The sequence below is a fragment of the Ictidomys tridecemlineatus genome, chromosome 7, assembly GCF_052094955.1.
Source record: "Ictidomys tridecemlineatus isolate mIctTri1 chromosome 7, mIctTri1.hap1, whole genome shotgun sequence".
Lineage (NCBI taxonomy): Eukaryota > Metazoa > Chordata > Mammalia > Rodentia > Sciuridae > Ictidomys > Ictidomys tridecemlineatus.
This window is the reverse complement of record NC_135483.1, coordinates 184,816,513-184,888,601: the sequence shown is the minus strand read 5'-3', so window position 1 is coordinate 184,888,601 and position 72,089 is coordinate 184,816,513. Positions and strand designations below refer to the sequence as shown.

The 72,089-nt window shown below is 40.6% G+C and overlaps 2 long non-coding RNA genes across 3 annotated transcripts; both read left to right on the top strand.

Annotated features, from left to right (window-relative positions):
* Nucleotides 1-29,082: 29,082 nt before the first annotated feature.
* LOC144365642 (uncharacterized) lies at nucleotides 29,083-47,623 on the top strand. Its single transcript, XR_013424334.1, has 3 exons — nucleotides 29,083-29,640; nucleotides 44,855-46,035; nucleotides 46,927-47,623. It is a non-coding gene; the product is annotated as an uncharacterized LOC144365642 (long non-coding RNA).
* A 955-nt stretch (nucleotides 47,624-48,578) lies between these two features.
* On the top strand, nucleotides 48,579-51,137 carry LOC120883698 (uncharacterized). 2 transcript variants are annotated; one of them, XR_005725881.2, is made up of 3 exons: nucleotides 48,607-48,782; nucleotides 50,624-50,776; nucleotides 50,876-51,137. It is a non-coding gene; the product is annotated as an uncharacterized LOC120883698 (long non-coding RNA). The 2 variants fall into 2 exon arrangements; XR_005725879.2 differs by having other exon boundaries at nucleotides 48,579-48,782; nucleotides 50,624-51,137.
* Nucleotides 51,138-72,089: the final 20,952 nt, after the last annotated feature.

Below are 72,089 nucleotides of genomic sequence, written 5' to 3'. Positions count from 1 at the left end.
TTATTTGTTGAGCTTAAGATCTGATCCTGCTAAGACTCATATTATAAAGGCAAACTACAGGCAACACAAAATGAATGAGAAGAGTTCCAAATTATATGTTCTATGTTTCTATTCACTTCCAGTCAGAGATAAGCAAAAGATTTATTTTTTTTTTAAAAATGTGTGTGTTTGGATGCATTGAAGCTCTGTTTTAATTAGAACTCTTGGGGTACAGAATTTTGCCCATTATGTGACAAATGTATTCTTATATAATATAAGATATATATATATATATATATATATATATATATATATATATATATACAAATATCACATATATGTGACAAATGATAGATACATGAAAATATTATGAACATGTATCATGTATAATGCATAATACATTTGCAATAAAAAGGCATTTTCCATATGAGTTATATGACATGCTCAACATATTTTAATCTCCCATGTATGCATGTGTAAATATATATAAGTATATGTGCTCATTTAATCTACATATTTGTCTTAATTTGAAAATCATTAATATTACCTAATATGCTTTCCTTATATGCTTTTAGAATTGTAATTTCTCTTTAACCTAATTCAGACCCTAACCTTGTCCATGAATGCACCTGTACCCATAACATTGAAGAAAATAGCTTCAAAAGATGAGCAAGCAATCGATCTGTTGGATTCTGTAAATACACAGCTCATTGTGGTTTGCTGTTAAACTGGAAGCCTTATGGGTCTAGGCTGTGTCAGGGTTGGAGATATGTAGGGCTTAGTCCACCCTGAAACAGCGTGCCTCCACGGAAGGGGTTCAGGGAGGAAAGGTGTTCCACATGGACTTCATGCCTCACTGGCTTGGCTAATCCCATTCTTTCCAACCGCGTGGTCCTTCACTCTTGTCTTTCTGCCATGTTTTTGTTCATCCTTTAGGACTTGACCAAACAAAGACTTTTCAGACACTGCTTTTCTCTGGCTTCCTGTATTGTATACCCTGCCTTCACCATCCTCCCAGATCTAATCTTTTCCTTCTTTATATTAGCTCCTTCTCCAACAGCACTTACCAAATTCTATTGCCATTACATGTTTATATGAAACTCTGTGATAGAACAGTGAGATCTTAGAGGACATAAGAACAGTGAGATCTTAAAGGACATAAACCACGTGTTGGGGAACTACGTAATTAGTTTTTGTTTTTGTATGTCTAACATCTCGTTCCTTCTTTCTCCTGGTTACACCAGCACACCCTGCTTAGGGCACTTGCTTCTTCCAAGTTCATGCATCTGGGTTGGGGCTGGTAAACTTGAACTTCCCCACCTGCAGCCCCGGAGCCACATAAGGTCAATAATGGCCCATGAATTCTTGTCCCCAGGAAAGATTCAGGGATGGACATGTGACCCAAGCTGGGGTGATCAGTTTTTTTACCCTAAGAATTTACATACGAATGCTATGGACTTTGAATATTTTGCGCCTGAATATGTCTATTGCTCTGTTGGGTGGCCATTTCTGAGGCTTATAAAGGGCATAGTAAATGCTTAGAAGGAAGTGACCAGGAGAAACTGAGCTGAGGCTGAATTGATCAAAAGCCACTAAAAGGCATTAACAAAACGGAGAAAATAGACCATGAGTTAGGTCAGGTGCCCAAGCGTTCTTCAGTTGGACCCAGGACCTTGTCTCAGGGTGCCAGCAGGGTGCTGTAGGATGTGGACTCTCAGATGGAAGTAGGAGTGCACAATATTTATTGGGGAATAACAGCTCTAGAAGAAAAAGAAAGGAAGCAGAATTGGGCAGGGACTACTGTGAGACTGAGCTAGACACAAACGTCACTGGTGGTCCAATGGGGTACTCCACAGCAAAGCCAGTCTGTTATGGGAAGATACGGATAGGTCCCCATACCACGGCACTCAGGCGTTGGCATTCAGCCACCACAAAAAGAGTGTGACTGGGTTATCACTCCCTTGCTCAGAAGTCATCCAGGAACACACAACAAGAGTGTGACCCCAGAGTGAAAGCTGACCCACACCTTGAAGGAGCTAAAGCTGGAGGTTCTCAGATAACCCTCAGAGCTGGCTGGGAGTTATCTCTGAAGTGGGATCTGAATGAGGCACCTGCACATCTGCAATTTCCAGAGACCAGAGTGAGCTGGTGACATTTCACCAGAGGACCCCAACTCTGCCTGAGCTTCCTAGGACACTTATGCTTTCTCTCTACCTTCTGTCCTGTAAGCTAGACACCATTTTAGGAAGAAAAACAGGGGAGATGGGAGATGAAGAGACCTATTGTTTTTAACACAGGGAAGGCTGTTTTCTACTGTTTACATTTTTGTATTGGACACTGGATTAATTTGTTTTTCTCATAATCCAGTATTGAGGGCTCAAGAGAAAGACTGGATTAGTTGCAGGCAAAATAAAGACACTGTCTTTTTGTATAAAAGTAGAAGTTGATTTTTTTTTTGCCTTTTCATGACTATTAATACTACTGTTGGATTCATAATGTGGCATTAGCAAATGACTACAGAGAACATTTTTGCTGTTTGAGCAAAAATTCCAGGAATTGGTGATGTTAAAATTGTCACGTATTTTATAACTTTTCCCTTTTTTGGTGGTGAGGAGTGTGGAAGAAGAAAAGAAATTGCTCCTTCCCTGTGCCTTACTCCGATCATGTACTTCTTCCCTTGCATACATAGTGTACATCAAGGGTAGAGTGTGTGAAGAAAAAATGGGTCCCTGCAGAAATTATGTTGGATGGTGACTCACCTGAGAATTTCAGTGATAGGAGCTATTGGCTGCTTGTTACACATTGTCACTCAGGTATTCTTACTGCATCCCAGGATACAGAAGCACTCAGACAGTCTGGCTGACTTCTCCATAATGGATGAAACAACTCAGAGCTCAGGAGTCATGTGACTGAAATAGGCTGCAAGAGAAATAACTGAAGATATTGGGGCTGAAGCCAGGAGAAGAGAAGCTCAGCTTTCCACTGAATTCTTTCATTCTGTTTCATGCTACTTCAGTCCATCCACTCATTCATTTATTTTGCTACTTGAAACCTTAATTATTTGTTGCTTACTGAATGTCGGGCAGCGATAGTTAGATTAAAGATAGAATATAATTTTGTCTGTGAGTTGCTCAAGGTCTAGTTAGGGAGACTGCCTTATTAAAGTGCTTATTTGGAAATAGAACACAATAAAATAAAGCTACATATCAGCTAACAGGCTAGTGTGTGAGCAGTGAGAGATTTAGAGGTCTCGATGGAGCAGCTTTGATTTACCTGCTCTGTACTAGCAGACACAGATACCTAAAGGGGACAAACAAACAAACACCAAACACACCAAACCAAATTAAAATCAAGAGAGCAACAATATGTGAAGCAGAAGCAGGCCATGTGCACACCTGCAAACCCTGCAGCTTCTATCTGAACTGTTCAGGCATTTGTTGGACCCCATCTTATGCATCATAGATATTCTCTTTATCCTCTTTGAGGATGTTGGAGCTACATAAAAAATTCAGGAATTGGACCCTGAAAGTATCAAGATGTTGTGGTTAGCCCAGAGGCTGGGTCCTGATCTCTACAGGCCCTTTTGAAAAGAGAAGAGGGTTGGGGCTATGGGGCCAGATTTGTTTGCAGAGACCTAGCCTAAGACCTCGTCTAGTCTTCTTGTACTTTAGTGTTCGCATGAATCACCTGGAGATCTTGTTAAACTGCAGGGCTGGTTCAATAGGTGCTGGGGTAGGCTGAGAGTCTGGAGGAGGCTAATGAGGCTGGTCTGCGCTTTACACTTTAGGAGCAAGGCCCAGCCACGGAATGTTTCTGGGTTTGGGAGGAAGAGATGTGCTCCTGCACGTCCTGCTGTTACTCCTCCTGACGCTATAATTAGTTTGGGCCCAATGGGACATAAATGGGTTTTCTTCAGCACCACTGGATATATTCTGCCATTTTTCTCTTTCTGGGACCACTTTCTGGTTTCCACTAGTTTCTAGTATCTTCTATATTGACTTTGATCTTTTTTTTTTTTTTTTTTTTTTTTTTTTTAGAACACTGGGTAAGGAAATCAGAAGACCTGGGTGAATGTCCTGGTCACAAGGAACTGTGTGAATGTCCTGGTCACAAGGAACCAGGACAGAAGACCTGGGTGAATGTCCTGGTCACAAGGAACTGTGTATGATGTATGATTTTACACTGCTTCAGTTTCAGTTTCCTCCCTGTCAGAACAGCTGGCGACTAGATGACTGACAGGCCCTACCCCCTTTAGCCCTGGTATTTGTGGGCTGGGAATGCTTCTCCATGAAGCCACTGCTGTCTCTTGTTTTTACTGTGGTTTGATTCCTCTCCAGGAGGATTGCTTTGCATTTATACTTACCTCTCGTGGTGGAAGGAAAAGTTTCTATCCCTGATAACACACTGCCCTAAATAACAACGACGTGATGAACAGGGAAACCTGTCCTTCCCAAGCGTCCCCACACTTCAGTATAGAAGGTGCCTCTTCTTCCAAAGGGTAGTTTCAGATGGGAATAAGAACAGAGGAACACTGTTTGTTGGGGAGTAGAACCACTCAAGGAATAGAATCATTCAGTCTCTTTTCCTTTCAAAGAGATAGGGAGACCAGGAGGGACGGTGAATAAATGCTGTGCTCATATTCACGCATCTGGCGAGACATTCTGGCCCTGCGGTAATCACATCTACAAACAGGTGACTCATGAAATCTTCAATAGGTCGTTGAGTAGCAGGAAGCACAGCATTCTCTGCTGGAAAGTTAATAGAATTGATTAATCCAGTCACACACTCTGCAAGTTAAACATGTTCTCGGTCTCTAGCCTTCTCTTCTTCCTTTTGATGAGCAACTTCCTTGGATCACTGGAACAAATAATTCCCCTGCAGATGAGAGAGGTGAGAAGAACATGAGGTCATCCAGCATCAAGAGACACTCAATTAAAAGGGAAATAGGGATGGATGTCTCTATTCATTTCCTACCTTTGTGCATGCACCCTGCCTCAACAAGACTCAGGTTTTTCTCCAGGACAATGACGGTGCTGTATCCCTTGTCTCTGAGCATATTAGGCCCTCCAACACTTTCATGAAATGAAGTATTGAGTGATGTACCTCGAGACTGAGGGTTTATAACCCATGTCACCAAAGGGTTAGTATTCAGAGAGAAGGCAGCTGTGACTGCTGGGATGCAGAGCCCAATTCCAAAAGCTGAGAAGAACTCTTCTCCCCAGGGCTTCATGGCACCTGGTGCCTGGTTCTGCTCCCTGGGGCCTGAGTCTTTGGTTTATGTTACTGCACCAAGAACTGGGGATGCACAGGAGCAGCCACAGAAAAGAAGACCCAATGTCTGTTTGCCAAGAGCAATCCAGTTTTGAGGCTGCTATCCTGTTGGTCCATCTGTTAAACATTTTCCTGGATTTTTCATTTTTTAACTGAAGTATTTTAATTAGAAGTTACATTTAATGAACTTGGGAAAGATTTTGTGGATGTCTACTGTATACTTCTAATTTCTGCCATGATCACATAGTTCTGAGACCCCTGTGCAGAGCAGAGTTCCTTCTTTAGCACATGGTTAGATTCCAAGGACAATTAGCAGTTACTTATCTCTCTTTTCCCAATGTTTTCTAGCTGCAGGCTGACAGACATTTCCCTTCAAAGACAACATGGAGGATAAAATAAAATGCTCAGAGACACCACAGGTTGAGAGATGCTAACCCCCCACTGCCAGATGGTAGTAGGGGAGTATTTGATACTGGTCTCCACAGCTTCCCTCATGACCTTTGCCGTGACCTTTGAGATTCAGAAAACTTCCAGACTGCCAGTTGGTGGGGACTGAGTGGGAAACTTCAGAAATTGTAGGTTAGGTGGACATGAAATATATGTGGGAAATAGAGAATAAGTTATTTGGGCACAAAGTGCTTAGACAGTTATTGGAACATTCTTAATTTATTATATCTTCATTGTATGCTGTAAACTGGTTATTTTATTGTCTGATGTTTTTTAAATTTTCACATGAAGACTTTGAAATAGAAATGAGCTAAAGAATGAAGAGTGCATGCTTGATAAGTGTTAAGTGCTACGTTTCTATGTACCAAGAAAGTTGATGATAAACTTTTAATTTCTTCTAAATGTTTTCCACCCATTCTGAGAACTCAGGATGAGTGTGAGAAATAATACATAATTTGTGTTTCCTGACTTTCTTATGGTCAGTTTTATTACAAAACTGAGATGGCAATCTTCTGAAGTCTCATTGGCAACTATTTTAAAAGTCAATAATTATTTGGTATAAACTGTACCCTAAGGCAGTGATTTAATAGGCGTAGCTGCAGAAGTCGGAGTTCTATAGAATGACTTTTCATTTAGATCAAATTACTGCATTTCTAAAGTAATTCAGTTCATTTCACTTCCAACTAATAGCTGTTCATGTGTTATCTTTATGAGCACAAGGACTTTGCAAATAATGTCAGTGTTATTGAATATTTTGATAGAGAACCAGTTTACTAATTCTAATCTTTTTTGCCATTTCTGATGCTTTCCTCCTGATGTCCCTGGGTGCTTACGTCCATTTGTAAACACTTCCCTCACTGTTATTTCAGTGTGTTTTCATGAGTGGACAGAGTTAAACGCGTCAGTTTCCAGAGAGGAGGCTGAGGTTCAGAAGCATGGCATCTACCTCATCCTTTTTGTTAAAGCAAGGCACACCCAGCTGGATTCAAGAGAGGGGATGAAGGTCCATATTTGGTAGAGGGGAAATGCAAAGTCACAGTGAAAGGGACAGGAAGATAAGTGTGGCCATCTTAATCTGCCACAAATCTTTCTTTATATCCACAAATATTACAGATCCTGTGTCCTAAGTGTGCCTTTAACTAACATTCTCTCTCCCGTCCCATGGCACTGTTGCAAGTTAAGGAAGCCTCATTACCATTTGCTTTAATAGACTCTTCACTATTTTCTTACCTTCAGTTTGAATTCACTCCCAAATACCCTCTCTATATCACACCTAATCTGAATATGATTCCACCATACATGCAAGTTTTTAACAGTTCCTTCCGATCTGTGACAGACCCTAGAATCATCATCTTGCCTCGTGAGGTGCTTTGTGTCTCGAAGCTTGGTCAACTTCTCTCCCACCACTCCGCAAAATGCATCTTGAAGTCACAGCTCTTATCTTGCTTGTTGCTCTCCACACATGCTCTGATTTCTCACCCTACTTGGAATTAACAAATACTGTCCCTCTGCCTGGGAAAAAATTCCTCATTAACTACGACCCTCCACCCCATTAGCTTTTCTGTTTGGCCAGCACTTATTATCTTTGGAGGTCCAGCTCACATCATATCATGTCCTCCAGCAGGACTTCCCTGCAGCCTCAGACGGGGAGGGCCCTCATCTATGTGTTCACGTCTTCTTCTCAATAACTCTGTGATAACAGTGATCATGTGGCATCACAGTGAGTGATGGGCTTCTTCAGCATGCCCACTCTGTGCTGAGGTCATAGGGAACAGGAACTGTGTTTTATATTTCTGATAATTCAGCTCTTGGAAAAACATCTCGTCTGTAGTATATTTGTGTTGTTTACCTCTATAAGGAAATTAGAATAAATATAATTACACAAAAGGTTGATAATTCAAATTAACTCTGCTTAGAAGTATATCTATCCCCTCTTTTGTAATTAATTATTGCTTCCAGAAATTTATTTAAATTTTATCAAATGAAGTGATAATGCAATTTTTCAATGAAGGAGATTATTACTTGTGTCTGTAAACTGAGCAGTAGCTCAACTACTAGTTCATGTTTTATTTTACAACATTTAAGATTCAAGTCAGTTCTTTGGTTTATGCACTGAAAGGTTTCTCCTATTGGATACAAAAATGGAACAGGAAGATTTTTTTTGATAGTAGTGGGAAGGAGGTGGCATTTCTTTTATACTCCATGTAAGAAAAATATGTTATAGACACATATTCTCATTTTTAACTTAAAAGAATGTAAGATTTCAACAACATTTTCTTAAAAAAACCATCACCCAGACTTAATTGAAATCATTTTGTTATACGTGAATCATATGTTAGAAAAACACCTAAAAGTTCCCCTTTTCTATTCTCATACTTTTCCTAAATGTAATAATTCATTCATTCATTTAGTTGAAGATAATTATTGAGTTCCTGCTATTTTTGAGACACTCTTTAGGTGCAGGGAATAGCAATTAATAAGTTTCTCTCTCATGAAGTGTACTGTGTAGTTTCTGATTGTGAGCACCACTCTCCAAACTGATGTTTATTACACCAAAGAATGGGGTTATTATACATTTATCATATACCCATGTGATATGATATTTGTATCATATATAAATTTGTATCATTTATAAATGATGTTATATATGACACAAATTTAAAATTGCACACTTTATTAATATATAAATTTAGTATAAATTATATTGAATGACATTATATAAATTATGTACTACTAGAATATATTTTCCCACAATTATGTTTTATGGTTTTTCTTGTTCATTCCACTTAGTTTATAAATTTTGTAATATTTTATTGTATGCTTAGGCTACAAGTAATTTATCTCTCTACTGGTGGATAGGAAGGTTGTTTTCATTGTTTTTGTATAATAAATAGTGCATGAGTAATTTTGAATATGCTTCTTTGTTCACATGAGCTTCTCTTTGACAGTGACATAGACATGAACTATTGCTAGGTCAAAGAACAGAAATAACTTTAATTTCTAGAACTTGTTTTAAAAGTGGATGGGATAATTCATCAATAATGCATGAATCCCATTTTCCCCTATTACACCAACAATAGTCTATGATCGTTTTCCTCCAATCTCCTGGATGATATCACTTGATTTTCTCTTCTAAGAATGTTCTATTTATCTTTTAGTCAAATATTCTAATAGGGTTGTTGTTTTTGGCATTGATTCATAACACTTTGTTTCATTATTTCATTTTTATTATATGTTTGTAAGGTATATAATGAGATAAGTTTATATATTACACAATAATCACCATGACCAAGCTAATAAGCATATCCATCACCTCACATGGTTACTTTTTGTGGGTTTTAGTTACAAGCTGTACCTTAACTCTCCAGAATTTATTCATCTTGCATAACTGGAACTTTCTGCTTCTTTACTACTAAAAACTACTTGCCTCCTGCTAATAAAAACTACTCTCTATTTTATGCCTCTAAGAGTTTAACTATTTTATATTCCAGATAGTGAGATTATGTAGCATTTGTTATTCTGTATCAGAAGTATTTCACTTAGCATAATATCCTCCAATATCAACCATGTAAATGAAGGTGAAAGAATTTCTTTCTTTTTGGGGGGGATGAAAATATTTTCTTGTATTTATATAGTATGTTTTCTTGATCCATTCATTCTTTCGTCTGGGTGTCTTTTTTTTTTTTTACCAGTACTATACTATTTTGATTACTACAGTTTGTTATATAATTTGAAATTAAGAAGTATGATGCTCCTAGCTTTGAGCTTCTTTCTTAAGACTGCTTTGGCTAATTTAATTTAGTCTTTTCTAGTTCTCTATGAATTTTAGGATTTTTTCTATTTCTGTATTATTCTGTACTAATCTTAATTCTCCAGAGAAACACAACCAAATATATATGTGTATATTTGGAGATGTATTATGAGAATTGAGTCACATATGGAGGCCAAGAATACCCATGATTTACTATCTACAAACCAGAGAATCGGGAGTCTGTGGTATAATGCAGTCTCAGTCTGATGTTCCAAGAACTAGGTATGCTGGTGTCCAAGGGAAGAATAAGATGGATGTCCCAGCTCAGAGACTGAATTTGCCCTTCCTTCTAAATATTTTTGCTTTATTCATGCTCTTGGTGGATTGGATAACGGTTGCTCCCATTGGTGATGGTGATTGTCTTACTCAGTCTACTGATCCAGATGCTAATGTCTTCTGAGAAACCCGTACAGCACTCCCAGAAATAACATTCACCAGATACCTGGGCAAGTTGACATTTAGATTTTTAGTTCATCTGGATTTACTTTTAAATGATGTGGTGTCAGATAGGCTCCTAATATTGTCATTTACATGTGGAGAGATAATTATTAACATCTTCATTAACTAGTCCATCTTTTCTCTTCCTTACAATGCCACATGAAATTTTCTTAGGCTCTCCCTTCCACTCAGTGATTCAAGTCTTTCTTGATGGTTCAGCCCTTGAGTTCTTGTGCTTGGGTTTGAAGTATTATAGAACTTCCTCTGCCATGACTGTAACTTGATTCTTTGCTTCTCATAGACTAAAGAAAACTTGCTGAAATCCTCCATGTCTTAACTTGGGTGAGATTTTGTAATTTCTTTTATATTCATATAGGCCAGTAGATTCTTCTCTTATGTCATATTGATGCAAAATTTCTTTCCCAAGATCTTCCCCTATTTTCTTGGTATTTTTATTGCTGATTTGAGATACTCACTAGAGTCATCTCCTGAACCATGTCATAATATGGCTTTAACATGAAAGAATATTTTAATTTTTTTCAGGTGTTTTTTCTGCATCTGTTGAGATGAACATATGATTTTAATTCTTATTTATGTTAATATGAAGTGTTTATTTGTTTATACCTCCACAGAGTGGGCCCATTGATTATTTTATATATTTATGCATTGATTGAATAAAACCATTTGAATGGGGTGGTCAAAACCCAATGTGTGTGTTTAGTTTTATATTGCTATGTAAGATACTAAAATCTTAGTAGATTAAGAAAATGTCCATTTCTTAGGCTGGGGATATAGCTCAGAAGGAATTGCCTTGCATGTGCAAGGCCCTGGGTTCAATATGCATATTGAAAAACAAAACAAAAAAAATCTGTGTCACATCTTCTATGGGTCAGGAATCAGGGCAATGCATAGCTGGGTTGTCTTCTCAGAGTCTCAATAATGGACATCAAGGCATCATCCAGGTCTGCAGTCTTATCTGGAGCCTGGGATGCTGTTCACACCTCCTTCAGATTGTCAGCACAATTCAGTTACTTGCAACTGTAGAACTGAAGTCCCTAGTTTCTGGTTGGCTGTTGGCTTGGGATTGCTTTCAGCTCCTAGACCTTGACCTTGAATTCTAGCTGTGTGGCAATTCACAACACGGCTCTTTGCTTTCTTCTACACGCAGCAGGCATTTTTCTGAAGTTTCATCTTCTTTTAGAGAGCATATACGGGACAAACTTCCTTTTGATTAACTCAAGTCAATTTATTAGTAACCTAACCACAGGGATGGTAAGCCATAAGATTCTCTGCAGCCACTCATACTCAATGGGAGGAGACTATATAGTGAAGAATATCAAAGTACTGGAAACTTAGGAAGAGGGGAGCATCCAAAATGGACTTGTGCTCCACTGGTATCCCATTTTCCTCTTATTTGGATACTTGAGTAAAGTTCACTCTCCCTGGTGGGTTTTGGAGGGAAGTCCAATAGATGTAAATATTCTTTCTTGCATGGATTAAAAAAGATTGAGAAGGTGAACAAGGAAGCCAGCACAAACATTAACTTTATTGCTGGTAGAGTTAATGATGAAGAATACAGCTTAGTGCAGAAACAAATAAGTGTGTCATTTCCTCGGTTCACCTGGTTTGGAGTTTGAGACTGCATGTTCAAGGGCTAGTTTTATTCTGTAAGGAAGTCTTTGCCTCACCCTGCTCTAGGGAGGAGGGAGGAAGGAGAAAGAGACCAAATGCCACACTTTGGACTTTTGATTAACCCCATCCAAGACCAGGGCGTATTGCTGACCAGGTAACTTGATTTGCTTCCAGAGTGAGGTTTTCAGACAGAAGCTCAAAGGTTTAGAGAAAATTCCTCTTCATGTGAACCAGAGGACAGAGGAGAGTTCCTCTCTGATATTCATTTATGCTTTGAGTCTGTTTCTAAGAGTCAGACTTTTCTGAAGTGAACAGTTATTAACTATCAATGCACACTTTTGCTCTTCTCAATAGAACATCGTAAGCACTTGCTGCTTATTGCTGACCAAGAGAGACAAATCCATTTGGGATCTGCTATTTCAAGGGCACAAAAGTCTCATCTAAGAAGGAGTGATCTATAGATGTGATGACATCCATCCAGGGTGTGCCGCCATGTGGCCAGGATCTCCTGAACCATTTGGGAGGACCTTTCTCGCCCACTTTAGAGTGTTTGGGGGAGAGCAATCCATCATTTCCTACTTTTTGCTCCTCCATGTTTGAGCAAGAGAAACTATTTTTCTCTTCATAGAAACTCGTTTCCCGAGAGTAAAATGATTTTAGCTTATCACCAAATTGAATTAAAATGACATGGGCCAAAACAAGCCATGCATTTTGCTCTCTTCCCTGTTGCTAACCTGAGGCACATTTGATTTCTTTGGACTTAGCGTAAAGAGGGAAAAATCTTGCAAAACTTGAACCCACCCATGTTACCTTATTGGCTATTTGTCATTTTCTTTATCTGTGAAATAGGAAACATAACTCTTTCACAAGTTTATTGTAGGGCTGAATTAATATATAAAAGACTTTGCAAAAAGTGAGCTACATAATTACAACTTATCATCCATTATTATTTATGTGACAGAAATCCAAATTCTTAAATTCTTTCATAAAACTTTGATATTGGAAGGACATATCAATCCTATAAAACATTGATTTAGATCATTTTTAACTTCCATTTGACAAGGTGTAAAGAAGTTTTTCTACTTGAGTTTTACAAGGGCCTGAAATAAAAATTTTAAATTTTAGTGCTTCAATTACAGCATAATATGGGCTTTTACCTTTCTTTAGGATGGCCTTTTTAAAATCTTTTAGCATGTGACAATTACCTGCCTGCCACACTCTCTTAAATCTAATATTTAATTTTTTCCCCCCAATTTGGAGCCAGGTAAGGGATGGATGTTTATTCTGAGGGTGACGGGTTGCACACTCTGACTTGGGTGCTGCTCACCCCTTTTGTGCCTGGGGCTGCCCCAACTATAGGAAGCTCTAATAAGGGACAAGATTAAAAGAGGCTCACGGTGGCCTCTGAGCCTGTAGGTTAGCTGGAATGGTAGAAAAGCAAAAGAGATAGTGAACGATTCCCAGAGTTGCCCAAAGGCTAGGCCAGGTGGGTGAGCACCAAGGGGTCACTGTGGTGAACGCAGCCCAGTGGACGCCTACGTAGAGTGCAGCCAGCTGGTGTCCACGTGTACGGAGACTGCTTCAGGCCGGCCTGGAGACTCAGTGGCCTGGGGAATTTGCAGCCTATGGACAACCCATGCAAACTCCGCCCCGTCGCAGTTGGAATGCTGCTGCTGACTCCAAAAGACCTGCTCTTCAACGTATTTTCCCCCAAAGTTCTCGTTTCCATAGAGATACACAGATCAGACAGCTGAGAAAGGGTTGAATTGGGTATCGTTCTTATCTCAAGAGTCAAGGGGAGGACGAGGGCTTAGCTGATCCTACTTGGTGAACACAGCTATTTAGAACCTTGTTGTGTCCATTGTTTTTCTTTTTCTCCTTATCCACTCCCTTGCAATACCATTTTAAAGCCTTGGGTTCATCGGATGCTCTATTCCGATCATCGGTCCTGATTTCTCACTGTGAGACCACCTAATACAACAGAGCACAGGACGATCAATCAAAGCCAGGTGCTTGGCTGGGACACCAGCAGCCATGGTCACCATGTGGACGCAGCCCCTCCATTGAGAGGGCTACCTTGCATGGATGGTGTGTGCTCCTAGGTCCTCGAATTATTCTCTGCTATACCATGAAAACCGCCAAATTGCTTTCTTTGCATTTACTCCTAGAGAAATTGCCCAGTTAAGAGGGCATTCCCATCAGCTCTGACTCAGCTGCATGGTTTCTTCCCCACCCATTGTTCTTGAGAAGAACCTGAGGCACGAGTAGGTTTCATTTTAAAGCTTCTCCATGGTTTGCATCTTACTCTCCTTGGGGACTTTGTCATCCTGTCACTAGTCTTTGTCCCTCATTTGTATATTTCATGTACAATTTTGGGGGCATTCCCTAAGAAATGTTAGTATCTAATCTGTCTAGATCCAATAAAAAGGTTTTCTTTCATGTTTATTAGTAGATGGTCAGAACTTGCTAGAATCATTGAATCTAATGGTAGTGATATCTTGAGTTCATACAGAAAGCATCCTAGGAAGGATTATTATGGTAAAGTTGCTTATTCATTCATGTTTTCAACCTTACAAGTTAAGTATTTATATGTTGAGGGAAAACCCATTTGGCATAAAGTTTTTAACATTTCTAATTCTAAAACAGGAATGAGTTTGTATATAGTGGAAGTGCCGGACTCAGACTCACCCCTTTCCATGCATAAGTTCATGTTACTAATTTATGTTCACAAAGAACCGAGAGCCTCTTTATAAATGGCCAGGTGAGTCTCTTCTAATCAACAAGTGCAGCGTCTGTGGCTGTATTATAAAAGGTGCAGCCCCCTCCTCCCTGGCTTCTGCCCCAAGTTGAAGACAGCCAGACAAGGCGCAGGGGACAGCTGATTTACCCATGTGTTAGAAGTCAGTGAAGTTGGAGAATGGAGAGGGAAAGAAGAAGAAGAAGAAGGAGAAGGAGAGGAAAAGGAGAAGGAGAAGGAGGAGGAGAGAAAGGAGGGGGAAAGAGAGGAAGAAAAAGGAGGAGGAGGAGGAGCATCTTCAATTGTCTTTAGAAGGCAGATGGAAAGGCATTAAACCCTGCTCCTTTGCCCTGGATTCCTTCTAAACACCAGATAAATCCATCTTCCTCCCATACATGGGAAGCGGTGAGTGGACAGACACGGGTGTCAAATGTGTCCTCTCCAACACACACCTGCAGGGAGCAGGGGGAAGCTCTCCACCATTCATGTGAGGTTCAGCCTTCATGGCCCATGTCAAGAGAAGAGAAGAATCCAGTTTACCCTTCTGGATGCTGCAGGTACCCTTCTTGAAGGTGTGGCAAAGCAACAGGATTTCTCTCTCTCTCTCTCTCTCTCTCTCTCTCTCTCTCTTATAGGAGGGTACCAGGGATTGAACTCAGGTGTATTTGGCCACTGAGCCACATCCCCAGCCCTATTTTGTATTTTATTTAGAGACAGGGTCTCACTGAGTTGCTCTGTGCCACACTTTTGCTGAGGCTGGCTTTGAACTCACGATCCTCCTGTCTCAGTCTCCCAAGTCACTGGGATTACAGGTGTGCACCACCATACCCAGCGCCAGTTTCTACTCTCTTAGGCAAGAGGAGATACATTAGTCTTAACCAAAGGATGCCTATTACAAACAAATGCCATATGTAACACCAAGTTAGTTTTGTAAACTCAGTTTAGACTTCTATTGGATTAGAACATGTTTCTTTATTATCTAATGGGATGAATCTTTCATGCAGCACTAATATATTGCTAAGGCAGTTGTAGAATAGCATGATTCTCGAATTCTCCAATTTTGTCTTTCTCCTTTGGATGTGGCTTGAGAATTTCCTGCAGGTGAAAACTCCAGACTGGAAGAATTAACAATAATTCAAGGAGATATTACCTTGTCCTAGACAAAAGGAAATGTGATTATTTTTATTGTGGTTAAACTAAAAGGCAGAATTGGACTTGACCATGGGCAGAGAAGGGAGTTCCCATGCTCCCTAAATACCTCCTGCATGTGTTCACAGATATTCTACTAGGAGCAAAAAGATCAAGGGCCACTCTGGTGTGTCTTCCCATCAGGCCCTGTCCTGACAGCTTTAGCTGTGTACCCCTGTCTGTATTCAGTTACCATGAAGATCTTAGATGCAATTATGTTTTTTCCCCCAAATTTTATGAAACCATCAAGGCACAAAGAGGATGTCAGTTGTCCATGATCATGAGGCTAATGGGAGAAGATCTAAAGTTTGAGCCCACAGGACTGTTCCATGGCTCAGTCACTTACTTGAACCTTAATGACTTGGAATGGAAACTTCCTCAGGGCAGGGTGCTCCTGGCCAGAGGTTTCCATTGAGGGGTAAAGGATGAGCATGAGATTCCTTTCAAAGAGGAAGCAGGGATGTAGGGTAAGTCAAACTCAGAGACAGCTGAAGTTCAGTTTCTGGCATTATTTAATTCCAATGATGTTTTTTTTTCTATGTAATATAAATTATAAATGTGTTTTAAATTTTCTAATTTTTTAAAAAAATTAAGTTGTCTTTTAAAAATAAATTTTAAATTTTGTTGCCTGGTGGCAAAAATGAAGTTCTTAGGCATTTATTGAGGCTTGTTTTGTGATCACGTACATGATCCATTTTATTCTGTAATCACAGTGAGGGTTCCGTGTATCTCCATTAGACCAAGCTTGTCAATTGTGTTATGTTAATTGGGTGTTATAGATAACAACATACATATTAATGCTGATAATTTTGGAAGATATGCTAAATAGTTGTTTTTTTCTGATAGCCATAGAAATTTTAAAATTTAGTTCTCCCTTCATGCATAAACATGGGCTATTACGATGTTCTTCCAGAATCCTTGTACTTAAATGATATGTATGAATTATTTTTGTTGCATCAATTATTCTTATTTATCCACTTTTAGACTTGATGCCCTCTGAGTCATCTAATTCCTGTTTTTTCATCAATTCCATATAACATTCGGCCATTCTGTGGAAAGGGAACATTGAACTTGGCAGATATTCATGGATATATATTTTTAATGAAGGTTTGGGAAAAGAAGGATCTTTAAAATATGAAAACACACACACACACACACACACACACACACACACACACACACACATATATATATATATAAAATGGGGGTGGGGAAACCCTATGACAATGCAAACATATTCAAGGTGTTATGGTTTGGATGCAAGGTATTCCCTGCAAAGCTCGTGTGTTAACGTAGGAATGCTCAGAGGAGAAATGGAGAAATGGTTGGCTGTAAACTCACCATCCCAGCCTGGTGGTAACCCTAGATAGTTGGGGTGTGGCTGGAGGAGTGGGCTCCTGGGGGCGGGCCCTGGAAGGGTGCATCCTTCTTGCAGGGCCCCTTCTCCATCCCTCCCTCCCTGTCTCCTTCCTGACCCCAGGCTGAGCTGAGCAGCTGTCCTTGGCTGGGCTTCTTCCCAGCGGCGGGCTGTCCCGTGGACTGAGCACTCTGAAACTTAGCCCCAAATAAACCTTTCTTCCTCAAAGCTGTTCTCGTGGGGTGTTTAGGTCGCAGTGATAAAAGATCTCACTAAAGCTCAAGGAATATCCGAATCTGCAGCTTTCTCATTGTGTGGCGAGCTCTGTCTCAGGGTTGTGTTGTTTCTCTGCCATTAGGATTCTCCTCTGTCCTATTTTGTCTTCTTATTGCCACTGGATTGGTTCCCACTGAGAAAATCATCGTGTCTGTGCCCCTGAAATTGTTATTTTCTGGACACCCAGGTACTGAGCGATTTGCACAAGGCGGCGAGGTTATTGCTTCTGCAACTTTGAAATCCTGGCCTCTGCATCGCTAATGTTCCCTTGTTCTCGGTGAGCCTCTCAGTCATGCACCATTGACATTTTATGTCATGCCATTTCAATTATTGGAACAACTGACAGTCTTCCTTTGGCAACTTGGGATCAACTTTAAATCAAACAGCCCACATGGGCAGTCTAGTGTGACAGGCGCCCTGGGGATGCTGTTCTCGGGTGGCTGCCGTGTAACGTTCAGCAAATAAATAATAATGGGGAAATTAACTTAAATACTGCAAGGATTCACTGCAGTTTGAAAGCTTTGCACGGGGGCCTGTATGGGAGGCAACCTGGTGAAGGGGAAAACGCAGGAGCAGGTAGATCAGGCTATGAATCCTGGCTCCTGCTTTAACCCATGTTGGGATTCAGGGAAATTGATTACATAAACTACCCTAACCTTGCTTTCCTCCTCAGTGCAGTAGAAACGTCATGGATATCACAGAGGATGGAAATGAAGAAATCAAGAATAAAATACATGAGAAGGCACCTGGATTATATGAGGCTTTTAAATCATTTTTGCACTTCCAGAATAAGTTCTCAATGAGTGAGCTCCTTTGGATCTATACTTTCTGCCGAAGGGCATCTAGGTTGGTTCCATAGCTTGGCTATTGTGAATTGAGCTACTATAAACATTGATGTGGCTGTGTCACAGTATTATAAGCTGAGGAGGGAGATATCTGGGTCAAATGGTAGTTCCGTTCCAAGTTTTCTCAGGAAGCTGCATACTGCTTTTCATTATCATTGTACCAATTTGCAGTCCTACCTGCAACGTTTGAGTGTACCTTTCCCCAATCCTCGCCAACATTTATTGATTCTTATATTCTTGATAATAGATAAAGAAACTCTGATATATACACACTTAAATACTACTCAGCCATAAATAAGAAGGAAATTATGGCACTTTCCAGTAAATGGAGGGAATTGGAAACTATCATGCAAACTGAAATAAGCCAGTACTAAAAAAAAAAAAAAAAAAAAAAGGCCAAATGTCCTCTCTCATAGGCGGTTGCTAACACACAATGGGAGGGGGGATAATAGAAATTTATTGGATTAGACAAAGGGGAATGGAGGGAAGGGAGGAGGCATGGAAATAAAAGACAGTAGAATGCACTGGACATGTACACCCACAAGAACAGGATCCTAAATGAAATGGGTTGTATTCCATGTATGTATAATATGTCAAAATATACTCTACTGTCATGTATATCTAAAAACAACAAATACAAATAATCTATGCTTTCAGGAGTCACATTTCTTTGAGGTGCATTATTCATCTTTATAGGCTGATGGACACTCACCTGGAAAATTTTCAGGTGCAGCTAGAATATCTATGAGATTTCTTTGGGCTCTAGTGCCATTTTATCAAAGTTGAGTGCTTGATGGTGTTGAATAGAGACGAATGTTCAGAAATTAAAGTTATAGCTGAGATACAAGGCTACACATATTTATTAGTTATTTTAAAGATTTCAAAAATAATACAAAAAATTAAAACAATGGGAAACTAAAAGTATTCAAAAAACAAAAAGGAAGTTACCCATTACCTGTCACATTTGACTTCTCTCTCCATAAGGAAACACTGGTACCAGTTTGGATATATCATTAAAAACTTGTTCCCCATATCTTTTTTTCCCACATGCAGATAGACACACATAGGCTTACATTGTATACAAAGAAGTTTACACAATTTGAAAAATGCAAATCATATTTATATATGTATTTTTCTAAAAAGTACTTTTTATTTTCCACTCCTATTTTCTCCTAGGTTACTCTTAGTATATAGTGTTCAGTCTCAAGACCACCTCATGACCCAAGATAGCTACTGGAGCTCTAGGCTTTGTATGCCTACTCCAGACCAGAACAAGGAAGAATGAGCTAAGGATAATGAAAAACCAAGCTTACATTTTAATTGCCCCATATCCTGTTAATAAGGTTTTGTTTTTTTTCAGGAGTCCACTGACTTCTGCTTGCTCAGTATTAGTTACCCCTCTCTGTAAGGAATACTTTATTTGGATGCATTACTCTTTTAAGGAAAATTGCAGTTCATTCAATGGTAACTTGTAACAATCATCACGATTGAAGAAGTTTCAACATCAGTCATTCTTTTCCACGACTACATATTATTCCATAGAATGCATCTACATACATAATATAACCCTTGAACTATGATGGAGAATTAGATTACATCCAATTTTTCATGTCACAACTAACATTAAATATCGACCTCATACAAATACTTATTTTCATGGGTCCTAGGTGATTCTAAAGGTTAGCTGCCTAGAGTTGGGATTTCAGAGTTAAAAGATATGGAGAGTATGATTTCAAATTTCAGTTGCAAAGTTGAATTTGCACTCCCTATCAGCATCTGTAATTGCCTACTTGCTGTCTATGTGCCAACTGGGGATTGTCAGTGGCTGTGGTTTCACCAATATGATGGATTTTATTGTTTTGCTTTGAATTTACCCTATTACTTTCTAGGCTGAGCATCAGTCCATATGTTCATCAGACTTTGCATTTTGTCTTCTGAAGAACTGCCTGTTGATATATTTTGTTCACTTTTTAATTTACTTTTTGACCTTTTTCTTAGCAGGAACTCTTTATATATCCTAAATATTATTGTGTCTGCTCTTTATGTTGCCAATTTTTCTTTCAGCCATCCTTTGGTCATTACATTGGCTAATAGTATTCTTTTCTTTTGCAAATAATTTAAAATTAATGTAGGATCAAGTTTTTAATTTAACAAGGCAGTTTTGGTAGTCGCTCTGGTTAGTTGTCTCCTCCTCCTCCTCCTCCTCCTCTCCCTCATCCTATAACAGATGAGATCTCTGTATCTTGCCCAGACTGGCTCTGAATGCTTGGGCTTGAGCCTTCCTCCTGCCTCAGTCTCCCTAGTAGCTGAAACTTCAGATGTAGTCTGTACTACTGAGCCTGCTTGTTAGGTCTTCTCATCCTCACGATTTTACATGGACATCTGCATCTTCTTCTAATATACAAATATTTCCCTAGAGTTACTTGTTTAATTTGTCTAGAAATTCCTTTGTGTGTAGGAAATGTACACATAATTCTTCAGAAGATAAAACACAAGCCCAATCAACATGTGAAAAGGTGCTTTTCCTAGGAAGTCATCAGGTAGATGCAAATTAAGACAATACCGGAGGCCAAGTTTTCTCCATCAGATCCGCCAACCACAAATACTGACCATCCCGGAACAGGCAGTAATCAGGCAAATAGGCAGTCGTAGGGCCTGACAGGGAGTGTGTAGGAAATCTTACTGTGTGCAGGGATGTGTGATGGGGGAAAGCGCATCTCCTTCTGGAGATGTATCTGTATTCCCATCTATATCTACAGCCGCACGAACATTCACCACACACACACACACACACACACACACACACACACACACACACACAGAGCCATGTGCAGGTAGCACACCCACACCTCCAAAGATAGTTCATGGCTACAATGTCATTTAGCATGGAACCCGTGCTTCCCCAGTGAGTTTAAATGGCACGTGGATCTGTCTCTAGGTTCTCTATGCTGTGAACTTAGTCTCTGTGTTTGCTTCTGAATCAAAACACTATTTTGAAAATTATCCTCTCTTTATAATTTGTTTTGATATTTGCTATAGCAAGTGAACACATACATTTTTTTGTTGTTGTTCTTTAACAAAAAATTTCTTGGCTCTTTCTTTGTATTTCTCTCTCCCAGATGAATTTAAGAAACTGCAGACCAACTCCACACCCCACTTGCAATCAGGATGTGTCTTCTCAGAACATCGTTCGTGCCCTTCATATGGGCACTGCGATCTTCCTGGGAGATTTTTAGGTGTTTTTTATTCTGTTATATTTTCTAATTGATTGCCACTAAAAAAATAAATGTATTAATTATGAACACCTTTAAAACTTTCTTATTAGTTTTTTTCCCCTTTAGTTGGGTAACTTTTTAACAGTCTTTTAAAAATATCTTTATTGAGATATAACTGACATACAAAGACTACATATATGTATATAATAAATTATATCTGTATAATGATATATGTATAATTATATATCCATATATAATTTACATACATAAATATATATATAATAAATTATATATGTGTATATATTATATATGTATATATAATATAAAATTATATATAAAATATATATGTATATAAAATAAAAATTACTTTATATACATATATATATATATATATATCTCGCCAGGAATTGAACCCAGGTGGGCTTGATCACTGAGCTACATCTCCAGCCCTTTTATTATTTTTTTTTAATTTTGAGACAAGGTCTCACTGAGTTGCTTAGGGCCTTGCTAAGTTGCTGAGGCTGACCTTGACTTGTGATCCTTCTGCCTCAGCCTCCCCAGCTGTGGGAATTGAAAGTGTGCCCCACCACGCCAGGCTAACTGCACATATTTAATGCTCACAGTTTGAGAGTTGTAAAATATGCAAACACCTGGGATCCCTTTCATGAGAATCAAGGAAATAGAGAATCAACTGAACTCCTCCCAAGTTTCCTTGTGTCTCTTAGTTTTGTTTTCATTTTTAATTTTGTGTTAGGAACATGCAACCTGAGGTCTATTGTCTAAACAAATTTTAAACCCACAGCACAGCATTGTTGACCACAGAAACTTTATATTCATTGAGCAGCATCTCTCCACTTCTCCCCCCGGGCAACTGTTCTTGAATTCTTTGATTCTTTCTGTGGGACTTGTATAGATACTCATCTAAGTGGAGTCAGGCAGGACTTGTCCTTCTGTGGCTGCCTTTTATACCCCTGGGCACGCCATCCTTCAGGTTCACCATCAGGCCACACTTGCAGGATTTCCTGATTTCCAAACACTGAATAAGACTTTATTGTGTGCATGTATCATTGTCTGCTGATGGATCTTGGGTTGTTTCCACATCTTGACCATGTGAACAATGCTGCATTGAACATGGAGTGCAGATGTCTCTTCAACATACACCTACCGTTTCCTCTGGATGTATACTCAACAGCGCCATTGCTGATCCTGCGGTAGACCCAGGCTAGTATGTTTTGTAGTGTTTTTCTCTTTAGAAATCTCTTGCATCTTCTAGATAGAGGATCCTATCATCCAACCTAATAAATTTTTTATTTTATTGTTCCCAAAATGAATATATATCTCCATGTCTTTCCTTTTTTGTTTCTTTGGCCAGGATTGCCAAGAACAACAGTGATGGTGATGCTCTCACCTTCCTGGTTTTGTGAGCGTGTTCAAGTGCTTGCTGTTGGGGGAACTGTTTGGTAAACTTTCATTAGGCAACATTTACAAAATAAGATCTTAAAAATTTTTTCATGTGTTCATACCTTTAAAATATAGAAGCAGATGTTGAACCTTATCAAAGGCTAACAAGCATCTCTTAAGACCTATCAAAACAAGTATGTTTTAGCATCATAAAGCCTCCTTTAATTTATTAAATGAGTGTAATTAAATGTCACTGATAGGCCATAGTTTTTTCTACCTCATTTCTTCCTATTCCTGTATGCTATTTGAACCAGGGTTATAGTGACTTTCGTTGAATAAATCGGAAAGTATTCTATAAATTTTTTAATTACTATGGAAGACAGTTTAGAAATTTATATAATGTAGGTAGTATGTTTTCTATGAAGATTTAGAAAGATTTCCTGATGCAATTGAGTCTGATGCTTTTAAATTTTTCATTCATCATTTGAGCCACTTCTCATTTTCTTCAGCATCTATTTATCTCTCTGTGCTTTTAAACACTTGTTAAGTACATATTTTAAAACTTTGGGAGAAAGCATCTCTTTCATGTATGTTTTCAAAAAAATTTTTTTTAAAGAGAGAGTGAGAGAGAGATTTTTTTTTAATATTTATTTTTTAGTTATCGGCAGACACAACATCTTTGTTGGTATGTGGTGCTGAGGATCGAACCCGGGCCGCACGCATGCCAGGCAAGCGTGCTGCCACGTGAGTCACATCCCCAGCCCTGTTTTCAAAAGTTTGACATCAGTCTGTGTCTGCATAGGAGTCCCGCGGACTCTCACTATTCTGTGAAGCTACTGATAAAACCCTCTTTTCCCGATAAGCCCATTTTTTGCATTCATGGAGTTTCTTCAAATGTCAACCACGGCATTAAGATGGGAACTCTCTCCTGCAGAATGCAGATTCGTGGAGAACTGGGACTTTACCTACCTGTCTCATTAGTATTGGTTGATGAGTAAAATTGCAAATCAATATCAATTACTCCACCTTCTGACAACTTCTATGCATCTTTGCAGCTTCAGTGACTGTAATTTTCTTTCTTTTACAGCTGGAATGGAGTGGGGGACGGAGCAGCCTGTGTTGAGGAAGCTGTCTGCGCTGGCCATCTGAGCAGGTCACAGGGCCATCTGGGTGGAGGGCAGTCTGGGCTCTGTTGAGGGTATTCATACCCATCGATGGTGCCGCTGATCCCTCAGGCAGTGGACATCTCTCTGTTTCATTCATCCTTTCCCCTCTACACAATTCTCAGTCATAAACAGAAAGATAACTCAGTGGAAAGATTCAGCACTCATTATCTACTTAATTCTTTATCTCTAGCCCTGATGGTCTTAGCTTTTCCCGATGGTCTCATTCTCACTCCTTTGGAGGAGTCTCTCACTTTCAGTATTGTCCATCGGGTTTCTTTTCTTCGTTCCATGCTTCTCCTGTCACCCCTCCTCCATTTCTTCAGAGGTCATGTTCCCTTTACATGGATCAGATCTGGGTTCGGAATTGAGAAGTGCCTCTTATTGCTTGGTCAGGCCTCCCTTTAGCTCTATTCTAATCATTAAAAAGAAAATCCAATTCCCAAATTAGGGAATGAGGACAGCTGTATTAGTCACCTTTCCATCACTATAATGAAATACCTGACGAAGGTCACTTATGACTTAACGAGGACTTTGACTCATGGTTCTGGAGGTTCAAGTCCAAGATCAGAGTGGGTGACCCCATGGGTTTGGGGCTCTAACAGAGCAGTCTGCCTGCATAATGAGTCAGGAAGCAGAGAGATGAAGTGCAGAAGAGACCAAGGTCCCACATGGCACGCCCCCAAAGACCTACAGGCCTCTCACTAGGCCCCGCCTCTTAAAGGTCCATAGCACCTCCCAATACCACCATCTTGGGATCCAAGCTCTTCCATCCAGATCTCTGGGGATACTACCCATGTTCAAACTATAGCAACAGCTAAAGGCTACGTTATTTAGAAAGAAATAACCAATCAAACAAGGAAAGAAACACACAAAGCAAAACAAAATGCACAAAAATATAAGCAGTGAATGATTTGATTCAGCATCTACAGGTGTTCTTTTTACCATTTGTATAAGGTTTCTGTCTATTTGAAATTAAATTAAAATAAAAAGTTATTAAAGATAAGCAAACAAAAATTGTTTGCATGTAGGGAATTATCAGAGCATATTAGCTAGACTGGAAGCATTTTTTCCCTCCCTCCTAGACTCCTCGTCCTGGCATTTGTAACTAGCTATTATGTGGTAAAAGAGGTTAATCTGGGGCTTCAGAAGTGGAGAGAGTCAGGAGGTACTAGGGGAAATATCAGATGGGCATGGAAAACTTCTTTGAGAATAAGAAAGTTAATATTCTTTGGTAAAAACACTTCTTTCCTCTGGTGACTCTGAAAACCTTTTTCTTTGTTAAAAAAAATTTCCATAATAAGATGAGGATCATCTGAAATGATCGAATCAACACCCCCCACCCCCAGTTTTTTGTTATTTTTGTGTTTCAGATCCCCAGGGATCAGGAAGAATCCCCAACTCTCCCCACTTACTCTTCCTCCCTGTAAAGCCATGAAGACAGGCAGCAGGGCTAATGGCTTCATTTGAAATATTACAGCCAGCAACTGCTTCTTCAGAGCCACACTGCGCACCATGGATGCAGCGTGCACTCCTGGCTGCACGGAGAAGGCGGAGGGTCCCTCTCCCAGGACATTTGAAGCGTGCTGTGTGTGTCTAACCCAAAGCCCGGGAGGATGCTTAGATGTGAAGAATAATCTCACAAAAGAGCTTGATGCAAAAAGAAGAAAAAGGGTGAGAAAGGTCACTGGCTGCTGGGTGGACTTATCTGTGGCAGCTGTCCCCAATCCAGCCACTGGAAAGGGGCTCAGCAACAACGGTGCCATCCTTAGGGGTCCAACATAAAGGATAAACAGGAAAAAAAAATCAGCTATAACTACAGTGCTCCAAGGAACAATGGAAACTACCTGAGCAAGGAGGACAGGCAGTTAAAGAAAAATGAAATGTAGCAGAGGTCGCTACAATTTCTAAAGGAAATTGGGGGAAAGGAAACAAAGGGATTCCAGGTGGCCAGAGGAGCCAGGCAAAGGCAACCGGGGGAGGCACAGTCCAAATCAGCAGGGGGAGATCTCTCCTGCGGAAAAAGCCATCAGAGCGGTTGGGCGGTCCAGAAGGGAGGGAAGAAAGGGGTGCAAGTGGGCCTGGCAGTGGTTCCCGGGGAGCCCAGCAGGGCCACCTCTTTCCTGCTCTGCACTCAGCCCGTGCAGGCTGAGAGTCCGAAACTGACCGTGGTGGGAGAATTCATACCACGGTCATCAGTGAAGGTCACCAATCAGGGCTCCCAGGCCCCAGAGGTGGTGGTTGAACTTTCACAGCGCACCTCTGAGCTGGTGGATCAGAGTCCACGTCCCGCCTGAGGACGGTGTGAGAGAGAGAGGACCTGTGTGGAGCTCATCTAAGAGGGAGGGGGAGAAGAGATTCGCAGGATCCCAGGGGCAGAGGGGCGCTGCACACCTCTGAGCTCAGTCTCATCTGCAGTCCCTTCTGTCACATCCCAGGGAGGGCTGAGCTGGAGGCAACCTTGAAGCAGTGCCATCGGCATGTCCAGCTCTGAGCAAGCTGTCCTTGAGTCACTGGATCGGTCCTTCAGAGTCCCCTACGTGCCGAGGCAACAGGCAGAGCCTGGGTTAAAGGGTTGCTTCCCAGAGCAAATCAGGCCCCAGAGAGAAAGTTATTTATTATTTGAAGCCAGGCTCGATGGGGATGTTCTACCGAGTGTTTTATTTTGACCTTTTAAGAATGATTCTGCGTCAGTGACCAGCTCTCTTTTTCTTGAAAGCAATCTGAGGAACAGGATCTGGAATAGAAAAGGATGGGCTGAGGGCGTGTCGTTTGCAGAAATGCAAAACAAAATAAAAATGAGCCGATTTCTAGAAGCTTTTGTGTTTACAGGAGTTTCGGAAGCTGGTTGTTCTGGGGGTGAGTGAATCTCTGCCTCACTTGCGTAGATTTGCCGCAGTTCACTCAAAACACCGCCATGCAACTGATCTTCACCAATGATCAGAACATTAAGTGAATTGGAAAGCTGATCAGACAAGCTGTTCTGTCCCCGTGGAATGGTAGCTTCTCCCACATGGTGCCCCACTTCCTTGGTGACTGTTTATCCCCGGCTGTGTGGGCAACTGTGAAAGCAGCGCCAAGTAGGTGCTCAGTAAATCCACTGATGAGCAAATATGTAGGGGATTCTAGACTGGAGTTAGACACCTGTTGTCTGTGTCCCCCACTAAAGGGACAGGACAACTGCTCTGAGCAATGCCACTGGAACTCCTCTCTCTAGACTCCAGGGGACACACTAGGGTGGATCCCCTTTCATCAAGGGTTCAGCAAACCAACAGCCTTCAGATATACCCTTCTGGAATCCTCCCTCAATTTCCAGTTCTAACTTTTCCCCTTCCTTATTCTGGATGAGAGGTTTAAAAGTTGACTGTCTTGATCATTTGATCATCAATTTTAACATTTAAATTGAGTGTTTTCATGCTTCAGCTAATACTTACACAGAAGCAGTCTGAAGAATACCCTGTTACATGGTATCTTAAGAATTTATTTTTAAATTTTTTTTTTTACTGGTAGAGAGACACACAATATCTTTGCTTATTAATTTATTTTTTGTGTGCTGCTGAGGATCGAACCAGTGCCTCACACAGGCTAGGCAAGCGTTCTGCCACTGAGCTACAGCCCCAGCCCCTAGGAATTTAACTTGCATTTCACTGATTATGAGTGGATTGGAAATTTTTTTTTGATGCTGATAGACCTTGTGTGTGTGTGTGTGTGTGTGTGTGTGTGTGTGTGTGTGTGAGAGAGAGAGAGAGAGAGAGAGAGAGAGAGAGAGAGAGAGAGAGAGAGAGAGAGATCTATCTTTGTATAACCATGGTCAAATTTTGTGCCATTTGATTTTCATTTATTTATTTATTTATTTATTTATTTTGAGAGAGAGAGAGAGAGAGAGAGAGAGAGAGAGATAGAGAGAGAATTTTAAAATATTTATTTTCTTTAGTTTCTGGCAGACACAACATCTTTGTTTGTATGTGGTGCTGAGGATTGAACCCGGGCTGCATGCATACCAGGCGAACGTGCTACTGCTTGAGCCACATCCTCAGCCCCATGATTTTCATTTATTGATTTGTAAAAACTCTTTGTATATTAAAGAATAGACTCTTTCTCTTATGTCCAGGAGGCACAGGGACTATATTTTATTTATATATCCCCAGGCATATAATAGGTTCCACACAAATAAATTAACAAATTAGTGTGTGTTGCAGATGTTTTTCCACTGGGAGATTTTCACATATACTTCTCCTTCACTGACATATGAAGTCAGGATAAATAGGACCATTAGCGGTATAGAAATAGAGAGAAAGGCTCTGTGTATATTTAAGCCAGTAATCATTCCCTGTGCTCACAAGACAAACATGAACCTTCTGCTTACCTTTAGTATCAATAAAAAGAAATCCAACTGACCTGTAAACATTTAGATTTATTTTTAATTGTCCGACCCAATTTGTAAAAGCTTGAGGAAGAAGATGGCTTCCTTGGACACACATGGAGTGTTACTGGCAATAGCTCTTAGCAGCGCTCTTTTTAGCCACAAACCTGGGCTGGTGGGAATGTCTAGGTTCCCTGTGTGCCCCGCTGGAGCTAAGTGCCACCCGAGAGCTAGCAGGTTTGGCCACATCCTACTTGACGGAGCCAAAGAAATGTGTCACTGCAGATTGAGCCGAGGGCAGTAGTAGAATGGCCCCAGAGTTTGTGCCTCCGTGGAGGTGTGCCTAGGTGAGACTGGCCCGACGGTGCAGCTGACCAGAGGCAGCACCTGCAGTTCTCTTGTCCCTGACCCTGCGAGTCTCCCTAGTGACTGGCTTAGGGAAGAGGATCTCACAGTCTGAGTTTTTTTTCATACACTACCTGGTGCTACCCCAAAGAGGCTCTTCAGGTGGAAGGAACGGAGAGCTCTTGGGTGGCAAAGGTTCATGTTTGGTTGTTTGTGGTGTTTCTTTTCCCAGTCACTAATGTTGGGTGGGAGATGGGTGCTTAGGGAGAACGTTTGATCAGTAATAAAATGAAGATCTAACTTTTCTCAGCAGAGGAACAATGGTAAGAGAATGCTTATCTGCAACATTGGGACAAAGCATCTCATTTAAATTCTTGCCAAACAGTGACCCAGCACTTGCCTAGCATGCTGGAGGTCCTGAGTTAGCTTCCCAGCTCTGCAAATTAACAGATTCATTCTTACAAAAATTTGTCACTCAGGAGTTTTACAAATAAGAGTATTGAAACTTAGATTAAATGATTTTCCTATGGCCACTCAACAAGCCAACTAGCAAAAACTTATCTTCAAACAAAATTGGTATTCAGAGTTTTAATCCTTATAGGTTTTGTTAACTGGGTGAAACATTCAACAGTAAGCAGTAGGGAGCTGCTGTGAGCCTTAGCATGGCAAGAGCAGAGGACTCAGAAATGCTCTGCTCAGCGGAGGGGGATGTTTTGAACTTGTTCAGGTTGCTGCAAAGCGTTATGGGGCTGTGCATGGCTTCTGGCCTGGCATCTGGGCAGAAAGGCTTGGTTGGGCTCCTACCCCGTGAGTGTGGTGCCGATGGTCCTACTGAGGACCACAGGTGGCTGGTGGAGAGGTGGTGGACAGGTTAATCGTGCATGCTCTCTGGTGAGTCAGCCCATAATTGCTGACACCAATATGTTCGCTGTGCTGCCTCAGGGGCTTGGTGAGTGAGTCAGACGACAGAAACGAGGATCAAGCTGGCCTTGTTTCCTGAAATCTTAACGGCGGGATAATAAGTTTTTGAATTTGGTCTGCGATTGAGATCACTTTGGGAGAAAAACGAAAGGCCAGCCTCAACAACTGATGACTAACGCCTCTCTCCGCCTGGTGAAGGTAACTGGATGGAACAGCTGAGTACAATGTACCTGGCTTTGATCTTCATGAAGGTAAAGGCAATCAGCTTAACCTAATTTTCAATCTCGGCACACAGTTTCTATTCACAGCCGGGGAATGAACATTAGAAAGCCCATCAGGTCCTCAGGTCCGTGGCCAGCCGCATGGGTCGGTGGCTGCAGCGGGTGGGGGCGTTCTGTGCTGAAATCTGGTGTCTGTCTACCTTGAACTTTTGCATCCTTTTTGATTCTTTTTGAGTATGTAAGAGATGGGATTCAAAAGACTATACAAAGGTCCACTCATGGAATTCTCATTTTCCTCTGCATTTCCCCCACCTTGTTCCCAGTCCACCCTGCAGGTAACCATTTTCATTTGCTTTATTAGTTTTATAAAATATAGACAAAAGAGCATATTATGCCATTATACTATTTTGTATCTTACCTTTCCCTTTAAGTTTTATAATATATATCGTCGTTCACTCCAGAAACAAAGCTCTGTTCATTTCTTTCAAAAAGCTCTTCCTCACATTTTTTTTTTACAGATGTAATATACTCCATGGACATTCAATAGTTTATTCAATTAATTGAACTATGTGTTAGTCAGCTTTATGTCGCTACAACAAAACACCAAAGATGATAAACTTATAAAGAGGAAAGGTTTATTTTGACTCACAGTTCTGGAGTTTCCAGTTTATTATCACTTGGTTCCTTTGCTTTGGGGGCTAGGGCAAGGCAACATATCATGGTGGGAATGTGTGGTGGATGTCCTCCCAGCTTATCCATGTTGTTGAAAATGGCAGCTTTCTGCCACTATGACAAAATACCTGATAAAATCAACATAAAGGAGGAAAAATTATTTTGGATCATGGTTTCAGAGTTTTCAATCCATGGATAGGTGGCTTCACTTCTTTTAGGTGCGGCAGAGGGAAGTTTCTCAGCCCATGGCAGCCAGGACAAGATGTCTGCTTCTGGGGCATGCATTCAGTGACCTACTTCTACTTCCTTCACCTAGGCCCTACAATTTCTATCACCTTTCAATAGTCTATATCAATTATGAGACCATCAATCAATTAAACCATCAATGAGATGGGAAGCTCATCCCTTCCCAAGAGCCTCAGCTAGGAACAGTGCTTCCCTGGGGCCAGACCTTCCACTGATGAGGCTTTGGGAGACAGCCCAGACCAAACTGCAGCAGCAGGACTTGCTTGTTTTTAACGAAGGCTGAATGATTTTTCATTGTATGTACAGACCACATTTTCTGGACCCGTCCACCCATGGATACATGCTTGGCTCGCTTCCCTGTTGTGAATGATGCTGTAGGAGTGTGGAAGTGCGGGTATCTTCATTTCTTTTGGGTGTATAGCCTAGAGTTGGCATTGCTGCATCTTATGGTAATTCTATTTTAAATATTTTGAAGTTGGAACCCTCGTACACGGTTGGTGAGAATGTAAAATGTTCAGTGGCTACGAAGGTTCCTGTTTTTTTACATTTTTTTTTTATATCAAGCTATTGGCATTTCTTTTTTTCTCATTTTTAAAGATTTATGTATAAATTAAGTTTATAATTTGCAATTTTGCTTTTCTAGAAATATTCTTTTCAGGCAAAAAGATTTATTTTAAATATATATAGTTAAATTTACCGTTTTTCCCTATTTTGGACATTCTCTCCATTTAGTTGGACCCCAGGACTACTCTGCTTTAATTACGTGGTCTGTGTTCTGTATACCTGTGTACCATGTACCTGTGTTCTGTGTACCTGTGTACTGTGTACCTGTGCACCATGTTACTGTGTACCTGTGCACCATGTACCTGTGTTCTGTGTACCTGTATACAGTAGACCTGTCTACTACCTGTGCACTATGTGCGGTATAGCTGGCAGAACTTTTCTGCTTTCATTGTTCTATTTTAGGGTGTTCCTAGATATTTTTGAAAAGTTAAAATGTATTAAAAATTATTTAGCTCCAGAAAAAACTTTTTAATTAAGATCTTAGCAAATGTATATGACATCTATTATATATATATATATATATATATATACACACACACACACACACATACATACATACATAGGCTTCTGATCTTGAGTTGTTCTGCTTCAGAATTCTGATGTCTCTCCATTTGTTTCAATCTAACTTTGCTTTCTGTCCTAAAGCCTTCCTCATTTGGGTTTTCTAATGTCTTGTTCACTTTCTCTTTTTTGTAATTGTAAATCAGGCCTGTTCTTCTGTTATATGTTCTGGCTGGTTATCGTTTCTCTATATGGAGGTTATTAATTTTTGTAAGCTTGTTTTATGCCTCTTCAGCTTACAAAATTCTGCACTGTTTTTATTAGTTCTAGCACTGATTCTCTTGGTTTTTTTCCAGGACACTATTTCATCATCTGCAAAACAGAGATAGTGTTACTTCTTCTTTTCCAATTTCTGGGCCTCCAATGCCTGCAGAGTGTTTATTTGTATTTGAATAGCTTTCCAGAATGGGGCATATGCTTGCAGTCTGCCTACCTCCTCCACTGCCTACTGCTGCTCTCGCTCTGATTCAGTCACCCACGTGGCTTGCCAGGCTCCCCAAGGCCTTGGCATTCATGACCCAGTTGAAGGTCAACAACCTTGGCATAACCTGACCAGCTGCTGCCCCCTTGACTCATCTGTGTGTGTCTTCTGAACTGTGGAGGGTCAGGTGGGTCAGGCTGAAGAGGAGAGGTCACCCCATCAATTCAATTAGGTTCAGAGAGGCTGATTAATAGTCGCTGTGCTCTTTTGGGGTGGAATCTCCAGAAAAGCAGGAAAGGAATCCAAAATTGAAGCCAAAGAGATTAAATGCAAATGTTAAGCCCAAAGGAGCAAGAACAAGATAATAAATGAGCGAGTTAAGAGTAAGATTCAGACAAGATTGGATCAATACTGGAGCAGGCCAGAGTTGTGGAGAACAATTTCATTATTCATGGGTAGATGTTTGTGGTTTAATTTTATGAGCCACTGAATCCTGGCAGTGTGGGTTTATAGGGCTGATTAAGACTTGCAAGATCAAAATAGGTAATAGTCATCATCGCAAGCTTTTAATTTTGAGCTATAAATGGTTTCTAGATTTTTTTCTGCTGAGAAAATCCAAGATCAAAGTCACTGCCCTTTTGATCAGCATTGTCTACGACTATCTGCAATGAAGGAAACGTCTTCTACTCTGTAATGTTCAAGTAAGGGGTGGCTAGCCATGCATGCCTATTGTGCAACTGAAATAAGGTGAGTGTAACCGAGGAAGTGAGTCTTTAACTGGGTCTAATGTATTTTTATGAATAATTATTACTTTAATTGCAAAAATTTGTTGGGGAGAGTGTGATAATTTTAGTTAATTTAAATTGAAACAGACAATGTGACTGGTATTTACTGTGTTGGACAGTACCCCTCTTGAGTTTTGTATTCTAAAGTGACAAAGGGTACAGATGGGTGGCTGAAGATGCCTGTGGCTTCAGTTTTGTGCCAACCATGTGCTGCATGCATCCTAGCATGGATCTGACCTCTCATTTGTAAGAGATTCACAATCACAGGTAATAATGTGACATAATAGTTGCTGATAAAATGCAAGAAGATCTTTCATTTTATAAACATCTCCCAAAATTAGTTTATGCCATAGTGACACATGCCTATAAGTGATGATAACCCTTGCTTTTTAGGAAAATAAGTTTAAAAAATAACAAAGTAACTTATCCAAAGACATAGAAATTATTAGTTTTTAATGTGCAGCTTGGACCAAGGTTTTTGGATACCAGTTTAATCTTCATTCTGTGGCACCAAGCTGCACTTTGTAGCTTTACCAATTAAAACTACATTAGTCTTATAACATGGCCCATGTGACCTGGAGATCCTATGCCTAAGAAAAAATGAAACCATAGATTCACACGACCTGAGCAATAATGTTTATAGAAACATCACTCATAACTGCCCAAAGCTAGAACAACCCATATGTTCTTTGGTGTCTTCACAGAAATCTGCTAGTGGTGCACACACATATGATAGAGTACTATGTGGCCAGACCGAGACCTGGTATGCAAACACATGGAGACCTGCAAAGGCATGTGCTAAATGAGAGAAGCTAGACTCAAAAGTTGACAGACCACATGATTCCATTTATATTATATTCTGGAAAAGACAGAACTCGGGGGAAATAAAGCAGATCAGTGGTTGTCGGAGGCTGGGGGTGGGGTTGACTATAAAAGAAGCATGAGGATATTTGGGAGGCTGATGAAAACATCATCTTTCCTCTGGTGATGGTGGTGTGACTGCATGCATTTGTCAAACCCCAAAATTCCACTGTGATAAATGAATTTTACTGAATGCAAAATATACCTCCGCAAACTCCATCTCTTTATCTAAATATAAGCACTGGTGAGGAAAAAGGAAGAAGGTAGAATTAAGCAGCCTGTCTAGGGTGTTTGGCCAGCACTCTAAAAAGCAATGACTAGGGAGATAGAACCAGGTTTCTAAGGAATCAGACCAGGTGGGCTGTGAACTCAGTACAAGACCTTCAGGGTAATGCTGGCACTTGTTGGAATCTCTTTGAGGGAGCATGGGAGTAGCTGTAGCTTTTGGTCCAGCCTCAGGTAGCACAAGAACAGGGTCTGACCCAGGGAATTTACCTGGCCCATTTTTGTGGCATCTTCTGCCCCAAAGAATGCCTGGTAATGAAGAGGAGGTGCTCAGTACGGTAACCACTTCGCTGTGCATGTCTAAGGACCACATTGTGCACTCTAATTACATAAACAAAAATAAAATTAGTTGTTGAAAAAAAGAAAGGATTGTCCCCAAACTGGGTGGGGCTAAGAGGGCTGTTGCTGGGCTAGGTGGGAAGAGACTCTTGAGTTTCCCTAATTGTAATTCCAGCTGCTACCTAGTTACAGCTTGGGGTTAGCATCTTTAGACTGGCATCCTGGGCCTGGATTTCTCTGCTGAAAATTAAGCACAACAGCAAAGGCTGGGAGAATATTCGATTCATCCTGCTCCTGTTTATGTAACTGGCCCTTGTTTCCCAAGTGTTTCACCCACAGAAGTTGTTCCTCTCAGGACTCAGGGTGTTTTGCTGAGGTGCTTCTCTCCTTTCAAATGTTTGCTCATCTTCCTGCTGGCATTCATCGCAGTTGCTAAGATGGTTTCTATGGCAAAGGCCCACCAGCTAAGTGAGGATTACATACAGCAAACGTTTCTAACAGAGGAACTTGACATAGGAGCAGGTGCTTTTCACCAAGCAGAAGGCAGGAACGGGCAGGGACTGGATCAGCAACTTAAGCAGCGTTTTAAACGGCTGCTGTTGAATCTCGGGTAATGACTGGCTTTTGCCATTGGTATTTGAGGTGAAAAAGATCTGAAATCCATTCGTAGTATGCATGCATTGAGGAATATTCCAATGTACCCCAAATAATACAGGAGCTATTTTGTAAAATGAAAGGTTAGCAGAAATGTCACAATAAAAAGATGATTTGAAAATCAGCTGCAGTCCTGCTACTGATTGCTTGGGAAGTGAGAAGCCTATTAGATTATAGATGTCAAAAAAGAAAAGAAAGAGAGAAAGAAAGGAAAGGCTGTTACAGAGAAAAAAAAATGTGGGCATGATGCTTATCAAGAAAACTGAAGGTTAGGCTCTTTCTACCTGGCCCAGGGACTTTAAAACTTTTAAACTGATTTTATCAACAGTACTGGCTGTCATTCACTCTCCAAAGCCACACACGCCTGCCTACCCATTTCTCTCTATGAGATACAAATTGCAATCTTCTCTTTCAAATATCATATCTTCTTTTCACTGATTATAAAAGCTTTGTAGACCCTAGCTAGGTAAATTTCTTTGTCCATAAGGTGAAGCTAATATCAATTAGCATTTGGAAGCTTGGAACTTGAACGTATTTAATACTTAGACCTTATGATACCCTTAACTGTGGCTTGTGCTCTTAACCGTGACCAGCTCTCACCTTCTAATCAATTCTTTTTCCCTTTTTAGTGTGAAGGGAAGAGTTGCTTTCCTTGTATTTTAGGGTACCTTTTGGAATTTCTTCCTAGTAATATCTGGGACTTTCCATTGTTCCTCTTTGTCTTCATTCCAAAGAACTGTGCTTTAACCTCAACTCTAGCAGCACTGAAAGAGCAACTACTGACATTCAGTGTTCTGCAGCTCATGGAAGGGTCAGGTATGCCCTCCTCTCATTTCTGCTTTTAAATCAACAAACATTTATGATACTCTGTGGTGCAAAATAATGCTGGTGGGGGTTACAGCAGGCAAGAGCTTCTCCGCTGTCCTATAGTGAACTCATGTTCCAGTGAATTTGGGGAAATACTGCAGGATGTAGCCTGCTTTGTAAATCTTTTAACATTTCCATTACTTCCCAGGTTTGCTGCAGCCTTCTCTGATATTACATTAGGACACAAAATAAATGACTGTGCATCCTGAATGAATGTCCAAGTGTGTTCTGAATAGAATATCCAGGGAAGTTTAGAATCGGAGTTTATCTCAGTCAGCTTCTGATTTTCTTTCTGATTCTGGGGTCAAATAAATTATAGGATATTCACATTACAGTTATAATACAGGTATGTGGGATAAATGTGCATGGATATTTATTGACATTAAAAATGGACATGCTTTCCTATTCAGCAATAAATAAATAAATAAATACAAAATGTCTTCCAGGATGATTCCATTTGTAAAATGAAAATATAATAAATATGTGTGCATTTGCATGTTTATAGATAAGAAAAATCTAGACAGCTATGGCTAAAGTGTTGATCAGGGTCATCACTAATAAGTAGCACCACAGAAGATGCACATGGTCCTTAAATTTTCCCCTAAGACATTTCTGTAAAGAATTTGTGTTCTTGTGTGATGGAGACATGCACAGAAAAGCAAGTCAAACATACAAATTCCTTGTTGCATTGGATTTTTTCTCATATATATATTCGAGTCCTTCTTGGGACCTTTGCCCTGGAGGAAATACAAAGGCAGGCTTTTTAAACTTGCATTTCCTTAATGAAATAATGATATATTCAGTCTTTTTCAGTACTTACCTTTCCTCTTAATCTGACTTTTTTTTTTTTTTTTTAATTTCAGAGAACATCCAAAGTTATTTACTGCTGATGTAAGCAGGGGAAAAAAATGGCAGAGTGTGAAATGGGCTAGACAGGAAATGTGGCTGAAACTGTTACAAAGTTTGATTAGGAGAGATACTCTGCAGCCCTCTGCTTTGCTCCCAGTCTGCCATTCTAGCAAACACGGGTTTTGTGCAGTTTCCCCAGGTTGTCAAAAAGCTCTACAAGGTGGGGAAGAATGTGTAGCTAACACATGGGTGTTCAGGGTTGCAAGTCTTTTTGGCCCCCAAGATGATATCCTTGGATTTGCATAGAGCATTCTTTCCAGTGAACCATGTTCTCTAAATGTCACCTTGCTTCCATTCCGCCTGGCCTGTGTTCTGGTTGTCCAGGGGCTTCCCGGAACCGCCAGCAGATTGATGGCTTGCTGAAACGCCCTCATTATCACTCGCTGTAAATTCCTTTCATGAGTAATCTCTTGTGCCCTGGATCCAGCGCTTCTTTGTATGCGTGCTGTGAAATAAAATTTCAGATAATGTGTGAGCTAATTTTCCTTCTTCTCTCCCTACCCCCATTATCCCCACAATGTGACCTCAGAGCTAATTGTTTATTTAATTAGCAAAGCCTGGTTTTAATGGCCCTAGTTGGTGATGAATGGAAAATAAAAGATATTAACATGTTTAAATAAAGAAAAAGTTTGGGAGAGTGGGGGGAGGAGGTGGGAGAGAGGTGATGTGTGGGTGTTCTGGGTGCCAGAAAAGACCTGTCGTGAAAAATTAGTACCAGAAAGAAATTACATGTTTTTATCTTGTAAGAGATTGCTTTTATTATCCTTTACCTTAAAGATGAAAGAAAATTGCTTCTTTTGTCCTATTATTTTCACCCAAAGGATGTGTCTAATACTGTTGCAGAATTAAACAAAAATTACATATATACAGGTAAGAGTCTTTTTCTCTGAAGCCACTACTACCTTAAATTGAATTGGGCACATTCTTCTTCAGCTACCAAATCTTAAGCCCATACCAAACCTGTTCCTATAAACAGCAGCACTCAAAGGATTCTGTGTTCAAAATAGTCAACTTAAAGAGAGCCCAGTTATGGTCACGATCTCCTCACCAGCCTCCTTCCTCTGCCAAAATGGCCACAATCAAAAATAAGGGCATTGTATGGGGACATCACATTGGGTAGAGAGCAGCCACCCTCACTAGTGAAGGACCTGGAACCCGGGGCCAGCAAGGCGGTGCTGCTTTGGCTCCCTCCTCCCTCTCTGGATGTTCTCCCTCAGGAATGGAGGGCTGAAGGGGCCTGGAGCTGGAGGAACCAAAGGTGGTGATCCATATAATGGAATTGCTGAGTTGAAAGGAGTGAAATCAATACTGGGGTACACCACAACTTGCATGACCCAACATTAGGCTAAGTGAAAGGAGCCAGATGCAAAAAAAGACCACGTGTCATATGACTCCACTTACATGAAATGTTCAGAGAAGACAACTCCATAAGACAGGACATGGATTAGTGCTCCCTGGGGTGGGTGGTAGGGTGGAGAGTGGCTGCAAATGGGCACAGGGCGTCGTTGGGGGACGATGGAAATATTCTAACATTGGATTATAATGGTGTCTGTACAAGTCTGTAGGTTTAGTAGAAATAATTGAATTCACACTGAAAAGGAATGAATTGTGTGGGCACATAAATTCTATCCCAATAAAGCTCTTTACAAAACCTGATTGGAGATAAGTTTCAAGCAGAAGACCCAGAGATGATCCTGTTTGGGAGGAGCCATCTACACCAGTGAGGCTGTGGCCAGAGACAAACCAAGATCTTTCTGAAAGTGTTTATTTCCCACCTTGACTTTTCCCCCCAACTAGAAGACCAAGATAGGTAGTCCCACGATCCCAAGTGCTCAAGGTACAAAGATGAGTTTGATGTGTTCGCTCATTCTCTGTGCTCTAGGAGGCCTGGAGAGAGGTCTGCACTCAGTCTTTTGCAGAACAGTAGGCACTTTGTAAAGCAGTCCTGCAGGAGGGGTCCTGAAGGTTTTCTCAAAGGTAGCATTGGAGCTGGGTTTTGATGACCAGCATGTCCACCATCAGGCGAGGTGGGCAGAGGAGAAAGGCAGAGTGCATAAATATTTTTGTTCTCTTTCCATCTAATCCTCCATTTCTTTTGCTCCTTAGATTCTCACCACCCACCCACCCCCAGCCCAGCCCCATGGTCTCCTATCAAGACTAGGTCTTAATCCAGGTCCACCATCACAGCAGCTCAGTCTCCAGCCAGAGGTTGATTCAGGTTGAATATGAGCAATGCGGGACAGAGTGACCACTGAAATTTCATATAATCAGTTCTGAGAAAGAAGGTTCTCTCTCTCTCTCTCTCTCTCTCTCTCTCTCTCTCTCTCTCTCTCTCTCTCTCTCTCTTAGTATAAGAGGTTACCATCATGTAGTACTACTGTGGGTACCAGCAGCCAGTTTCCTCTGCATGAAGGAAACCAGTCTGTGAAGGTCTGATAGAAGCAGAGATGCGTGGCAGTGTAAAGACACACACACACACACACACACACACACACACACACACACACACACAGAGCTGGTGGCATTGTCCAAACACCTGCAAGGCCATGCTTAAGTACTAACCCTCACTCTTTTTAACTTTATATACTTTGGTTGTGTTACGTTCCTTATAACAGGAAATTTTAGCTGATATGAAGGGCTTGCCCACACATGCTGTGTGTGTGAGCCTGCAGGCATGAATGGCCATGTGCTTCTGAGAAATGCTGACGTGCATGTTCAAGAGCAGCATGGGAGCCGCTTCAATAGCGTGATGACCTCAAGAGGCTCCAATGTGCGCCCCAGTTGCCCTCATTATGTTTTTCCTCCTTCTGGTCCTCCACTGCAAGCTGCCCTGAGTTCTGAGGCTGTGGGAAGGGCTTCGCTGCTGGGGAAGTGTGAGGCAGCACACATGAACTCTACCAGGAACATGCCTCCTGGTGCTGACGGTGGCCACGGCAGAAACACTCAATGTGCTCTGAGTGACGTTTAGATGCATATGGTCCTTTCTCAAAGTGGACCTTCCAGGGCTTGCTTTCTGCAAAAGGAACTTGAGAGAAATGAAATTCCCTTCTTCCTGACTGGTCTTGGAAATGCTCCCGGCGGGAGATCAAAGAATCCCAAGTGACTCCCACGTTACTTCAGCAAGAGACTTTGGCACTTGAACTCCACCCTGAAGCAAGGAGGGATTGTACATTCCAGCAAGATCATTGGTGCCCAGGACGTCCCAGAACAAGGTGGTGATGACGAAGCTCTTCGATGAGATGAGGGTGGTCACTTGCTCCCCACAACCAGAGAGAGCAGTTCTCTTGTCTGCTTCCCTGACAGCAATCCAGGGAGTACCTTGGGTTCTGGGTGGAGATAGACAGTTCCTAACCAAGCTTCTCCAACGGGATGTTTCTCTTTCTTGGTTGAGAGGTGATGGCAGCTTTGACTGATGAGTAGTGACCTGTGGTCTCAGGAATGATGGGGGCATCACCTTCATCAGGACAGATCTAGGGACTGCACTGGGTCTAATGAGTGCGTTTTAAAGTTTGAATTATGGATCGTCTCCCTCCAAATCACCAGTATCCCTTAAGCTACAGATTCCTGCGCTTGACCTGCTCCCCACAAACTATTGGGTGCATCTTGAAACTGTTCATAAACTCTCCAGGTGAGTCTTTGCTCATGTTAATATTTAAGGATGACTCATTTGGACCCTGGGTTGGGTCTCATGCTTCATGATCCTAGAACTCATTGTTACTCTCTGAACCACAATTTCTTCTGTTTAAGTAAAAAAGAGGAATCTCTGGGTCCCTGCCTGCCACTTTTTTGTCTGAAAAGCACAGGAGGCAAAAAAAAAAAAAAAAAAAAAATTGAGAAGTCTCCACCAGACACCTGTGGAAGGGCAGAAAAGCTGATATTTTTCAGAGAGAGGAAGGGACTTGACGATTCTGCAGGTTCACAGTCATTGTTGGGAGGCAGCTGGTGTAGCTCTTAAAAATCACTTGGGAATTTGGCAGCTGGAGAATCCAACAGGTGGCAAGGCTGCAAGTATTCCAATACCTGAGCCTCACATCTTGGATCTGTGTGGATATGCGTGAAACAAAATTAGTTATCCTAAACACAAATACTCTACTTTTTTTTTCTTTCTCTCTCTCTCTCTTTTTTTTTTTTTTATAACAAGGCTTTCAGACAGAAGCAACATCTAGGATCCAGGAAACAATGTAACCTCTATCCTCTTGTGACTAAGCAGATTCACAGGACTGAGCTCCTGAGGTGCTTTCTGTCCATCAGACAAAGGCTGCTTGTTCCATCAAGGTTTTATCTAAATAATTATTTTCAGCTCCTCAAACAAGCTCACGCAAGGCAAAGAAACAACTTCCTTCCCCACAAAGCAGAGGCCAAGGTCTGAAAATAAAAACACGACAGAAAGGCTGTCAGCACTGCTTCTTCCCCTGAATTCGCCTGAGAATGCTTTTTCTCTCTGAATAACTAAAGGGGAGGCAGCCGCACAGCAAATAGGATTCACAACCTCATTAATATGGGTGACTCATCAGATGGATTCTTTGTCCAGGTCAGAAAATGTCAGGAAATTAAACAAGCTGCACGCCTTCTGGAGGAGCTAGGCCCCAGGTCAGGACTGTCATCGCTTCTCCATGTTCTTGGCCTCATTTGGAAATTGGCTGTCACCTGGAACAGGGTCTGTTTTGTAGCCCTGTCCATGAGAGCAGGGCAGACTATGCATCTCCCTGAGTAGACCACTCCGCCTACCCTCTGGCAGCCCTGGGATTGTGGGACTGGAGGTGTGGGTGTTCGTTATTAAATGGAGTGGACACAGCAACCAGATGTGTCCTGTGTACTGGACTTGACCTTCACAAGAGAACAAAGCCAGCCAGGGCAAGGGCTGAAACTACATGTACCCCCATTAGACTAGATGACCAGCTGAGTAAGACAAAGCAGAGATGGATAATTGCTTTTTGATTTTTAATCTTTCTCTGATAATTCAATCCTAATATTTGTCTTCCTAGACACTTAAACAAGATCTGATAATCATTTTAGTTCAACAAGCTTTCTCAGCCTCTAAGACTGAGACCCGTCATTTAATGTACATAGGATGAGCAAAAATATATCTTCAGAAAATGAAATTTCAAACCTCTGCTGCAAAACTGGAATGATAAAACTATCCAGAAACTACACCCTCACTCATACGGCAGTCGGACTGTTGGCCAATGTGAGTCTTGGTGAGAATTCATTGAATAAAGCCAGGGTTTTGTTTTCGTTTTTACTGTGGTACTGACTGTGGGCACAGATGGTGTGCATAACTAGGGGGACTCCCTGTTCAGAAGGGAAAAGGATGTGGACCAACATCTGGATTTGAGACAAGCACAGGCCGAGGGAGCGAGGGAGTTTGGTAGATTTTAACTGTACTTTGAGGAAGGGGTGGGACCTGTCTAGGAGGGGAGGAAAGCCGTCCTCGTCCTCATAGAATGTAGGATGAGAGACTTAGACTTCAGAAAAGTCAGGATGTGATGTTTGGTATCTAGTTGGGAAATGAAACTGGATGGGTGAATTGGAGAGGGCTAAAGGGAGCAGCATATTATTTCATAGTCTGTAAAAAGCAATGAAAGCTTCTTATCAAGAATCAGAATTATTTGTTTTTCCATTGGAGCAATATTTTTTGAGTGCTTACTGTGTCCATTAATTACAGGCAGTAAAACAATAAAGTCTTGGTTATCTTGTATTGGGAGGGAATAGGCAGATAAGAAGCAAACAGAAAATACAGTACAGCAGGGTAAAGAAGAACTCTATTTCAGATAAGATTGCAGTCAGAGAGTCAATGCCATTTGATGAAAGGCAGGAAACAGGGAGTGAAAGTCCATCCAGCAAATATTGTTCTAGTGACTGCAGCAAATTCTAAGCTAAGGCCCTGAGGCAGGAACTCATTCATGAGGAAGAATAGGAGGCCAGGATGGTAGAAGAGAATGAGCAGGAAAAAGTAGAAAGAAGCAAGATTAGTAAATGAAACAGACATTATTATTATCGTGTGTGTATATGTGACTGCATGACCAATGTGATTCTGCAACCTGTATACTCGGAAAAATGAGATATTATATCCCATCTGATTCAAATGTAGGCTACGTCAAGGTCATTGTACTGTCATGTGTAACTAATTAAAACAAAATCAAACAAAAAAATATTAGAGACAATAGGGAGCCAAGTTCATTTCCATATATCCAAAGGGCTTTGACTTTTACTCTTAAATGGGAGCCATTGGAAGATTTTGAGTAGAAAGTTCAATACATTTGAGTTATGTTCCTAAACCACCTATCTAGCTTGTCTCCTTAAAACAGAGTTCAGGAAGACCAAGATAGGACCAAGAAGGGCAGTTAAGAGGCGGTAGTAGTAATGCAAGGGAGAGGTGATGGTGGTTAAGCCCCTGTGCAGTACTGAGGGCAGTGAACAGTGGTCCTACCTGGGTGCATCTGAAGGTAAATCCATTTGTATTTGCTGATAGATTGAGTGGACAAAGTGAGAAAATGAAAAGGGACAATAGTGACTCCAAAGTTGTTGGCTTGAACTGTAATGAGTTGGAATAGCATTGGACAGTGGGAGTTGGCCCGGCACCTTGGGTATAAGAAGATTATTATCCATCCAACTGCAGACAAGGAGTTCAGGGTAGAAGCAGAGGCAGCACATAGGCATTTGAGAATCACCAGTGCACAGATGGTGCTTCAAACCTGAGTGTACTGAGTTCACATAGAAGCTTCCAGAACTGAACTAATAGTACTCCAAACTGTAAAGAAATCCATAAATTCCCAAAACAGGTAGTGATGTAGGGGAGGAACCACAAAGAGGGTGGGGGCCTCAGAAATTCCTCCAGAAAAGTCTCACTGTAATCACCATCCCCTCCTTAAACAATGGATCTAAGTTACATGGCCATGAAGTGGCAGCGCTGATGTGCTGCAGTACTCTACAGCAGTGACTCTTCTTCACAGGGGACATGTTCCAAGATGCCCCGTGAATGCCTGAAACTGTGGATAGCCAAACCCTCCATAGACTCAACTATGTTGTTTCCTATGCAAACTCACCTATGCTAAAATGTAGTTTATAAATTGGGCAGAGTAAAATATTAGCAGCAAAAACTAATAATAGATAATAGATAATGAATAATCTATAGTGATTATAACAATAGACTATGGTATAAGTCATTTAGAATTAGGAGTTGCTTATTTCTAGAATTTTCCATCTAATATTTTTGGACTGCTGTTCACCAGAGGCAACAAAGCACAGAGAGCGGGAAGAAGGGGAACTACTTACTGGTAGTGGTAAGAATTACCCTCGTGGAATAGAAACACACAAAAGCATTTTGTTTTATAACAAGTTTTGAGCTCCACAGTCAAAAGCTGTTTCTGGTTCATGAATCTGCTCTAATGTTTCTGGGAAGAAGGAAACTCAGCAGTCCTGGCACTGCATCAAGGAGGGAAGGGCTCACTCTGAGGTCCAGAGCAAGGATTTCAACAGTAGAGTGCACTGCAGGTTTTTTTGTTCAGATAAATAGCTAATAGATTTACTATTATTTATTGGATAAATGAAGATGCTCTATTAGGGAGCTAAGAATAATTTTATTTCAGTTGGGACAATAAAAATAATGGGGAGTTAACAGATACATTTTGTCCTGTTTTTATCATGTAGGGTAGTTTTTGCAACAACCACCGTCTTTCCAACAATAAGAGCAATGCTATTTCCAGTTCTGGATCTGCATTGCTGGACTCTGGAGTGACCTTTAGCAAGTCACTAAAGACCTTTGGGATACTTCTCTGGGCTAGAGTTTACCTGTCCAAGAATAAGGACTTGTGAGGGAGATCACTGCTAAGACCCTCTTTCTTCTCTAGAATCCATACCTATTTTTGGCAAATTGATTCCTGCGTTGAATTCCTCCAATATACCACTGCTATGTCAACTCCCAAATGCCCTGTCTATCAGGCCCCATGTGACTTTAAAATATAAACAGTGAAGCTGACAGTTCTGCAAATTAAAAATTTAAACACCCCACGTCAGGTTGCATAATTCTTGAAAGCTGACGATTTTCCCAAGTTTCCTCTGGCTTTAACTTTCTAGGCACAGGGAAGTGACAGCCCATCCCTCCTCTAACTCTTACACCACTTTATTCTGCCACTTTCAGGAGACTGATTGCTTAAAACAATCCTTCACAGAAGCACACCTTAAGCATTAGCATCAAGGATGACTGGGTGAATCAACAGTCTCAAGTCTGCGGAACCCCGAGTGTTTGCTAGGAGAGCTTCAAGGCAGTGCCACAAGCAGGGTGGCGTGCAACAACAGAGATGAATTTTCCTGGAAGTTCAAGATCAAGGCATTGGCAAGGTTGGCTTCTTTTGAGGCCCCTTTGCTTGGCTTTAGATGGCTGCCTTCTGCTGTATCCTTACTTATTTCTTTTCATGTATGTTCCTGTTACACTGTCTTCTTTTTATAAGGACACCAATTGTATTGGATTAGAGACCATTGTCATGACCTTTTGTAAAACTAAATTACTTATTTAAAGGTTCTGTCTTCCAGTACAATCACATTTGGGGGTACTGAGGTTAGGACCATAACATATGAATTGTGTATATACAAAATTCAACCTGCAAGACCAGGGAAGCGCAAGTCTCCAGTTCCCTACCTGACTCTGCTCCAGGACTGCCTGCTCATCAGCCTCCATCCCAGAGGATGTCTCTATGTTCGGTTGACTATAGGTAAAATGGATGTGTGACTTACAAAGAGAAAATGCTTACTTGGCTCACACGTCTAGAGGTTCCAGCCCAAGAATATATGGAGCCACTTCAGTGAGCCTCTAATTGGGGTTCAGGATGGTGATGGCAGGAGAATGTAATAGAGAAAATTTATTACTTTATGGCCAAGAAGCAAAGAGGAAGAGGAAGAGAACCAGTCTGACAATTCCCTAAAGGTCATCCTTCCAATGACCTCAGGCCCCACCCACTAAAGGTTCCACCATCTTCCAATAGCGCCACCTTGAGGACCAAGCCTTTAACACACAGACCTTTGGGGACACACAGACCGTAGCAGTGAGATCCATAAATGATGTTAGAAATAAAAGAAAAACAGATCTTCATAATTAAGTCAGAGCTTGGACCCATCTGTCAAGACGAGTTTCACTTTGACTTCTAGTGTTCACAGAGCTCATGGTTCTAACCTCAAAACAGATGGTGTGGTTTTTGATGAGAGAGATCATGTTTGGCCTTGGAGCAACATTTTGCCCTGAATGGCACTCTGCTCCCTTGAAGCAGGGCATTTTGCTCGCTCTTTTGGAAGGACATTACCATATCATTTACCTGATGCTTAAAGGTAAGTGCAGAAAAGTGCATGGCTCCTTTTGTGTGGGGAGAAAGCCGTGATCCACTCAACGTGATCTCTAGTTTCTGAAAACCATGTCAAAAGAAGACAGAATATGTTATCTTAAATACAACATTTCCCTGAAAAACCCATTAGAGCTCTGCTCTCTGAAATTCTCTAGACCAATTTGGAGCCTCTTACAGTATTCAAACCTGAGGTAACTGAGGTTTCCATATTTTGAATTAAAGGTGTTATTCCAATGGCATTTGGGATACAGAGATGAATGAAACATTTCGATTTCAGTTGTGTTCTTTTAACAAGAAGATTACAGCAAGGCTCAGACCTAAACAGACTAATTCAAACGCTTTTGATTCTTAATTATTTTAGTCAGAAAAATCACTACCCCAATTTCCGACTAACGCAATCTCTCTTGGCTGGTGTGAATAATGAGGTGATAGATGGTGTTAGTTTAATAAATCCAGAGTTAGTGGTTCAGCTGATCTCATGAAGGCCTGCTCACAGGTCTGTGGTCCGCTGTTTGAGGCCTACTATATCCTCACCTGGACAACTCCCTTTCATTCTTTGGGTTTTCTTGTCCTCCAAAAGGGTCGTTTTCTCAGACACAGGGAGAGGAGGGAGAGGAAGAGCTGAGAACCAAGGTATTTGAGGGCCTGGACCCAGAACTAGCTGGGTTCCTCCTTCCAGCTTCTGTTGTGAGCCCAGATTCCCCACTGGGTGTTGTGTCGATCTGAGTCCCAGCCTCACCTGCTCTCATCTCTCCCTCCTGCCGTACTTCTGCTGCTGGTGGCATCCCATGTCACTTCTGCCTGCCAAAACTCAAAAGCGGGTATGACTCTTCCTTTCTTCTACTTGCTTTCTCTTCCTCTTCCTTTATCTCCACAGCCACCTGCTCCCTGGACACACTTCCACTTGCCCTGGGAGGAATACAAGAGAAGATTCCATCTCTTGAAGGAGCTTCAGAGTCACTGGCCACGGGCATCGACACAGTGTGGAGCGAGAACTGGGGCCATTATACAAGCAGGTCACCAGAGAGAGTCATTTAACAGTAGAAGGCCCACTTTCCCAAAGGATTTATGGCCACCGTCTTTCTTAGAAATTCCATGGGCATAGCGAAACATTTTCCCCACAATTCGATTCCATTTTTGTGCTTTTTTTTTTTTTTTTTTTTTTAAAAAAAAAAAGCTTTGGAAAACAAACAGAAAAGCTTCAGACCCGATGAAGTTATTATTTGGTGCTTTTATCACTTCCAATTGAAAAGACACTGCATCTTAAAAAATTGTGAAGTTTCAGATGACCCAGGGGAAATTTTTAAAGTTCTATTAGAAGCCACATGGGGCACACTTCTGTTGCGATATAAGCCCAATGTAAGTGTACACTTTATTCTTTCCCTTCTTGGGAAAGTCATTATTATTTCCATTTCATTGTTTTCAAAGTAATTGAAAATGGTCAATTTCATGTTCCTCTACAATAAACATGTTGAGTCGAAAATTTCAAATTTAGCTATTCTCCTATTTGGTAATATGATTTGTATTGGGAGCCATTTACAGTAAATGAACTGCTTGAACTAATAAACTGGACAATCACAGAGTATATGCACTTGTCACTTATTATTTAAATCCCATTTTTCAAAGACAGTTCATAGTAATTTGTAATGAAAATGAATAAATAATAAATCTTTTGAAATAGATATAGAAGCACAAACAAAAGAGAAAAGTGAAAATCAAAAAAAAATTCTATTATAATAATAGAATTATAATAATCTAGCACTAACTTAGGTTTTATGTTTCCTACTTAGAAACAACTGAACTTCCAAATTACAAAATTTTAATTTATTCCTATTCAAAATAGTGATCTTATCGAAGGGTCAATAACACAATAGTGACACAAATAATTTGCCTTTAGTAACGGTTAAAGTTGTTAAATTATTTACTTTAAAAATGTAGGTAGGGTAGATTTGCTTTAACCCGCTTTCTTTCTTGAGTAGGAAATAAAGATGTTTTGGCACAACCAAGCTGCTATTGTCACATGTTACTATGTAAAAGGCATGTGACGCGTGTGTCAGAGGTGGAAAAATTGAAAGCTGCCGCTGTACATGGTGGGGAGCCTTTCACCAGGACCTGCTGTAATCGGCTCTTTGTATTAATTGGAGATCTCAGGGGAATATCATGCACTTCCAAAATGGTGAGTGGTGCAGGGTCACCTCCAAGGGGATGATGTAATTGTTGAGCAACAATAGACACATGCTTATGATATCACCACCACCTGGAAAAAAAAAAAAAACCTTGAAAAGGAGTTCCAAGCTCATTAACTGATTGATTTTCACAAATTCATTAGAGTCTAGTAAGGTATTTTCTTCATTTTGTCAATGAGGAATTGGAACCTTGAGAATGGAATACCTTGCTAAATACCATGAATGGGAACTAGTCTGATTATATTGGATCAGAATACTTGTAGACTGCTCCAAATGACCTGAGTTGACTTTGGTGGAGACCAGAGTCCTTCATCTGATTTTTTCTTGATTAGATCAAGCCAACTCTGTCCTGAGTGCCCTGATCCACAATGAAAGTGAATATGAGCTCACAGTTGGTGAGGTCAAAGATCCTCATTGCCCAACTTGTCTCTGTGCTGAGTGCATTGAACCATTTGTGTGAATGTTTTAAGGAGGTACCAGGACTGGAATGGAAGCATCAAATTCTTAAAGCCTTGCTACAGTAACTGAAACTAAGAGCTGGATGATGGTAAGAGAGATACCTGTCCTGTCACCATGTATATGGATCTCATTACTGAAATGCCATTAGCCTGGAATGCAAAGTATTGTGGCTCTTTCTCTCTCTCTCTCTCTCTCTCTCTTTCCTGGTGATTCACTATCTGAAATGAAAAACTTTATCTAAAGCAACAGAAAGCAGATGGTATTCATGTATAAGAGAACCAGCTCAGAGTTATACACAGCTGTACTTCCTTCTCTGGGGCCACAAGTTGAATTTGATTATATGTATGATTCATTTCCAAAATGACACATCCTTAACATCACCATGAAGCACTGAGCTTTTGGTGATGATGAAGCTATTCTTTGTCCTGAAAAATAATGCCGCCTTGTCCTACTTACTCAGGGAATTAATTCAATAGAAGACCAAAGTGAGGTGTTTTTAAACAGGATCAAGATTTTCTTTAAGAACTTAGGAATGAGAATAACAGAAGTGTTTTTAAAGACAATCAATGATACCAGAATGCAACAACTCTGAGATTATACCAATATTGGATCTGGTTTTGGTAAAGGTATAGTGTACCACATTAAAGGATGATCTCTAGCCTTAGATATGAGTTTAAATTCTTAATTATTGCGCAAGACTGAAAAGTTATTTCATTTTTCCCCTTAAGATTGGATAATAATATTTATCTTAAAGAATTGTGAGCATTAGATAAGATTATGTAAGTAAGTCTTTCACTACAATTCTAGGCATGTGATAAGCACTTAGTAACTTATAATTGAAAATAAAAACATCAACCTGAAAGTTAGGATACTTATTGGGCTCTTCTGATTATAACTTGCCTGATTTTGAAGACACAATAGAAATATAAGGTATTCAGAAGAACTTAAACTTGGAGATCATGAGATATTCTTAACATCAATGTATGTTTCATTGATAGTGTCTTATTGAGCTACCATAAGTTGTGTCTTATTGAGCTACCAACTTACGGTAGGCAATATGAATGATAAGGTTAAACATAGCAATTATTTCTCTCTTTCCTTTATCTGTATATCTGTCTTTTGCTGATGACAGGTAGCCTCTAATTTACTAGAGCTGTTTGAACAAAATGCACTATAGTTTCTAATCTCTCAGTAGTCTAAAAACCAAATTGGTAAAGAGATGATTAAGCTCTTGTGTTTAGAATTTAAAAAGTGAATAGGAGTTTCTAAGAGCTGACTATTAATAATGCCTCAGTCTTATAATTTTTTAAGGTTATTATTCATGTGGAGAGAAAGGCTAGTATTTCAACACACTACTCATACCAAAATTTTGCCCCCCCATTTTTGCACCGTTAGGGACTGTTCTTCCCTCCCACTGGAGGTCAAGGTTTGAATAATCACCAGGCAGTTAACTAAGGCAACACGGGTTCCTGCTGTCTTGTTCCAACCTCTGACTCCCTGCTCTGTGAGTGGTAATTGTCGAGCAACAGGAGAGCTGGTGCAGTCTTATAGGAAAGTAAGACAGATGTGGAAGTCAAGAGGCTTAGTTTACATCCCAGGCCTTGCCACTCCTGATTTCTGGAACTCCAGCTTTGCAATTTCCCATTCTCAAATAACAACACATAGAGGCTTCTTCCTGAAGAAAACATTTCTTATCACCAATTAGCTACCCAGCTCGAGCTGAATGTGTTTGCTGGTAAATTTGAGACTCTTGGCTGGAAAGCTAGGGGAGGGAGCCCTTGCTCTCTGGGTGAGGAAAGAGTGCTCTCTTATGACAGACTCTGGATCTGGGAAGAATCTGTCTTCATTTCCATCATCTGGGCATCCTTTTTATTCTAACCATACTTGACCAGCCTGGGCAGGAGAAATTAACACTAGTGCTCTTTCCAGATAGGTTCAGGATGTCTTGAAATGGAAAACAATCGGAATTTTAGCCTGCGGAGAGAGCTTAGAGTGGTCCCACGGCCTCATTCCAAGAGGTTATATTCCAGAGAGGCTGGTGATTTGTCCAAGGACTCGAGGTGAATCAGCATGAGAAACAAGGTGAGAATCCAGTCCCAGGCTCTTCAGCTGGGGTCAGGGTGATCATGATCTATCTGCAACACCTTCACACATGTGATGTCTTAAATTATCCCCACATAGCCGACTGTACTGAAACGCATTATATGAAGGCACAAGCATCATCACCTGAATCTCCAGTTCCTCATCTGTAAAGAATGACTAATTTGAACAACCTCTATGATTTGAAAGTGACAGATGGCATAATACATATCAAAAGCCCTGTAATTTATAAAGGAATTTTCAAATGTTGGTTGATATCATTATCCAAGTTTCTGTGTCAATGTAACTCAACTATCAATTGAGCTTAAGTTTGGGAAATAAAGACAGAATTAGTTATCAGAAACCATGAATCTGAAACTGTGCTGTTGTTGAGTGTGGAGAGATATTGGGACAAGGCAGATAGAACAACAACAACAAAGTACCAGTATTTTATTTTTATAGATGATGCCTCTCCCAAACTTTTGGAATGTTTTGATATATTACTTTCTTCACTGACCATGACAGCATAAAATCTGACTATTACAGACTAGCAAGAAATTGTCCTCAAGAATAGAACCAGAGATGGGGAAGGCAGAGATAAAGTTGAAATACAAATCGATTGTCCAAAAATTTTTTATTTTGAAATGATTCTACATGTAAAGAGATTTAGAATAATTGACTATTAATTGACATACTATAAAATTCAAAATATACCATAGTATTTAAAAAATATTTCCAAAATAATAAAACTCAAATAATATCATTTTAAGTTGATGATCAGAGAAGAGAAGTGCATTGGGAGAGGACTTGATTAGTTTTTGCTGGGTTTTTGTTTTTTGTTTTGGATGATCCAAATCCTAGGTGGGATAAGGAGAAGTAGATTGACAACAGCATAGATTGGGGAACTTGTCCACATTAGAAGTGACAATTTTGAGAACATTTCCTTCAATATGGATTTTGCTGACTCTGATAGATATGTTGATTCTCTGTTTCCAAAAATATCAATGGTTTCACTCATATTCTTTGCATAAAGATCTGAATTATTGGTTATAGTTTTCTGGGTGCTTTATGAAATAAGGATTGAAAAAAACTAAGTAAGATCGGTAGTTTCCTTGATACTTGCACTCATTCTACAAATGGTTTCCGTTTCTTCCTTCAAAACACATTCACTGAAGTTCCAAATACATTCTGGTGTGGAAGCATCTATTGAATTCCATGTTAGTTCAGGGCATCAAGCCAAACCAAAAGGTAACACTATGAGACTATGTATAACTTTCTGCAGTGAATTAAATTTGGCCTGCAACAGTTAGTTCTTAGAAAATTTAAATGCTGATTGAGGCAGCTGAAGAAGAGAATTTCCTCTGGTTACTAGATGCTAAGAAGATAAAAGATGGAGCTGACAAACACAGTGTTCTGTTGATTAGGCTGGGACTCAGCTCCTTTGCCTCAGTCGACTGCATTGGCCAACCTGCAACTTCTCAAGGAATCACAGCATGAAATAAAGACGAGATGAGTCATAGTCCTGCGTGGTACTGATCAAACTGGCTTTTAGGTATGATTCATGAGGACTTTAGCTTTGGGAATCATAAGTCTTTCTTCTTATTCGAAAGTTGAAGAGAAAGAAACTTTGATTCTGAATTGTGATCCTGTGATTCAACAACAAAAAACATGTTCACATTGTGTTGATCCTTTATATTCTGAATTATGTTAAATAAGTGATTAAACTTCTCATCCAATTTGCCTTAAATCTAAGGGAAGCAATTGTCTAGCCGCTCTAGCCCTGAGCTAGAAGAGATAAACCCTAAAGGACTTATTTATTTGATTTTTAAATTAACTGCCTTTGCTAAAATGCCTAGGATACAGGCACCAAGGCATCATTAAGTATAAAAATATTTAGGCCAAGAGATGACAGTGGTAATGCAAGGGAGAAACCAGGGCAATTGAACACAGCACTAAGATAATGTTGCCTCATTTGTACATTGAAATAGTCAGGTTTTAAAATAATGGTCTAAAACAGAAACTAGGCCACTTGATTCACACCAGGGTGAGCATTAGATAGATAGGGCCCTTCCTTCCACAAAGGACCAGTGCTGGGGAAAATTGGCTATTTTCTTGGGCTATAAACAAACAAAATGAGTGACAGAATGCCATAACCCGTTGTCTCAGCGGTGGAGAAGATACACAGAAGGCTTGATCTTTGAGATTGTCAGGATTTTCTTATGTCTCATCATCCCAAGTGTGGAATGCTTAAAAAATTAAATGTAGTATATCATAGATAATTATGAAATTTATAATATAATTATGTAGTAATGATATGATTATATTACAAAATAATATTAATTAATTTTGATTCATAGGAGACTGTAAGCTCTACATTATTATTTTCAACTGTTTTTCATGCACCTGTGTTAATTTCATGGAAATATTTGCAGAATTTAAAACTTGGGACTTGGTAGATTAATATTATATGAGGTCCCAAATAAATTTAGCACATGCAGTGGGTATGTGACAATATCATTTTTCTACTGGATTATCCTCTCCCCACTTCCAATAGCATTTGGGTTTCATTGGGAGGAGTTTCTCCTTGGGGGAGGGGGCATCCTGCTCACAGAGCACCCTCCTCTCTTCTGCCTGGTAATCTGTAGAGGGACTCTGTAGCTTAACCCTGACTGACTGGGTGTTTTCTTTCAGGTCTTTGAACTTTGAAAGCGTGAAGCAAGGGCAGAAGAGATAGTGGGATAGAATTCTTTCTGGGGACAACTATGGAGAAAAAAAAAACATACAGACTTTGCTGAGACAGTTACAGGTTTCCAGGTCTTAATTTCTGATACTCCCTTAAAATCTCATTCTCCAACTTTCATCAACTTTTTCAACCCCTGAATTCTTTCTAATAATTTCTCTTTGGCTCAACTTAAGAATCCATTTTTTGTTACTTGCACCATGAAAGAACAACCACTTGACTGTGGAAGTTAAACACGACCAGATTTCAGGGAGGACTCTGCAGTGACCTGCAAGTTTCCCTGCAGAGTAGGGTTACTACCTTTTGGAAGCTCATGGGGATATTTTAAGAATGAGGGCACTTTGAAAGGAGCTGTATGATATTAGTATTCATGTACCTTTCATGCCTGATAGCAATTCTTACCAAGGGTGAATTTCTCCAGGAAAACATAAGACCTTCTGAAACACTATATAGCTAGTCCCTACAAAGTTGGATTAGAAGCATACATTTCTGCCCAAAGAAGGAGGCATAAAACTGTTTATAGAAGCACACTGTGGTCTTACTTTCTTTTTAATTAAATAGGAGCTATACAATTTTTAATTATTATTTTAATTGTATATATTTATGAGGTACTATTTCATAATTTGATACATGTATATGGGGTGTAACAATCAACCAGATCTTTAAATAGATTTTTTGAAAGTTTTGGTTAACATGTAATATTATACATGTTCATGGGATACAGTGCAAAATTTCAATCCATGTATACATCTGATTAAACCAAGGAAATTGTTTTTTTCTTCTTCTTACCATTACTTTAAGTTTGGAGCCTTTGTGCTCCTCTGTCCTAATTATTCATAAAATATGCAGTTTATTATTGTGAGCTATGGTCGCCTCGTTGCTCTGTAGGATATTAGGACTTATTTCCTCTAACTCTGTTTTGGTACCCATTATTCAACTTCTTATTGATGCTTGTTCAGATCTCTTTATTTACATATCTACAGTAAAGCATTCAGCAGGGCAGAATTAGAAGCATACCTCCACACCTGCAGGAGACTGGAAGCCCCTCAGTCCAGCCCATTTCCTGATGCTGTAATCTTCTTCACCACTCGTCCTGCCCAGCTGTGTTGCTAGTTGAACACCCCCAGTTACTGAGCATCCTATGCCCCCCAGGACAGCCTACTGTGCTTCTGGACAGTGGTTCTTGTGCAATCTTCTTCTTGAACTTGACTCCAAATCAATCTTCCTTTTAGTGGTGCACATGCTAATAATGATAATAATATCATCCTACATCCTTCATCAGTTTACAAAGATCCTTTCCATGTATCTTCATTTGGCGAGGAGCCAAGTGAGTGTAAATCCATGAAGAAATCTCAATAACATCTCAGGGCTCTCCCGTTAGTAAAGATCCCAATTCCTGTGTGTCAGAAAAAGACAGTTACTGGATGTCAGTCATGGGAGCCTGTGGTAAATGTCTGTCTTTTAAACTCCTCAGGGGAGACACACAAACCCTGGAGGGAAGCTCCATGCTTCAGTCATCCAGATACTTACTCTGGTGGCCTGTATGCTCCAGCTTCCCCAGGTGGTCGTCTCTCAACCCCTTTCCTTAGGATAAACATTCTTCCCCTCATTCTCTACTGATGGTGGTGTCTACAGAGGGTTTCCTTATCACATCTGGTTCCTGTAGACCACACTAGATTCCCCACTGAGGAAGCCACAAGCTGCTAGTAGTGGGACTCTGGATATTCCTATATGGGCCTTCCTTGAAGCAATTTCAAGATCCCTGGGAGGATGTCAATCTATTTCCCCATTGACTGGTGATTATCTTTTATCCAATTCAGTTGATGTACTTTATCTCTTTATATTCAATATTGATAACAACTAGGAAAAGGGAGATGGGAGTTAGGAAGTAGATGCATGCCAGAGCAGGATCATTTTTTTCATCTGTCTTAGTTGGGAAAAAAGCCAGTCAAAGTGCAGAAGGTATATTCCTCTTAATCAGGAGGAATTTTTGCTTTCTCTTTTTGGGAACTGATTAATTTTCAAGCATATTAGCATTTTTACAACAGGTATAAATATTATAATGCTATTTAAAAGAAGAAAGTAAGTACAAATGATTAATTGGTACTAGTGGTTTATTATTATTATTATTATTATTATTATTATTATTATTATTATTATTATTATTATTATTATTTTGATACTGGGAATTGAATGAATCATAGGCACTTTTAATGATATCCCCAGCCCTTTTTATATTGTTATTTTGAGACAGGGTCTCACTAAGTTGTTGAGGCTGCCTTTGAACTCTTGATCCTCCTGCCTTGGCCTCCCAAGCTGCTGGGATTACAGGTGTGTGTCACTGATCCTGCATCACTAATTAATTATGACAGAACAAATGCTTCTCATTCTGTTGACCCTTTGGTTGACTTAGTAAAAGTTTTCTAAGCCTGTGCCTTAATAGGTGTAGATCTGTTTCTTTATGAGGAGTTACAGAGAAACCTTTGCATTGTTCTGGAAGAATAAGAATTTATTGAAATATTGTCTTCTATATGAACAAATGCACAAGACCTTAACTGAAACAGACTTCATGCCCACCCCTCATAATTAGTTTAAAATTAAAAGTCTCTGAGTCCCACAGGAAGTGAAGGTGGGTATCAGAGTCAACCTCATTGCCAGCTGCTATCTGAATGGTAATTCGTTGGCTTGTGTTTGGGATGACATAGTAAAGAGGAGGTATCCTAAACTTAAGGGTAAGGCTTTCATCCACCCTAGATTTTCTCTCTCAAAGTATTAACAGTTACATTTTCTCCTTTAATAGGATGACTGTCATATTAACAGGAATCAATGAAGTCTCCTGATGAACAAACTACTTGTTGGGTAAACTTTGCTGTTTAAAAAGTCAATAAAGCAGTGTTCTCCATGCCGTCTCTTTAGACATGGATATTGCTTTGTTTTACAGAATGATTCTTTGCAGTGCTTTTTGACTGTATCACCATGTCAATACTCTATTTTTCATGGTATTAATAACTCTTCCTTCTTGGGGAAAATGTTAACAAGGATGGAAATGATGTTACACTCTTCTGTGACCTTCAGGTGTTTGAAGAAAGCTAATGATTTCAGGATTTGATTTCTATGTGTTACTATTTCTTTCCCTGGCTTGATTATTATACAGCACCTGGAACATTATTCATGCTTTTATTTCACAGCAAATAAAATAATGATACAAGGTACAGAAATGAGCATTGGATGTGGTGTGAGAAGAGCAAAAAGTTAAAGGTTACCTCTGTCACTCACTGGGTAAACATACACTTCCATTCTCTGCACTCTCTTATCTTCATATGTAGACAATGGAGGAGATTATACTCCCTGGTAAACAGACAGGGGTGTTGTTAGAACCCAGCTGTAACAATGAAGGTAAAAATTATGGAAATGGAAACCACAAGCAAGTATTATGTGGCTTTGTCACTATGAACTGGTTATCTTCCAGGTCACTTTTCAATCAGTTGTTTGGAATGCAAAGACATTTCCTAGAAAGCATCACATGCGGAAAAGATTCTCAAATGTATTCAATGGTGGAGCTCTTGAAGAACATGATGCTCTCTGCAGAACATGATGAAACACCAACATATTTAGTTTTGTCATAGAAATGGGAATATTCAGATAATGGAAGATATCAATCCAGCCTACAGATGTGATATTAAATCCCAAAGAGCACATGTCCATGAACATAGTATTTCCACTATGTCAGAGGCTCTTTTTGTCTTCAAACTCTTGATGCCTTATCATCTGCTAGACTGGCTTGCAGATAAAAAGCAAAGGTTGGCAAAGATTTAAGAAACACCAACTGAGAAAATTTAAATTGAGAATATATTCCATGTACATGGCTTCTGTTCTGTTCTTCTCCTCTATCCATACCAGCACAATTGGGACAGAACTAATTCATGAATCATCAGAGTTATGTGGGAGTAGAAATAGAGGACCAACATAAGGGAGACTCTGTACCCAGCAAACTCACCAATGTCTATGTGATCTACAATGTGTCTCTTCTAAATATTGCCTGACTCTTTACAGATAGATAAAAATATAGAAACAGGCAGAGATAAAATGCAGTTTTGGAATAAAGGTGTTCTAGGCTCTACCTAAATCTCTTTAGACTAGATTTGTAGCATCTATATAGTACATAGACAAAAGGAGAGTATCCAATTCAAATCTGTTGACTAAATCAATGAATAAGTTAAGGAATAAAATGAGATGAGGGCCAGAAACATGACTTTAATGAAGAGAGAGAAAATATGGATAGCAGACTACCTAGTAAAGATGGATTCTGATGTGGATATAGAAACTTTTCCACTTCCTCTGAGCTTCACCCACATTTTTCTACTCACTCTGTGCTGGATAAGAGCACTTAGATGAACAATTAAAGGGTCCTTTGGTAAGGACAATGTGCTTTGAAGAAGTGAGGGGTTAGGTGGAGAGGAGAAAACTCAGTGGAGCCCCCTGGAGGGAGGCCCTGTGTGCATCCATGTGGGGACAGGAAGGCTGGGGTTGGTGACTGGTGCAGCTGAAGCTCCTGAGAGTTTGTGAGGTTGGCCAGCTCTGGACTTTTCTCCTGGGCTGAGCAGTGTGGAGGGCCTCCCAGGCCTACAGAGATGGACAAACCCCCATCGTCCTTGGTGTCCTGATGCAACTAGCAACCACGGGTTTTCTCAGTCTTGACAGGATCTTGGCAAGGACGTGTAACCCACAGTCCTGTGGTTCTGAAGTAGAGAAATGCCTTAGCTCCTTAGTCACACCAACAGGGGCTTGGTAATGAAGGCGTGGAGGAACAGTGCAGGTCACTGATGAGCCACTGTTTTTAGATGAGAAAATGCTGCTTTTTGAAATATTGATGAAGGTAAATTCCAATCGTCTTTTGGTGCTTTTAGTATTAAAGAAAAGCAGCTTATAAATCCTTCCTTTACACAACAGTGAAAAACACAGAGACTGAAAGCCCTAAGAGACCTTCTATCATTGCCCAGTGAGAAACAAATATTCCTACCAGTCTGGTGAAGATGTGGTTAATGTGAAAATCACACTGCTTGTATTCTTTCCTCTTCCCTTGCCACCTTAGCCAAACTTGTCTATATATCTTTAATATATATTCACATATAAAATAATGTTAAAATTATATATATATAAATATATATATAAAAATAAATATATCTATAAAATATATATAATTGTGCATATCTGTATATATTATTGCCTGAAATCTGTTAAGCATTTGGTCACTGAAATAGAAGAATCCAGCATAGCAACATGTCCTTGACTTAGGCAATTTGATAATTTAGTTGTGTCTTCTAGAGACACACCCTGATTAATCATGGAACCACAGAAGAGAAAAGTCAAAATTCTTTCCTTGGACATGCCTCTGTTTCCATGGCTGGCATATGAGTTTGTCATCAGGCTTTATCTGCCCCTCATGATCCCAATCCATCATGGCATAAAACATCTATGCTCATGGAAGAGCCACCCAACTCAGTGTCCGGTCCCAATACAGCCACACTTGATGGAAACTCTGTTTCTGTAGATTTTGATTTTCTTATGCTTAAGAAGTTGAGAATGTGGGTTGATGAGTTAGCTCAGTGGTAAAACATTGTACAGGCCCTGGGTTCAATCCCAAGCATCTCCCCCAACACACACACACACACACACACACACACACACACACACACACACGACTTCAAGAATGCTATCACACTAAGCCAAATTTATGTTCCATGTTATATGGGTGCCAGAGTCCTGGGTCTGGAAGAGCTTAGCTCTTCTCCTATCTGCTGTCCTCAGTGCTGCAATTAGGAAAAACAACACACTTGCCAACTTAGTCATGGACAAGTTTAGTCACGGGGAAGTGTGCAGGCAAGGCATGGGATTCTGGTCATGAGGCGATGGCCTGATGAAGGAGAAAGAATGTGATGTGTTATCTCCTACCCCCAAAAAACTTTAGGAGCAAGCAAGAGGACAGCTGTCTGCTGTGGTTTTCAGTCTATGGAAACCAAAGGAGATTAATAAAAGCCCATTTTAAAATGTGTATATGACATAACAATAAGCCAAATTTTAAAGATTTTTCAAACATCATATTGTTTGAAATTCCTCCTGCCCTCTCTTTATCAGAATTAATATCAACACCCTTTGCTGGTGACTGACTTATCACCCACCAGTGTAGGTGGAATCTATGCACACCCAATGAGGCTAGACTGGATTTTGTGACTTACCTTAACAAGTAGAACCTGAGAGAAGTGGCAGTGCCGGCTGCGGTCTAAGTCCTGCCTTCTGCGATGTGTCATAGAACATACTTGCATTGCTGCAGGTCCAGGGAGAACGAAGAGTCACGTGGAGACATTGCAACCCATCCTGGCGCTTCCAGCCAAGCCCTGGTGAGCTGAATGCTGAATCAGGGCCGTTCTGGCCATCCCACAGACTTGGGGGCATAGAATGCATAAGCCCTAAATCTTGATGTGGTGTGTTACCTGGCCTAATTGCAGCCACATTGTTGGTACCATTTTCTCCATCTTCCTCTCTGTTTCCCAAGGTTCTTCATCCTTATTTCCTTCCTTCTCTCTGTCTTTTTCTAATATTTCTTCCACTAATATTTATCAAAAACCTGCCTTATATCCCAAACCGTGTTTGTGCCAAGAAAGAAGCCTGCTAGGATCCCGGCCCTGATGGCGCCTGACAGGTATCAGAGGGTTATGAAGAGGTGCAGTTTAATAGATGTGTACTCCTGAGGAGGTTAGCCAAGCCAGGAGGATTCCCCAGAGGACAGAGGAGTTCATGATTCAGGAAAAGTTGAGTCAGCTATGTGGGAGGGAGCCGGGAGGAGAGATGGTAGGATGAGGAACTTTCTATGAAATAAGAAATCATGCACAGATGCTGAGGCTGGAGGAAGCAGGTTTTAAAAGCAACACGAAGTACACATCATGACCCGTCTGGACAAATAGAGTACAGTGGAAGACAGAAGGTGAGGCAAGATTTAGTCAGGGAAACAGGCAGGGTGTGGGCTTCTAAAGGTGTGTAGGTTTTTAGGTTGCTGACATACAACAGTTAGGATGCTTTGCAGAAATGGAAATCCAGTGAGCCTCACTCTTGGGGTTTTAAAAAGATCACTCTGGCTTCAGGTTGACAGTAGATTGGAGCAGGGAAGGAGTGGATGGGGAAGCTGCGGGCTTCTGCAGTGGTGAGTGAAGGGTCGTTGGCTTACGCAGGGGAGGTAGCAGAAATGGCAAGCGAGTCTCCATGTGAAATGATTCGACATGAAGGTTAAAGGGGAGGAAACTGTGAAGGATGCTTGTGGCTTGGTCAAGGGGCTGGAGGTGGTGTCTTTTCCTGATTCAGAGGCCAGGAACAGATGGTGGGGATGTCACACATGTGTGTATGAATTTGCCGAGTTTAGAGTATATCTGAAACATCAAGTTGAGTGTTGAGGTCTGATGTGCTTGAGGCTATTTCTAGGTTGACGAGGTCTGAATCCTAGGATGGAAAGCTACTCTACCCTCTAACTCCTTACTCGTTCCATACTTGAAAAGAAACCAAGAACCCGGTGAATACAGCACCAAATGAATGGTCTGATTGTAATAGACAAAGGAAGGGTTTGAATTTAAAATTCAGCTGATGTAGAAGTCAGGCACAAAGGGCTTCTCAGGATGGTAACAGAGTCAACTGAGAAAGAAGACAGAGAAGTGGGAGACAGTGGATCCAACAGGATAAGAAAATAAATGAACGTTAGAGGCAATGGCTAGATGACACCTGTGTAGCAGCCAGGGGAAAAGTCAGAGCCGAAAGAAGACCTCGAAGGAGATGTCTGTGAGGAGAGAAAAGTGACAGAACTCTGGATGGTTTGAGTGTATTAAAAATAAATTTCAGTCCAAGTGGATTGAGTTAGTAAAAGTACTAACAATAACAACGGAAAGGTAATAACTAAATCCACAAGGAGAAAAACAATAACAGTGGGAATAAAATTTAATAGCTATAATTATGTAATATCTGAGAATCAACTTGACCCAAAAAGGTGACATAACTATTTTGGGAAAATGGGAGATGGTAGGAGGACTGGTAAGACAGTTAAAAAAATCTCAATTTATTTTTTCTAAGAGAAAATTTAATAGATAGTACATAAAACAAGGGAAATACATGTCGTGTAATTGTGTCATTAGATGGTTTTGAGGCACCGATCTGAAGAAATAGGTAAAACAGATGGTGATGACTGACAGTGAAGAGGAGAGGAAGGAGGAGGAGGGGAAGAAAAAAATACTTTCCAGGCACAAACGTGGTGGTATTTGCCTTTAGTAATTATGTGCAGGTACCAAGTTAGTTTTTAAAAGGCACATTTTTGAAAAAGAAGAGACAAAGCAATTGCGTGGCTTCTGGTAGCCCAACACTCGTTCACTGGACTACGCTGCTGGAGCACACACTGGCAACTTTTCCCCAGTGACCTGCGTTTCAGTTCTTCAGGGCGGGAACTGGCCTCCGTGTCAGAGGGGCACGCGGGGTAGCTGTGAGCTGCAGTCCTGGGAAGCCAACCTACCTGCCAGAGAAACGAATCTACCTGCAGCCAGCACAGGCCTGTTTCTCCGCCCCGCCCTCCTCGTCTTCCCTCCTTTCTGCCCACACACGTGGGGATTCAGGGCGGCCATCCCTCCCTGTGCCACCTCCTTCCCATCGGCTCTCCACTGTCCCTGTCACTGTGGAGCTGGTGAAACCTCTCTGGCTCCTCGTCTCCCTGCTGTCTCTGCATTGAGCAAGTAACCCCCTGTTAGTGTTTGGGGCTTTTTATATCTTCCTTCTTCAGGGACCAGATGGGGAGTGACAAAAATAGCCAGTGTCAGGGAAATGACGGGGCTCTCAGCATCCCGCAGAGTCAGCTCCAGCTCAAGTGGTTTCACTAAACGGCGCAGAGCTACCCTTGTCCTCCTCGGAGAGGGTGCCAGTGTCGCCGGACCTGAAAGTCCTCCGGTGGACCGTGTCATTCTGGGTTTCTCACGAGTTGAGAAATACATATGGAGCTTTTATGTGGTCCCAAGGACGCCAGCCTGCTGGCACTTCCTGACCACATCCAACGCTGCCCCTGCCCACCCTAGTCCTCTATGCTGCACCCCTCTTCTCTGTCACAGCCACATGGTGCCATCGCTTTCCTTCCTCAGATTTTGTTCTCAAACATCACCTGGCCCATGTGGCCTTTCCTGGCCACTCTATTTAAAATGGCCACCCTCCTCTCCAAGCACTGGGCACTCCACATCCTGCCCTACTTTACTTATTGGTTTATTGTCTCCTTTTCCTTTCTAGAAGGAAAGTTCATGACAGCAGAAAATTTTGTCTCTCTCTCTCTCTTTTTAAATAGCAAGTAGCTAGAATACTCCCTGGCACACAGAAAGTGTCCAATACATACTTTTTGAATACATGAAATGATAATATCAATCAATCATAGATCATAATCCCAAGTCCAGTGAATAGTATAATTTGGGGGGCATTTTCTAACAAATGAAGGCCATATAAATAAGAAATGTCTTCTCTTTTTAACAAAAGGTGTGAGGTTTTTATTTTACAGTGCAGATCTATTGAAAGTTTTAATTTGTTATTGGTATTTTTAATTAGCACCTAATCGCTTACATATCTGTGGGGTTCTGATTAATTCAAGATGTTAATAGTTTTTATCTCTGGTCCAGTGTCGGGAGTTCGGGAGAGAGTAGAGTAATGCAGAACGATCCAGCGTTCGCTGGATGAGGATCCATCCTGAAAGGCAGAGGGTGGTTTCAGTTGAACAGTAGAGGAGTCTCCAGTTGCCCCTCAGATGGAATGAGTCCTCTGAGATGGAATGGAGATGGAATGATGGAATGAGATGGAATGGAGAATCTTGGAAGCTGATTGTGAAGGTGTGTGTGTGGCACAGGGGGAGGAAGAGTGGAGGCTGAGAAGCTGGTACTAGGTTATGGTAAGTCTCTTAGGTCACACGAAATCTCTACAATCCTTAAAATGGAGTGATTTGGTTAGACTTGTGTTTTACAAAGAAATCTCCCTAATGGAGGTGGGGAGAATAGATGGAGAAGGCTGGGCAATGATAGCCTGGCCACCAGATGATGGTGACAGTCCAGGAGAGAGAAGCTGGGCTCTGATTAGGGTACTGGTAGTGGGATAAGAGGAGAGTGCAGAGACCCGAATATCCGGCAAGTCAAACTCCCATGCACTTCTCACAGAGGTTGTAAATGGGAAAGCTATTTTGGAAAATTGTTTGGGTGTTTCTCAAAATATTAAGCACAGCCTGCCACATGAGTCCCAAATCCCACCCCTTAGCGAGCTACCAAATAGAACTGAAAGCATGTCCACACAAAAACTTACATATAAATGTTCATGGCAGCATCATTCCTAAAGACAGAAGTGGAAATAACCCAAATGTCCAATAATGGATGACAGACAAACACAAGGTGAGATATTCACCCAAAGGAATAGCATTTGGCTACAGAAGGAACAAAGAGCTGATACATGCTGTCATGGGAACGAGCCGAAAAACTCATGGTAAGTAAAGAAGCAAGTCACAAAAGACCACATGGGGCATGATTCCATTTATGTGACATATCCTTAGAGCTTGAGGGTAGATGGATGGTTTCTAGGCGTTGGGGTAAGAAATATGGGGAGTGACTGCTATAGAGTACAGGATTCTTTTTGGGGTAATGAAAATGTTTTGGAAATAGATTGGTCATGGTTTCTCAACTCTGTGAACACAATAAAATCCACCAGATCAGATACCTAAAAAGAATGATTTCTGTGATGTTGTGAATTATATTATAATAAACCTGTTACTTTAAAAAATATATTCTGAAACTACAGAGTTCAGATCTTGGTGACATATTGGGTGTGCAGGGTGAAGGTGGGGTGGAGTGGGAGGAACCTGAGCTTTTCATTGTGTGTAACTGAGGAAAGGACAAGGTGCGTTTCCCAGAGTCTTTAGTTTTAGGAAAAAGGGGAATAGGCAGGGAATGTCAGAAAACAAATAGGGGACTGGACAAAGAATGCCCACAGGAAGTAATTCTATGAATGGTGTGAAGAGTGGAAACTCTTGTGCTTTTGTTAAAATACTGAAAGATATTTCAGGAGGGGGAAAAGTGATGGAAAGTATATGCTGCTCCTTCAAAACAAAATAAAATAAGTCAAATTGATTAAGATAGCAAATACAAATAGGGCAACCAAGAAGTACAAAGACAGAAGTGACAAGAAACCTCCTTTGGAAAGAAGGGGTTAGAAATGGTAGAACTTCAGCACAGAATATTATTTTGGTCCATGAAATTCAGTTTCTATTTTATCACAATTCACTGGATAAATTGCATGGCTAAAATTGAAAAAGGAGTCAAAATCAAATCTGATCTTTAAAGACTCTATGGGTTTAGAAGCCTGGAAGAAACATTCTCAGCAATAAACATGCAGCTCTCATACGCTGAGTGCCAATCCCATCAACTTTAGAATCTGATAAGAGTTTGAGTATTTTGAAGAATAAAAAAGGCATCAGTCACAAACTATGTGTTTGTCATCACTGATGCTCCGGATCCAGCTCAGTGCCATTTGTCCCAGTTTGGGGATGGAACAAAGGGTGTGAGCTCAGACCTGTCTCCAGGACTGGGATCTTTGGCCACGACTTCCTTCCCAAGACCCCCTCCATATTGAATTAACACCATCTTTCAGCTACTGGTACCACCTCTCCATCCCTTGTGGCACAAGGAAACTTGTATTAGAAGTTGTTAGAGATGATACTCCCATTTTAATACAGGAAACAATGCCCCTTTCCATTCAGGTGAGCATATCCATGCATTAAAATCCAAATCCCAAAAGAGAACCATGTGACTTAAATCATTGCTCTGTATATTTTATACATATCTTAAAAGTGCTATTAATACTTAACTAGTATTAGTTTTAATATTGCTAATAATTAATGCTTGGATCCTCCATGTATCAAATAGAAAATAAGGGAGTGAAGCTCACTTCCTCAAACTGCACAGGCCACATGGCTGTCAATAGGTGGGATCAGGATTAGACCTGGGTCGGTTCATGTCTAAATCACACTCATTTCACAGCATCATTTTCTTTCTCCACTGGCATCTCCTTTACTAATAAACATCTCTGCTCCTCCAGAACCTTTTCCCAGAGCATTGTCCCAAGGCAATTCTGTCACACCACTGAGAGTCCCAGGGTGCTTTGCACCTTTCAGAATCACAGCATTGATCCCACAGACCATCAATAGTGCTGCCTCTGAGCACCGTGGCATCTACATCATTGTGAGCAGACAGAATTCCACCCTGAGACAGATTCCACTCATCTTCCAAGAAACAGTTCTCTTCTTTTTCCAAACAGTCCTTTGGTGACCCAGCCTCCAACGTCTAACACCCTTCCTGCTGGGAGCGCCAAGTCCACAATTAATTTAGGGATTCTTTTCTTCAGAAGCATTTAAACTCAACTTTGGGACTCTGGAGGCATGAAACACAAAGATAACTCGATGCAGTGCCTGATTAATGCTGAATAGTTCAGAATTAATCAAAGTGTATTTTAAGCTGAGTACCTAAGCTAACACACTGAGAATATGAGCCATACGATTACTCAGAAAAAAAGAAAAAGGGGAATTTTAAAGTTAGCACAGATTTAAAATTAACGTTTTAATTGTAGCAGCACTTCACAGTCTTCTCATTTTCTTTGTCTCCCACAAACGTGCTTCCTCCCCATTTTAATTTTTCTCTATGGTCGTGCTGTTTCTCTTGGGTTGTGCTATGAGGCAGTTGCTCCTCATTTTTCCAGCTCACCAGGGAGTCGATGGCAGCCCAAGCCTGCAGGGCTCAGGGGGGCTGGAGGTGGCGTGAGCAGCCTTACTGGGAACAGTGGGGGAGACTGGGAAAGCAACAAGGGACACAACCTGATAAAGTCAGGGTCTCAGGAGGCCCAGCTGCGGAAAAGTACCACATACAAAGAAGCACTAGCAGGAAGCAAGGGTAATAGAAATAATCCCATTATTTGTTGACCTCTTCTAAAAAGGTAGTGACAAAGAGCACTAATACCTAATCCATAAATAGGTCCCCTTTATGACAATAACCATCCCAGACATCTCTCACCTCCTTCGACTCCACTCATTTCCTTTTTCTAAAACATCCCCCTCTTCCTCTCACCTCACATATGGAAGTCCTTGTTAAATGATGTGTTGCCCTGCACTGTCTTCCCCTTCCCTCTCTGTTCTTTCTGCCCCAATAGCTATCCCGTGTCTACTACAGAGAACCGTTTTTCTGGGGCTACGACATGGAAATCCTTCTGCCATGGGAGCTGCCAGGGTGGGAGGCGTCTGGCACGGTTAGGTCCACCTTTCCGAATGGCCTTGCCTTCCAGCGCTCCTGACTTTTCCTTACAGAATCAGAACTTCCAGGGATTCCAATAAAACATTATTTGGTGCCCACTTATGCTGCCAACAAAAAGCTCAGGGCTCCTCCTGCTCAGGGCATGGCCCGAATCCCCAGGGGGAAGCAGAGCACGCTCCAGCCAGACCCGGGAGCCGCTGCTGAACAGGCCTGTGGAAGCCGCAGCCTTTTCCCAGCAGCTCAGGGGGACCGGAGCCCACCTTTGGAAATGCAGTAGTAAGGCCAACTGAGATTTAAATCAGAAGCCCAAGAAAGCCGTTTACCCCACAGACTTGCAGCCTGTTAAAATATTCAGAAACCTATTTAAAAATATTTCACACATGTTAAAATGAGGTCACGAGGGCTGGATGAGCATGACTGGGAACTTATTAGGCGATTATGATCAGGCCCCCAGGCAAAAAGGCCAGTTTCTGACAGGGAGCACATCAGTCACCTGTTGGCTGAGCAAACTTTTGGTGTTTTCTCCAGGTTTAAAGTGGATTATGTAATTGGGTCTCTGCTAACATTTTCAGCTATCCCATTTTAAGATTTTAAGTCACCTGAGTTGTTTTCGTCTTTTATTTTCATGTCATCTCTGATAAACTTTCACAGTTTCTCTACTTCCTCCTCTATACAGTTTTGAGCTAAAGAGACAAAGAGAGTGTAATTTATATTTATTATGCCAGATAGAGGATCCAGAGACAACTGTAAGATTACTGTAATCTCTAATTACCTTAATAAATGATGATCTGTTTTTTCTGTCCTGTCTCTAGCTTTTTAGATTTTGAATACAATTTAATTTGAAAGCACATGACATTTTCTAAGTCTTTGAAGGTTATGTTCTCTATGAGCATCTTGAAGAATGATGTATGTTTTCATTACCTGTTTAAGCTGCTTAGTTAAAGGCATTAGCAACCAATTTAACCTGGCCTACTCAGAAGTCTTCTCTCAAAGGGTCTTAACTCTATGGTTGGTGGAGAGATGGGAGTAGTTGCTGGAATGCTAAAATTCTAAGAATAAGTGTTAGCACAACTTACAATACAGTCACATAACCCAAAGGGTGAGCGTCCCAGTGGTACCCATTGCGGAGGCTGATTATTCTGCATTACTGGATTAATACACTGAATGACTGAAACTACCCTCCTGTCCACCCTCTTCAGCCTGTGGAAGTGATATATGAAAAGTTGTTTGTCACAGTTGATAAAAGCAAAGCAGGGCTTTGGTAATGCGCTCACCTGGCATGTGCTGGGGCTGGGTTTGATCCTCAGCACCACATAAAAATAAAATAAAGATGTTGTGTCCACCGAAAAACTGAAAAATAAATATTAAAAAATTCTCTCTCTCTCTCTCTCTCTCTCTCTTTCTCTTAAAAAAAACAAAGCAACAGCAATGATATGCAAATTGTTTATCATCCATGTTTTTAAAGAAATTATTGCTTTTCACTTAAGGGTGACAAAGAATCTCAGATTTTCCAATCACATGGATTGAATTAGCATGAGCCATACATATGTGATTCTTTGGTATTCCCAATAATTCCACTTATGCAAAATCTTGCTTCTTACAAAAAAATAGAATGCAACCAGATGCCAGAAAAACATTTATAAAGGATATTTTAAAGCCATGAGGGTCCTGGCCACTTTGCAAACTGAACTTTGTTTTTCTCTTTTTGAGGAGGCCCTGTTCTTCAACCTTCTTCATAATATAGGAATGACATTGGCTGTCAATTACAAAACTGACCATAGTTCTTTACTGAACTCCATCCTCTCCCTTTGCAACATGACTTTATGGCTCCAATCTGGGCTGACTGTGTGTGACTTATTTTGATCAAAGTAATGTTGTAGAGACATTGTTCCAGCCAAAAGTATCTTGCATGCTTCAACTGCTTTTTGGACCTTAGTGTGCATCGTTGAAACAAATGTGGACCAGTCTGCTATAAGATGAGATCCCACATGGAGAAATCTGCTGAAATGTTCCAGCTACGACTCTAGATTATGACTCAAACCAGCTGTGGGTATCTCACACTAGCCCAGGCCAACAGAATCACTCAGGTGAGGTTCAGCTTATTTGTCACACAGAAATATGAGCTAAACTCGTGTTTGTTGGCATGCTTGTGGCTTTTGGACAGATTTTTTTAGGCAGTAAGAGAGGACTTGCATATAGTCCTAAGTGCTACACTGAGGTGTGTTCCTAATAACTGAGTTTCAAGTAGAACTTCCTACTTCATCAACTTATATTTCACATTCCTTGATAAAACAGTCTCTTTGAATCATTTAATTACAACCAGTGCAGCAAGAAAAGTAAGTTGCTAATGAATGTGAATGATACTCCCAAAGTCAAGTTGCATTTAAAGATGGAACTCATCCAAATTAATCTTAACTGTTGGAATTTGGAAATGAAACCTAGGCTGTTCCTTATCCTCAAAACAATGCTGCAGTGAGCAGTGACAGTGGGGAATGGAATATATTAGCCTCTATGTCTTCTTGATTTGAATTTCCCTTAATATAAAGTCTATAATAAGGAAAGTAGAAAATATTTACTTTTAATATCCTATTGCCTCTTTCATAGGTATTGAAGATGAAGCATCATCTCTGACTAGTTATTAATGGAATGTCTTTGTATTGAAAGAGATTAATGCATGCTCATCTAAGAAAACCTAATTGTCATGTTTTTCAGCTTTATCAAAGTATAGTTGACAAATAAAAATTGTATATGTTTAAGGTATACAATGTGCTGATTTGATATACATACATGTTGTGAAATGATCCCATCAATTAAGTTAATGAACACACTCATCACCCGTGTGTGTGTGTGTGTGTGTGTGTGTGTGTGTGTGTGTGTGTGTTAGGATCTACTCTTTTAAAGGCTGCGGCATAGCTCAGTGGTATAATGCTTGCCTAGGATGTTTAAGCCACGGGTTCAATCCCCAGCATTCCACCCCCCAAACATGTAAATCCACTCTTGACAAATTTTAAGTAGACCCTATAGTATTACTAATGTTCTGCATTAGATGCCCAGAACTTATTCATTGTACAATTGAAAGGTTAAATGCTAACAAGCACTTGTTCCTTTTGCAAAGCATTCATCAAGCTCTTATTTTAGGCTGGGTATTATTTAAAAATCTTGTACATTGACTTGGCTCATTCTTACAGAAACATTATGTGGGAGACAATGTCATTCTCCCTTTTTTGCAGAGGATAAAACAGACAGACAGAAGCCAGGTGACTTGCAAAAGATGACACAGGCTCTAAGACCAAGCATGAACCCCAATGTTCTACTGTGTCCAAGATGGACCCTGTGTTGTACCAAGTAATTGTACCAGGTAATTACCACAGCTGTTAACAGTACATAACTCTCTTGGCTTTAAATTTTTTTCATAGAGTAAACACAGTTTTAGACAAGTATAATAAATGCATTGCAATATTAGGTGCATAATCTTATTTTATAAGACAAAAACATTTATAAAACCTTGAACCTAAATATCTCCTCCCTCATTTTTCTTCATCCTTTAATAAATATAGTTTGTGTGACCTATATACCTAGAGAATGGTAGTTTATGGACCCATTCTCTATCCAAATTAGCTCTTGATGATACCTTTCATTGATTATGGAATAATAGCTCTTTCCTGTGTAAATCTTGGAGGACTGATGGGATGATTTTTGCATAGTGCTTTTCAAGAGCAGAAAAATATAATGTCATATTTCAGCACATTTAATTCTTTGTACTATTTTTATCACTGAGATTGAGCAGCAAGCAGATAATGAACTCACCCTTAAAATGATAAAACTCAATCATATGTTTTAGACAATGAATCAATCACTCTGTAATGTCCAACAGATTATCTAAATGCAGAATTTTCTGCAAAAGGAAACCTTCTTTGTCTATGTAAAATTAAAAAAAAATAAATTACCAGTAAAATGGACCTTTTGTCCAAGAACTGCATGGAAAACAGATTTCCCACTGTTGTAGCTTTATACCATTTCTCACAAAGAAAATTAAATTCGGCTAATTGGTTGCATTTAAAGTCCATTCAACATCTGCACTTAAATTATTAAGCATTGCTAATGTTCTAGAATCTCCCCCCAGAAAGCCGGGAACCAGGGTACTTTGCAGGCTCTCAATGATGAGTCACCCTGGAACTAATGACAGAGACATATAAGGCACGAATCTGAATCTGGTCTCTCTGTACTTGTTCCAGCTCCTGCCGGTGGAGTGATCTGTTAGCAGTGTTTAGGCTTAAAGTGATACCAGCCCAAAGATTCACAGAAACAGAAGATCTTGGCAAATGGTATTCATGTATCATGCTCAGCAAGCGTTTGTGAGAATTTGGAATATGTTCTGTGACTAAACAATGCTCTATGTGAGATCAGTTTTAAGGAGCTGGTGGCATAAATACCACTAAATCTCCAACTATCAGATGAACCCAACCTGTAGCACCAGCACTAAATAACACTGGTCCAGCTCTGCTTCAATGGGTTTAAATTCATTTACTGATTCCTCAGTTAGGATGGGCCTGAGCAATTGCAGTCTCTTCTGCTTTGAGCTTTTGGTTTTCAAGGCCATGGGTACTCACACCTAGGATGTCAGTATTTCACTTGACCTTGACAAGCTTCAAGCCCCTTGGGGTCCAGCAGTGCTTACAAGTGAGGGCTCTGGATCCCAATTTCCCCATTGGAATCCTGGTTTTGTCACTGAGTAGCTATATGGGCTTAAGGATGAAAAGTAAGCTCAGAGTCTCTGTTTCTGCACTATAAGTGGGGATAACACTACTACATGCCTAGTAGGCTTATTTCTGGAGTTAGTGCGTTTAAAGCATTTGGAGCTATACTGAGCATGTAGAAAATGTCCAATTTTATTAATTATCACAATTTATTATGGACTGAGTGGGAGTGATAATGCCTGATTGCAATGTTGCTTTGAAGATTAAATGAGATGCTGTACGTTAAATATTTAGCATGATTCCAAGCAAAAGCTTCAACCCCAAAAGAGCAGGTAATAGCATCTGCCATTTGTTGGGAGCTTACCACCTTCCATGAACTGCAAAGGTGCTCCACACACATTCTCCCAACTACCCCTTGAAATAAATACAGCATTATCCCTGCTTTACCAAGGACATAATTGAAGCATAGAGAAGTGACATAATTTGACCAAAGTCAAGGAAAACCTGGCCATATTAGTTATGATAATTGAGCAGCT